Source organism: Rana temporaria, chromosome 12 (assembly GCF_905171775.1).
Source record: "Rana temporaria chromosome 12, aRanTem1.1, whole genome shotgun sequence".
Lineage (NCBI taxonomy): Eukaryota > Metazoa > Chordata > Amphibia > Anura > Ranidae > Rana > Rana temporaria.
The window spans coordinates 42,517,956-42,590,044 of NC_053500.1; the positions used below are offsets into that span (position 1 = coordinate 42,517,956).

At 44.4% G+C, this 72,089-nt stretch overlaps 1 protein-coding gene across 1 annotated transcript; it reads left to right on the plus strand.

Annotated features, from left to right (window-relative positions):
- Positions 1-19,095: 19,095 nt before the first annotated feature.
- On the plus strand, positions 19,096-52,231 carry CCR7 (C-C motif chemokine receptor 7). The gene is made up of 3 exons (XM_040330691.1): positions 19,096-19,236; positions 40,114-40,163; positions 50,804-52,231. Exons 1-3 carry the CDS (start codon positions 19,215-19,217, stop codon positions 51,917-51,919), a joined length of 1,188 nt encoding a protein of 395 aa, XP_040186625.1. The 5' UTR covers positions 19,096-19,214; the 3' UTR covers positions 51,920-52,231.
- Positions 52,232-72,089: the final 19,858 nt, after the last annotated feature.

A 72,089-nucleotide genomic window follows, 5' to 3' on the forward strand; every position in this document is an offset into this window, starting at 1 on the left:
GTGGGCGGCCTGCATCCACATGTGCTTTTATTACCCACCGGGTAAGCCACCAATAATTATGTTTTATGCTTTTTGTTTATTTTCTGCTAAACTGTATTGTATATGTTCTCATGTTATTATGTATTTTATAGAATTGGCTCTCCTGAAGAAGCGGCAAGCCCGCAAAACTAGTAGAGACCCCGCCAATTTTTGATTTGTATGATTGTCCTGTATATCTCCTATTTTGTAATAAATCCTTTTTTATTCAACAACTTTTACTGTTTTTTACATGTACCGAGATAGTCCACAAATTCTAGGGTGGGCATGTTCCCAAGTCTAGCCTCAGCAACTATTCTTCTTGCCCTTACCCTTCCCCTTTTCTCTATATCAATTTGGATGATGGTACGTTTTTATTATATATTACTTTTAATATCAGAGGCTATACTCCCCCTTCTTGCTAATTGTAAAGTCTCTTTTTTTTAACTTATACTTACCTGCTCTGTGCAGTGGATTTGCACAGAGCAGCCCATATCCTTCTCTTCTCGGGTCCCTCTTTGGCTCGCCTGGCCCCTCCTTCCTGTTGAGTACTCCCACAGCAACAGCTTGCTATGGGGGCACCCGAGGCAAGTTTCAGCTCCCTGTGTCTATTCAGACAAAGATCCCTGGTTCGGCCCCGTCCCCTCTTTCTGACTTTGATTGACAGCAGCGGGGGGCAATTGCACTGCTGCTGTGTCTCAATAAATCAGACGGAGAGTCCAGGATGGCCGAGGAACTTGTGGACATTGATGAGAGAGAGATGGGACTCGGGTAAGTAATAGGGGCGGGGCTAAGGGGGCTGCTATACACCGAAGGCTTTTTATCTTAATGCTCAGAATGCATTAAGATAAAAAACCTTCTGACTTTACAACCACTTTAAGGGACCGCAGAGAAGAGTAAAAAGCAGGGAAAGCTCAATAGCGACCCCTGCCTATAGGAGCAAGGGCTAACACAAAGGGGCAGCTAAGTTTAAGTTAATAGGATTGGTAACTTACCTGTTAAGCTTTATTCAAATTTTCTGGGAACTTCTGCGCTGGTCTGGTGACTTGAAGAACCTATAAGAAGGAATAAGAAATTGAACTGTCGCCTGATCATCCGCAGCAGCTAAAGAAGAAATATCCCCCCCCCCCCCTTTTGTCTCGGTCCATTGTTATGTGGCCTTTTCCCTTCGGCTGAAAGGGGATAGTTGGTTTATTTGTTTAGAATTTTAATTTGAGCTTTAATGGCTGAACTATTGGTATGTAAAACATGTATTTAAGTTGTTGGTGCAGTTATAGTAATGAAAATATGTGCATAATTCAATTAATTATTATTATTAAATTGTATTATTACACCAATAATAAAAGGCCATGGCCATTCAATCCACAATAGCTGTCTGATTGTATTTATTTATTTATCAATTAATATTTGTGTTCGCTTTCTGGTCCCATCAGAACTTTCTGTTTAGCTGAACTAACACGTCCATATCCATTAGGCCCTATAAGAAGGTCCTTTGATGAACCTTAAAGGGGTTGTAAAGGTACATTTTTTCCCCCCCTAAATTGCTTGCTTTACCTTAGTGCAGTCCTCCTTCACTTACCTCATCCTTCAATTTTGCTTTTAAATGTCCTTATTTCCTCTGAGAAATCCTCACTTCCTGTTCTTCTGTCTGTAACTACACACAGTAATGCGAGGCTTTCTCCCTGGTGTGGAGTGTTGTGTTCGCCCCCTCCCTTGGACTACAGAAGAGTCAGGACGCTCTCTACGTTACAGATAGAGAAAGGAGCTGTGTGTTAGTGGGCGTCCTAACTCGCCTGTAGGCCGAGGGAGGGGGCGAGCACGACACTCCACACCAGGGAGAAAGCCTCGCATTACTGTGTGGAGTTACAGACAGAAGAACAGGAAGTGAGGATTTCTCAGAAGAAATGAGGAAATTTAAAGCAAAATGGAAGGATGAGGTAAGTGAAGGAGGACTGCACTAAGGTAAAGAAAGCTATTTAGGAAAAAAAATTGTACCTTTACTGCCCCTTTAAGCCTAAATGGTCCCCAATCACGTTTTCCATGGAAAACCCAATTTTTCCCCTCAGTTATCAGATGAAATGCACATTTTTGTGTCTTTGTAGCACAAAATATCTGCATTGCACAAATAATCTAATCTTGGATACTATCATACATGTATACTAAAACAGCACAGTGCCTAAACTCAACCCAAGGCAACCATGGCTTATTATTCTTAATCTGGAGATATACCTACCCTCGATTCCGAAGATTGGGATGAAGGGGTACAACAATACATTTGATTAATGATTTCTGCTGGGATAGATATATCCAACTTAAATCTCTCCATAAAGTGTATTATACCCCTCAGCGACTCTCTAGGATCTACCCTACACAATCTGAAGATGCCCCAAATGCCTGACTGACATAGGGACGTCCTTACATGTGGTTTGGACGTGTCCTTTGATACAAGAGTTCTGGAGAGGAGTGGTGGAGGAAACAAATGCCGGTGGAGGTCTGTTTATGACCGTAGATCCTAGGGTTCTGCTACTGGCTATCTGTGACACAGATACTCACAATACACATAGGCAACTGTTTATCTTTTATACAGCCTTTTATGCCAGGAAATCTATTCTGTTGAAGTGGAAACTGGCTGCCCCATCTATAGTTTTGCAGTGGAGATCGACAGTTGAAACAGTTTTACCCCTCTATAAACTAACTTATATGACCTGCAAATGTCCTAAAAAGTTTGATAAGATCTGGGGGGCATGGGTGAAAGATAGGACCGGAACTCCTTGAGACCTACCAACGGTGCATTACAGGTTGACGTGCCCGGGGAGCAGCATTTCTAGAAGAGTGTGATATCTTGGATCCTTCCTCCCCCCACCGCCCCTTTACTCTTCTCCCCCCTCCCCCCCCCCCAACTCTCCTCCTGATGCTATATCATCTGACTGGGATTTATTTGCTGAAGTTATATATCTCCATGTATCGCAAACTATTCTCTGACTGTACAATATTGTAATGTGTACCTTGTTCTTGTTTAACAGCAGTTTCTGTTAAAAAAAGCATTCTTAATCTAAGGCCTCGTATAGACGGGCAAACATGTACGATGAAAACGGTCCGCCGGACCGTTTTTAGCGTACATGTCTGCCCGGAGATTTCTGTATGATGGCTGTACACGCCATCATACAGAAATCCGCGCGTACTCGATACGCGGCGACGAGGCCGCGCCGTCGCCACGACGATGACGCGGCCCTGGCAGTTCAATGCTTCCACGAATGCGTCAAAGTCATTCGACGCATGCAAGGGATGGCGGCCGCTCAGACATGTATGGTAGGTCTGTACAGACGACCGAACATGTCCGACGGACAGGATTCCAGCGGGCATGTTTCTAAACATGTTTAGAAATATTTGCCCGCTCGAAAAAGGCCCGGCGGGCAAATGTACGCTGGAATCCTGTCCGCTTGGCTGGACAGACAACCGAACATGTCTGCTGAAACTGGTCCGCGGACCAGTTTCAGCAGACATGTTCGGTCGTCTGTACAGGGCCTAAGTGTTATGCCGCGTACACACAACCGTTTTTCGGGATGTAGAAAATAAAATTTTTAATGGTCTAGAAAAAAACTACGTTTTTTTTCAACCTGATTATTGTTAAAGCGCCCTTGCCTACACACGATCGTGAAAAAAGAATGCTCTAGCAAAGCGCGGTGATGTACAACATGTACGACGGCACTATAAAGCGGATGACGCCACCCTTGGGCTGTTTTTGCTGATTTTGTGTTAGTAAAAGATGATTTGCGCTTTTCAGTCTGTTACAGCGTGATGGATGTGCTATCTCCATTACGAACGGTAGTTTTACCAGAACGAGCGCTCCCAGCTCATAACACGACCATTTTTTATGACGTTAAAAACAACAACGTTAAAAACGGCGTGAAAAATTAGAGCATGTTCTAAACTTTTAATGGCCATTTTTTACGTTGTGAAAAATGCTCTGGAGCCCACACACGATTGTTTTTAATGACATAAAAAAAAACTTCATTTTTTTACATCCCGAAAAACAGTCGTGTGTACGCGGCATAAGACTTGCGGTCAGCATAACCAACTAGAGATGATAGAGCCAGTATCAAAGCTACAGCCAAAAAATTGCCTTCACAGAGAACAAGCAAATCTTCTAACATTATATTAAAAAATACAGTATCAAACATTAAGACATGTAACATAAACTGTGCTTCTTCTGGTAACACCACTTGCATTTTCCCGTGTAAAAGTGTTGCATTTGTAACAAAGGATGATAGCTGTTGAATATCTTGTTGTGGTTCCTGTTTCGACTAAACACAACTGTCATCTCCAAACTGTCCAGTAGCCTTCTATGTCATTAAAACGGACCTCCTGTCCTGTGGTCACCTCATTGTCCTGTAGTGTAACCACATGCTGCTTCTTCCTGGTGACCTGAGCTGCAGATATGACCTGATCCTGTCCATCAACTGTTTTTTTATTTTTATGTTCTGGTGTTGATGACACATAAAAAGGACAGTTTCCTTCATCCTCATCCTGTCCTACAGCCACTAAACGACAACGTACATAGCCTTAAATTCACCTTTACCCTCCCTGTGTTTATGATAATTAGAGACCATGTCTAGCTCTTCACCTTTTATTTTTCTAATATTGTGAAGAATTTACAGCCACATAGAAAAGTAGAACATTCTGTTTAGCTCAACTAACTCACAGCCATATCCTTGTCCTTGCAGGTAAAATGCATTGGGAAGATATAAAACAGTGAAAACACTCTGATTTAGTACAATAAAATACAGATAGCTAGATTCAGGTACAAACTTGCGGCGGCGTAGCTTAGCGTGTTTAGGCTACGCCGCCGTAAGTCAGCTAGGCAAGTACATGATTCACAATGTACTTGCCTGCTATCTATCGGCGGCGTAGCCTAAAGCGGGCGGGCGTAAGGGCGCCTAATTCAAATGTGTTTGAGGGGGGCGTGTTTTATGCTAATGAGGCTTGACCTCACGTTTTTTACGTTTCTTCTTACTGCGCATGCGCCGGGTGCCTACATTTCCCAGTGTGCATTGCGGCTAAGTACGCCGCACTGGCCTATTGATTTTGACATGGACGTAAACAACGTAAATCCCGATTCACGGACGACTTACGCAAACGACGTAAAAAATTAGAATTTCGACGCGGGAACGGCGGCCATATTTGACATTACTATTCCAATAGGGCCTAGCTCTAACTTTACGCGGCCTATCTCTTACGCAAACGGCGTAAAAGTACTGCGTACCGGGCGTATGTTCGTGAGTCGGCGTATCTCCTCATTTACATATTCTACGCCGACCGCAATGGAAGCGCCACCTAGCGGCCATCCAAAATATTGCAATCTAAGATAGGACGGCGCAAGCCGTCGTATCTTAGATATGTTTAAGCGTATCTCTGTTTGAGCATACGCTTAAACATAAGTCGGCGTAGATTCTGAGTTAGGTCGGCTTATCTACTGATAAGTCAGCCTAACTCTTTCTGAATCTACCTAAGAGTTTTTATTTATATAAAGCAAAACGTGGTATTGCACACTTTCCTGGTGAAGGACAGGCACAGTGCCTTGAAAAAAGTATTCATACCCCTTGAAATGTTCCACATTTTGTCATGTTACAACCAGAAACTTAAATTTATTTTATTGGCATTGTATGTGATAGACCAGGGATATGCAATTAGCGGACCTCCAGCTGTTGCAAAACTACAAGTTCCATCATGCCTCTGCCTCTGGGTGTCATGCTTGTGGCTGTCAGTCTTGCTATGCCTCATGGGACTTGTAGTTCTGCAACAGCTGGAGGTCCGCTAATTGCATATCCCTGTGATAGACCAACACAAAGTGGCACATAATTGTGAAGTGGAAGGAAAATTATAAATGTTTTTCAACATTTTTTACAAATAAATATCTAAAAAGTGTGGGGTGCATTTGTATTCCCCTAACTAAAATCCAATTACCTTCAGCAGCCACCTAATTAGTAAATAGAGTCTACCTGTGTGTAATTTAATCTCAGTAAAAATGCAGCTGTTCTGTGAAGCCCTCAGAGGTTTGTTAGAGAACCTTAGTGAACAAACAGCATCATGAAAAGCCAAGGAACACAGCAGACAGGTCAGGGATAAAGTTGTGGGGAGGTTTAAAGCATGTTAGGTTATAAAAAAATATCCCAAACTATGAACATCTCACGAAGCACTGTTCAATCCATCATCCGAAAATGGAAAGAGATTGGCACAGCAGCAAACCTACCAAGACATGGCCGTCCACCTAAACTGACAGGCTGGGCAAGGAGAGCATTAATCAGAGAAGCAGCCAAGAGGCCCATGGGAACTCTGGAGGAGATGCAGAGATCCACAGCTCAGGTGGGAGAATCTGTCCACAGGACAACTATTAGTCGTGTATTCCATAAATCTGGCCTTTTTGGAAGTGGCAAGAAGAAATCCATCATTGAAAAGAAAGCGATAAGAAGTCCCATTTGCAGTTTGCGAGAAGTCATGTGGGGGACACAGCAAACATGCGCAAGAAGGTGCTCTGGTCAGATGAAACCAAAATTGAACTTTTTGGCCTAAAAGCAAAACGCTCTGTGTGGCGGAAAACTAACACTGCACATCACCCTGAATGCACCATCCCCACCGTGAGGCATGGTGGTGGCAGCATCATGTTGTGGGGATGCTTTTTTTCATCGGGGACAGGGAAGTTGGTCAAAGTTGATGGGAAGATGGATGGAGCCAAATACAAGGCAATCTTGAGCCTCATACACACGGTCACACTTCAAACAAACTTTTCTGTGGATTTTTGTTTGAAGTGCGTTGGCCGTGAACCTAAAATCACTTGGTTTTTCAGCTCTTTACTGCCACCCTTTGGTCAACTTCTGCTATTTTTGGCTGATTTTAACATTGGTTCTGAGCATACGTGTTTGTACTTTGGACAAAAGTCCAATGGACTTCTGTACACATGATACGACTTTGCACCGTAGGACTTTTGTTGCCGAAAAGTTTGTCCATTTGTAGAGCGAACCTTTGTCCGATGAAAAACAAAAAAGTTTGTCCGATGGTGCGTACACACGGTCAGATTTTTTTGAAAACCTGCTCATTTTGAAGTTTGTTGTCAAAAAGTCTGACCGTGTGTATGGGGCTTTAGAAGAAAATCTGGGAGAGTCTGCAAAAGACTTGAGACTGGGGCAGAGGTTCATCTTCCAGCAGGACAACGACCCTAAACATACAGCCAGAGCTACAATGGAAAGGTTTAGATCAAAGCATATTCATGTGTTAGAATGGCCCAGTCAAAGTCCAGACTTAAATCCAATTGAGAATCTGTGGCAAGACTTGGAAATTGCTGTTCACAGGACGCTCTCCATCCAATCTGACAGAGCTTGAGCTATTTTGCAAAGAAGAATTGGCAAAAATGTCTCTCTCTACATGTGCAAAGCTGTTAGAGACATCCCCAAAAAGACTTGCAGCTGTAATTGCGAAAGGTGGTTCTTTAAAGTATTGACCCAGGGGGGTTGAATACAAATGCACGCCACACTTTTCACATATTTAAAAAAAAAATTCTGAAAAGCATTTATAATTGTCCTTCCACTTCACAATTATGTGCCACTTTGTGTTGGTCTATCTCATAAAATAAATGTACGTTTTTGGTTGTAACATGACAAAATGCAGAAAATTTCAGGGGGTATGAATACTTTTTCAAGGCACACTTTATCAAAGATCAGGAAAGAAGTTCCAGGTGAAGAGCCCATTAGACCATGGCCAGGAATTGGATTTTGAAGGAACACAACGTTGCAGTTGCAGAAGATCCAATCTAATGATAATGGTAGCAGCTTCATAAATTAGGTGTCCCCTTGACACATGTCATCCGCCAAGCATCACTGCGACCAAATCCAGAAGAAGGCAAAATTTGTCCAGCATTCCTAAGTGCTCTCAGTGGTTGTTGATCTCTCACTGGTGCTTGTGGGGAGGATTAATGCATTTTGCTTTTATACAATTAATATTAGCCTGTGCGTTATGGTGATAAGTTGATGCACTTACTCTGATTTTATACTTCTAGTAACAAGGGTCTTTTTGAAGCTGCAAGACTTTGAAACTCCTACATGCAAAGCACTTTAATTATGGTTTTCCTTGTGAGCTTTCTACTTAATGATTTTAAGTAACTTTCAAGTCTGAATTACTTTTTTTTATGCTACATGATTTGCATCTATATACTAATATTCCACATACTTTTTTGTTTCTTTAAAGGGGTTGTAAAGCTTCCTGTTTTTTCACTTTAATGCATCCTATGCATTAAGGTGAAAAAACATCTGATGCTTACAGGACCCCCAGCCCCCCCCCCCCCCGTTTACTACTTGAGCCCTCGAAAGTCCTGTGTCGAGAACACGCTGGCTTCTTGGCTCTTCATTGAATAGATATATAGAAGCGCAGCTATTGGCTCGTGCTGCTGTCAATCAACTCCAATGACAAGAGAGCCAGGGGGCGGGGGCGGATCCTGTAGTTGGCGGCTATGGATGCCGAATACTGAACTCGGGAGCTCGCCCGCAAGGAAAGCCCCTTGGGAAAGCGCTTCCCAGGGGGGGTTAGTTGATGTGGGGAGGTGCCAAAACAGCTGCCGAGGGACCCCAGAAGACAAGGATTGGGGCCACTCTGTGCAAAACGAGCTGCACAGTGGAGGTGGAGTATGACATGTTTGTTATTTTATTTTTAAATCAAACCTTTAGTACCCCTTTAAGGGCCCTTTCAGACTTTGCGGACCGTATGTCCGCATTTTCATCCATCCGCTGCGGCTGAAAATGGGACATACACTGGTCCCTATGTGATTGTGGGTGTCAGCGAATGACCATCCGCTGACACCCGTAATCGTCCGCCTCCGCAAAGATCCGATTTTTCGGACAGAAGAAAATCCTATTTTTCTTCCGTCTGCCGGATCGGATGAACACGGACATACGGTCCGTGTTCATCCGATCCCCCATAGGGGAGAGCGGAGGAAAGAAAGGGCGGTCCCTGCACAGTGTGCGGGGACCGCCCTGTCAGCCGAAGGCTCAGCGGGGATTTTACAGAGGATCCCCGCTGAGATTTTACGGACACACGGCGACTGATCCGCCCGTGTGAAAGGGCCCTAAGTTTGGAAATGCCGGTTTCATTTGTTAAATAAAAAAAGTGCATAGGACATCAACTGGTTAAGCTAGAACCAACGTTTTTTTGTTTTTTTTTGTCAGATTGAGTAAGGGAGGTTTTTTTATCCTCTGTCAGTTTTTTTACCATCTGTTTTCTATTTTGGAGATTTGTCTTCACTTTCTGTCCCGTAGTCAAAGCAGGAAGTGAAAGGGAAATCCCAACAAAGTGACGGAATCTGTGGTTGTCACGAGAACTTGTGTACCCATTGGAAGATTCCTCTATTTTGGTTCTGTTGACAAACCAAAATTTGGCATTTTCTTTTAATTTCACTCTCAGTTATAATGGTAAAACAGGAAAAATAGAGAATGTGAATCTCCCTGGCGAAACAGACAGCAATAAAAACCTGCCTTTAGTTATACCTTAATGATTTGTGATTTTGAAGGTTAAAATTGCAAATACTTTAATTTTTAAATTTTTTACTATATATATTAGAATGAAAGGGTTGTTTTTTTTTCTTATTTTTTGTGGACGGCTACTCTTTTTCATTTGAGTTTCAGGACACTGACCAGAGTGAGATACTGGCTGGTCTTACTGGCAGGAAAGCAATATCACAAGCCCTCCGGACTTTCCATTTATTTCAGAGTTTCTAGAGGGACTTTCCACCATATAAGCTCACAGCTGAAACATTTTTGTTATTTAAGAAGTTTTCATTGTTATTGTGATTTTATTACTTTAGAATTTTTTTTAATTAGTTATTTTATATTTTTAGGGTAATGCTGCTCCTCCATATTATAGCTTAGCCCTAGTTCATGGGGCTGCGATATTTTGTTGCAGGTGGAAGGCACAGGTGCTTTGTCCAGCTTCGCTGTCAGCACCCTGTCAAACTCTACAAGAGACTGACAGCTGTTGTGGCTGAAAAGGGCTGGATAATGCACCCAACTGTACTCAAGTTTAGTGCATTATGTGCCAGGCATTCATCCCTGGGCATTCCAGACAGGCATTTATTCTACCATAAGGCCTCGTACACACGACCGAACATGTCCGCTGAAACTGGTCCGTCGGACCAGTTCCCGCGGACATGTTCGGTTGTGTGTAGGGCCGACCGGACAATTTTCCGGCCGACCGGACAGGTTTCCAGCGGACAACTGTTTCTTAGCATGCTAAGAAACATGTCCGCTGGAACCATGTCCGCCGGACATGTCCGATGGTCAGTATGACTCATCGGACATGTCCGCTGGCCCGAGAACCTGCGCATGACGAAGTAATTCGACGCATGCATGGAAGCATTGAACTTCCGGGTTCGCGCATGTCGCCGTCACGTCACCGCGTATTCTGTCCGCTGGGATTTTGGTTTGATGGTGTGTACAACCATCAGACCAAAATCTCCGAGCGGACATGTCCGATGAAAGCGGTCCGCGGACCGTTTTCATCGGACAGGTCCGCTCGTCTGTACGCGGCCTTAAAGTACCGCCTAGGCCAGAATGACATGCCCCTGGTCCTGCAGCCTTCTGGGATGCTTACATTACATTTTCTAGAAGGCAGCAGGAACAGGTACACAGAGCAGCCAGGGGGCGGGCCTGACACGTCATCGGTAGCTGGTTGTCTGAACCCAAAAGAGGCAGTCAGCTGAAGAAGACCAAGTTGGAAGCACAGGGCCTGGTCTATGTCACCCGCTCAGCAGATTGCAGCAGGGCAGCACTGGATCTGCTAGGCAGGTGAATAGGTATTTTAAAGAGGCAAGAAATATGTCACCAGCACATCAGGGAATTCCACAGAAGAGTCCAATGCATTACGGAGTTGAGAACCACTGTTCTAGAAGCTGGAAATTACTATAGTAGATACCACTACTTAAGTGATCAGGACCAATGTGACTATGTATATTAAAGCAACACTAAAGTTAAAAAAAACATGTTATACTTACCTCCACTGTGCAGCTCGTTTTGCACAGTGTCCCCAAATCCTGTCTTCTGGGGTCCCTCGGCGGCTGTCTCGGCTCCTCCTTGCAAGAGCTTACCACCTTCATGCGAGCAAGCTTGCATGGTGGAAAACGTTTTTGCGGGCGCGCTCCCGTGATACATCGGCGGGCATGTGATTGACAGCAGCGCCAGCCAATGGCTGCACTGCTATCAATCCGTCCAGCCTAGCCAATCAACGGCCAGGCTGGGAACCGAAGAGGATCACGTAGACACGCATTAAGGTGAAAAAACATTTACCTTTACAACCCCTTTAAAGCCATACCTCTATACCTCTTTAAGGAACTATGAGGAAGCTTCACCTTATGGCAGATTTATGGTGACTACTATTTGGGCAGCATAATAGGGGTTTTGCAGGGACTGTATATGGGGAAGCTGGTAGTAAAAAAATATAAGAGGGCTACACATAATGGGAGCCAGTAATAGATAATCATGAGAGGGGCTGCACTTTGGGAAGTTAAGGTTGAGCTACTCTCCCATATGTCATACCCCTGCAAGTTAATATCAAATGCTTTTGGAAGCTTATACTTTGTTGCAGGGTGTTGTAATGTACCAATGTGACCTTATACTGTATATCCTTGCAGGGTGATAATGTGCAGTTGTGGTGTGATATAAATCTGTTGCTGGTTGATGTAATTTGCTATTGTATTGTGATATCTGCTTGTTAACATATAAATAGATTGGTGTAATGGGATGACACAGTATAATGTGCTGGTGATTTGTTGTATAATATTACATACAGTATAAAGTTTAGTTCGCTAAGGTAGACAAGTTATTATTATTATTATTATTATTATTATACAGGATTTATATAGCACCAACAGTTTGCACAGTGCTGTACTATATAAAGGCAGACGGTGCATTTACAATACAATAAAATAAAGAGGGTTAGGGGGGCCCTGCTCATAAGAGCTTACAATCAAATATTTTAAATCCATTTACTATTTCATCTCAGAAATTTCTCTTCTGCTAGGAATAAAATTCACAAACAAAGAAATCTTTAAATAAAAAAGCCATTTATCTGTTGAAATCCTTATTTTCCCATGAATCATTATTTTATCTCACCAAAAAGACAAAATTCACTAAGCTACAATGCATGTGTTATTTGTTATTGTGATCAATATTTTCAGGCATGTGACTGTTTTTTCATTGCTGAAAGTAACAAGCATTATGAATATAATAATCATTATGGATCAGAGGATGGTGGGCAAACATTTTTGCTCAGGAACTCCTTGTTGACTTTGTGTGGCAATGATCTGCACCGCTCTTGGCTTACTTACCTGTTGTTCTTGCAGATGATAGCTGGCTGGAACACCTTTACCGCATCCTTTCTAAACCACAAACCCTGTACACACTTCGTATTATGTACTGCTTACAGCATTATGTAACAGCATATTCAGTAAATCTAAGGTGCCCCATGAACCGTGAAGAATTCTCACACAAATAACAGCCATCTAATTGTTATAATTACCCCAGGGACAAGCAGGTATGAGAATATTTACATTCTGCAAATAGTTCAATGATTTTTTTCATGTCAAGTCTTTGAAAATACTTGTTATGGAAGCTTAAAGTGGAGTTACACCCAAAAGTGGAACTTCCGCTTTAAGCACTCTTCGCCCCCTTACATGCCATGTAATTTTTTTTTTGGAGGGGGTGCCTAGTTTTGAGTGGGACTTCCTGTCCCACTTTCTGCTTCCGACTTCGGGTTGCCTAGGCGACTCCTCCTCTCCCCTTCTCTCTCTGCAATCTTCTGGGACACATCACAGGCCCCAGACGATTGCTTGTCCACTTGGCGAGTGCAGCTCGACTCCCGTATTCACAGTGCGTGCCCGGCCATGAAGCCACAAGCTTTTACGGCCAGGTGCCCACAGATTCAATGGCGGCTCCACGGAGAGGAGGGGGAGAGGAGCGAGGCTCCGTGCAGCTGCATCGCTGGACAGGTGATTGTCTGTTTATTATAAGTCAACAGCTACACTTTTTGAAGCTGCTGACTTTTAATAAACCAAAAAAAGCCTGGAACTCCGCTTTAAAGTGGTTGTAAAGTCAGAAGCCATTGGCACCTGCTGCTGTCATTCAAAGTCAGCTAGCCAATCAGGAGAAAAGGGAGGTGGGGCCGAATAGGGGCTCCGTGTCTGAATGGACACAGGGTGCTGTGGCTTTGCTCGGGTGCCCCCATAGTAAGCGGATTGCTGTGGGGGTGCTCGACAGGAGGGAGGGGCCAGGAGAGCCGAAGAGCGACCCGAGAAGAGGAGGATCCGGGATGCCCTGTGCAAAACCACTGCACAGAGGAGGTACGTATAACATGTTTGTTATTTTTAGAGAAAAAAAAAACAAGACTTTACAATCACTTTAAGGCTCGATAGTACCTTCTTGAAAATCTGAGCAGATCCTGCCAGGGTGCAAAAAACTCTGAGAAGAATTTACGCTTTCTGACCCATTATAATGGCACATGAGACTGGCGTGGATGGCATGCGCCACTTCAACAAAGCAGATAGACCAATTTTAACCTGCATGAGTTTGTGTTTCACAGTGAAAGATTCAAAATGCAGGTTCCATGCCTAATTAACAAAGGGATCGTGGCAACTGGTATAAGGAAAACTTCTGCTGATCCCAACCAGACTGGGTCTGGCGTACAGAAGGTGAGCTATCGGCCGGTAACCTACATTTTTCTTTCCAGGATGTAAACGATGAGGAATGCTGCAGGAGGTAAATAAGTACCTGGGTGAGAGTATTTCAGCTTGGAATAATTTATGAAACCTGGTGGGAGAAAGGGGGCTGGGGTCTTTAAAGCAGAACTAAAGTCTAAAATACCTACCTCTGTTTCAACAGTCTAGCACCCACAAGGTCCCTCGCGCGGGAGTGACATCATCGCGGCTCCGGGCAATCACAGCGCCAGAGCCGCGATACCCCGAAGTAACTCGGGTATCAATGGCGGCGGCGAAGGTGAGGAACGAGAGTTGCTTCGGGGGCTTCAATCTCGGGTAAGTAATTCATAATGACCTAGTATGCTATGCATATTAGCTCATTGTGCCTTTCTCTTGCAGGGGTTTTTTTTTTAAGAAATGCTTTATAGGGTTTACTTCCTGTTTAATGCTTAAACTTCTTCACAGATCATATCTTACCCCAGTGAGACTATGTTTAGAAAGAGTAGCAGTGACCGGTCTTTATTACAGGAAGCTCCTGCACAGGAGTAAAGTTTACACTGGATTACTGCACAGATCTGAAAGAAATACACAAAGCACTTCAAGGTTCAAGTAAGAATACACACAAGTCTTGAATTTAGCCAATATTAGATTATCATAGAGTTCAGCTTTAATTGCAGTAAAAAATGTATACTTGTGGAGCAATAAAAACTATGGGAAGAGTGATTCAAGCACCGTGCTTGCATTACTCTTCTAAAAAAAGGAGCAGATGCTGCTCCTAAAAAACAAAAGGGGTGCAAGCCCCTTTGTTAACCACTTCAACACCTGCCCATTGTAATATGACGTCCACAGATGGGATCTCCCATCCTGGGTGGACGTCATATGACGTCCTGGGCTTTGTGGGGGGATATCTGAATGATGCCTGCAGCTAGAGGCATTATTCAGATATCCTCTTCTGCCGGCGATTCTGTGCAACATAAGAACGATCATAGCGGCGATCGTTCTCCCCCCCCTCCCGCCGCCATCCGGTGCTTCTCCGGGCTCTCCCGTGCCATCGGGGGCCCGGAGAAAGAATCGTCTGGCGCTGGAAGGAAGCATAGAGATGACTGGTGACCAGATGGTCACCAGTCATCTCTATAACCGTCGGAGGACCCGGGCGCGATGTGATGACGTCACGCCCGGGGCCCCGTATGTAAACAAAACCGCGATTGCGGCTGCTAAGCAACAGTAATCATGAGATCGGTGAATTTTTTTTCACCAATCTCATTCTTTCCAGCTTGGAGGAGAGATGCAGGGACTTATTGACCCTGCATCTCTCCATAAAGAGGACCTGTCACACACATTTCCTATTACTAGGGATGTTTACATTCCTTGTAATAGGAATAAAAGTGATAAAAAAAAAAAAACTGGTAACCTGTAAAAAAATTCAAAGCGTTGCCTATGGAGATTTCTAGGTACCGAAGTTTGGCGCCATTCCATGAGTGTGCGCAATTTTAAAGCGTGACATGTTAGGTATCTATTTACTCGGTGTAACATAATCTTTCATATTTAAAAAAAAATTGGGCTAACTTTACTGTTTTGTTATTTTTTTAATTCATGAAAAAAAAATTCCCAAAAAAAGGCGTTTGAAAAATTATTGCGCAAATACCGAGCAAGATAAAACATTGCAATGACCGTCGTTTTTTTCCCTAGGGTGTCTGCTAAAAAAACATATATGTTTGGGGGTTCTGCGTAATTTTCTAGCAAACGAATGTACATGTAGGAGAGAAGTGCCAGAATAGGCCCGGTATTGAGGTGTGTATAAAAGCCCTGTATTGAAGTGGTTAATTAGGAGCAATCGGTTCTCTATCCTGCCATGTCGGTGACAGGCAGCACAGAAAACAGAGAGCTGGAGCTGCATGCTCAAATCCCTCTGCTCCCCTTGCCTTCTGCTCAGCTCAGAGCAGGACAGAGGAAAAGGGTTGCTAAGCCTGCAGGCTCTGCACATGTGGTGTAAACACTGCACAAGCAGAGAGGAGAGGGATGGGAGCTGTCTGCTGGCAGGTCACATTCTGTACAGCAAGGTGGTACCTGGCAGGAATCTGAGGCAGGTTTCTGTACTGAAAACTGCTGTATCCAATTTTTTTTTGGGAGGCAGACTTGTGCTAGTTTATATTCAATTCAGAAAAAGAAACTGGTGCAGGTGGAGCAAATAGACCGGAAAGAAATCTATCTGCTCTATTAATGCAACGCACCCCACTTCTGACAGTTTCTGACAGCGCCATTATAAAGGAGCAGGAAGCTTAGTTAATTTCCCTGTATAGTTTTACATTTTAGGTACTACTATTGCATTAAAACACTATTATACTGAAAATGTAACGCATTCGAAATTCGCACCATTGGTGGGCCACAGCTTTTGTGTGGCCATCAAATTAGAGTGATTGAGCATGTTGGAAATCTTTTGAAAAATTTACGATTTTCTAATCAATTATGGGAGAATCATGCGAGAAATATAAATCAAAAATTAAATGGGCATGAGTGCAAGGAAAGAGAATTCCCAACATTGAAGGCTTGATTGGTCGAATTCCCAAATCAACGGTGGAATGATCAGATCATAAAATTTCAGTTTTTTTAAAGACAATCCGTTTGGAGTTCGACCCATGTATGGCCTGCATAAGGGGTTGATTTACTGTAACTGGAAAGTGCAAAATCTGGTGCAGCTGTGCATGGTAACCAGTCAGCTTCTAACTTCAGCTTGTTCAATCAAGCTTTGACAAAAAAGTTGATCAATGCAGAGCAGAGCTGCTCCAGATTTTGTGCTTTCCATTTTTAATATATCATCTCCTAAATGCATACAATGCCACAGTGATTTTCACATTAGTGTTCAGAATTATTCTACCCAGAAACACTATTAGGTATCTCTGGGCACACTAGATACACCTCTCTCCGGATTAATAGGGTATTGTCAAAGTTTCACGACTGGAGGGCTTTTCTAGCTTGGACACCTAACTGACACTTTTTGGGGACCAGTTACACTAATAAAGTGATCAGTGCTAAAAAATATGCACTGTCACTGTACTAATGACACTGGCTGGGAAGGGGTTAACATCAGGAGCTAACTGTGTGCCTAGGTTGTGCTTACTCACTGTGAGGTGCTTTGACTAGAGGAAGGCAAAGATCCGTGTTCCTGCTTAGCAGAAACACAGGATCAATGCCTTCCTGTTTGACAGAACAATAATCTGCCTGGTTTAAACTGTTGTTCTGCCTGTGTCCCGTGTAATCGGTAAGTGCCGGTGGACATCGAGTTTGCGGTTCCTGTTGCTGATCTCCTGCTGTACAGCACACCCCAGACCCAGAAGTGTATGATCATGTACTAGGTACAGAGTTTGCGGTTCCTGTTGCTGATCTCCTGCTGTACAGCACACCCCAGACCCAGAAGTGTATGATCATGTACTAGGTATATGATCAGGCGCAGTGCGGCCGCCCTGCCGCAGTATATCTACGGTGGGCGGTCCGCAAGTGTTTACATAGTTTGTTTGGGCCAAGTTGGAACTATATCCCTCACTAGCCTGTGAGGCCACTAAAAGTATGGTATAAACTGTATATAGATGTAGCTACATAGAGCATACCGGACAATGTTCCGGGTTAGAGCCGAGATTTCCTGTCTCATACCTCGAACACAGATCAGTTTACAGCAGCGGCGCTCAGCTACTCAGAGCAAACAATGTATTCTATCAATACAAAGTTTCCTCCGATTGGCTGAGTCAGAGAGGCAGGCTGATGATTTCACAACTCACGGGTGACCCAGCTTTTCATTCTTAATAGGGTCTATCGTACCCCTGAATTTTTGCACAAAATTGGTCGTAGGGACAACCCTCAATGCGCAAGATATGCTCAATCCTCTGGTTCTTTCATACATGTTTTGGAAATGTCCTAAACCTTTTCATTATTGGCAGGAGGTCCTAGATACCCTAAATATTGTACAGTTGAACTTCGTATTACAAGAATAATCCGTTCCAGGAGAATGTTCATAATCCAAAGTACTCCCATATCAAAGTGAGTTTCCCAATTGAAGTCAATGGAAAGGAAAATAATTTGTTCCGCATGGACTTCAATGGCATGCAATATTGCATGCGGTCAGAGGTGGGGGGGGGCGCCGGAGAGCCTTGGAAACGGCCAAAAAGGCACAAGGACAGCTCGGCTGACCTCAGTAAACCTCAGAAAGGCTCAGGAACTGAGTATTTCTGTGTCTTTCCGAGCATTTCCAAATGGCGCCAATCGGCTGGGATCAGCGCCACTCGGCTCCGGCGCCCCCCACCTCAGCACAAAACGTGGTACTGCATACCGCTTTGGCCTGAATCCTGCTCATTTTGTGAGACAACACACACATACCTAGTTAGTATATTTAAAAATTCAGTGGTCGTATTGCGAAACGCTCCTAAATCCGAGGTTCCACTGTATATGGTTCTGCATTGACCATAGACCCTGTCATATGTCTATTAAGATATAAGAGCTCTAACGACATAGAACCCAACCAGATATTGGCTATTGGGAAATCACGGTTTGTGTCACGTAAAGCTTTTTCTTTTGGGATCGTCCAATTCTCCTACCCTAAGAAACTGGATATTGGAAATGAATAAGCACATAATGTTTGAAAAGTACCGTATACATATGCTCAACTTAACGCCTTTCACAAATCTGCAAAAATCTGGACTAAATGGACATGCAATGATGCAATGTGTTCCACTCTCGATACATAATTGGGTATGTTTTGGGTTTGCTGGGATGGCTGGACTTCTTTTTTCAAGAGTCTGGATGTATTATTGATATAATATAAATAAAAGTAAAACAGAAAAAATTGCGCTAACCAAATGTGATAAAAAAATATTAAATGAATTAATATAGAAGGCAGCGATCACGTGACCTAACACCAGCATAAATAGAACAAAGAAAAAATCGCGCCAACATAAGTGCCAATAAAGTCCTTAGTGAGTAAACATAAGTAAAAAGTAATGATTATTATCATTACTTTTTACTTATGTTTATTCACTAAGGACTTTATTGGTACTTATGTTGGCACGATTTTTTCTTTGTTCTATTGATATAATATACTTGCATTATAATTATTTTTTCTTCTCAGTGTTTAATGGTATTGCGTTATACATTTCGATGCTGCCATGTCATTTTGGTGTTTAGTTGCCCTTTTTTTGTTTTGCTTTTTTCTCTTCTTTCTTTTTAGATTTTTTTTTTTGGACTTGTTTTAAAAACCTTTTCAAAAAATAAAATCTGATAATATGATTCTACCCTGGGATCAGTGAGTTTTTACAGACTCTATGAGTGCATACACAATTCAATGTACAGTTGGGTGATTCAGGAAGGGGAGGGCTTTCTAGTTTTGGGTATTCTCTCTGCATAGAATGGACTACAGCTCATTCATTTCAGACTCAGTTGAGGATCAGATCTATCCTACACAGAGGAACAGACATCAGTCACCATGCCGATGCTGAGAAATCGTGGTGAGTTACTGATCTTATTGGCAGATACGGAGATGTCATACTAGTCTGTTTAGATCTCATGTCATGCCAGCTCACATAACTCTGAAATGATCTTCATTCATAATATACTATAAGCAGTATATTAGGGTGACTTTGGTTTGATTTAGAATTTGCATTGATAGCTTTACTTTTCCAAGTACATATTGCTGGCAATTACAGTGTGAGAAATATTTCTAAGGAAACTTTGAGATTTAGATAGTAGATTTTTTTTACGTCTTATAAAATGGTTTAAGTTACAAACTTTTTGGCATTTGAGATACTGAATATAAATAAAAATTCTTAAAATTAAATAAAAATGAAAAAGAAAATAAATAATAGAAACTGAATCTTGTTTGGAAACTGGGCTAATTTTCTACAATTTTCATTTTAAATCAATATTTGTTACTGTAAATCGGGGACACTTGGGGACACTGGGTTGCTTTTCCATAAGTAAAAGTTGGTAAATTGTCATGTAAACTGATTATTTGGCTGTGGAGAGGTGAATCTGAACGGCAGATGCAAATTGGGCTTTCGGAAATCCATCTAAATATGTATCAGTATTGAAATAGATAAGGTGGATCACTGATGCCAGTTTTTTGGTTGTACGTGGTTTGCATTTCTTTTTTTTTTTTGGAGATCTACACACAGATCTCTGATTCACACAGCAATGTGGCACAGTAAAGACGTAACATTGTATAACGGTTCACTCTTTGTAGCCACGGTTAGCAGTTACAGTAATGGGCTTAATTCATTGGGGCAACATACAATGACTATGCAGAATGTGCAGTGACCCAAGGTAAACAATAATTATTAGACATGTGCATTCGTTTTCGTTAGAATGCATTTTCGTCCGAAAATCTGTTTTTTTCGTTATCGTTTTAACAAACGATAACGAAAGTGCAAGAAACGAAAACCGAAATATCCGACATAAAAAATGCTTTATTTTCGTTTTCGTTGCGGTAAAAATTCGATATAGAGAGATTCGACATTATAGGGAAAAGATTTGACATTATAGAGAAAAGATTCGACACTATAGAAATAATAGATTCGACATTACAGAGAATAGATTTTCGATTTATGAGAAAATAGATTCGACATTATAGAGAATAGATTCAACATTATTACTAGTCATACAACATTAGAATTCTTGTAGGCGGAATATTCGAACGGAAATGTACGATTTGGCGTAAAGATTCGACGTTCCGTCAAATATTTTTTGACTAGTAGACAGAAACCAACAAAGATTCAACGTTCCGTCGAATATTCTTTTGACCATTCGACAGAAACCAAGTATTCCCCAACGAAAAACGAAATTAATCAAAACGATTTTCGGGAGTAACTAAATACATTTATTTTCCAAACGAAAACGAAAAAACGAAACAAAATATTCCAGTCTGCACATGTCTAATAATTATTCATCTTTGAAGTGACTGCAGTCAACTAAAATGTAATTGGTTGCTACAGGTTATTGAACTTCGCACCAACCAGGCTCTTTGCATTTACTAACCGAATAATGGAGTCAGCTTGTTCCATAAAAGTGGGTGTGGGGTAGGGCGCAGTACCTGTTCTCTCTGAATTGCTTTCTTTGTGTAAAGTCTCTGGTGTCCCTGACAGTTTTTCTGCTTTCCTATTTTAAAAAAACTGACCATAGTAGGCATGAGAGCACAGTGTGGTCAGTTTTCTAGCTGTACAGAGAACTCCTTCTAATGATTACACTTGTGCAGCTGAGAAAAGAGGGGATTAGACCCATTTTCGATGGGAAAAAAACAATAGGAAATTTCGATCGTCTGTGTGGAACTCCATCGGAGAAAAATCCACGCATGCTCAGAATCAAGTTGATGCATGTTTGGAAGCATTGAACTTCATTTTTTTCGGGTCGTTGTAGTGTTTTACGTCACCGCGTTTTGGACGGTTGGAAATTTAGTCTGATCGTGTGTAGGCAAGACTGATGAAAGTCAGCTTCATTGGAATTCCGACGGAAAATTCCATCTGATTTTATTCCATCGGAAATCCGATCGTGTGTATGCGGCATTACTGTGTCCATAGACTGACCAGTCCTTGGTCTTGTAGTAAGTGTCTTTACAAACGCAAATCCTATGTATCCAACATCAGGGATGAGTAGCCTCCTCACATGGAGACACGCTCTCTCACTGAGATCTAGGACCATCTGTCTTAATCAAGACCTGAAAAGAAAACCTTAAACTGCGGTCCACGGACTTAGGAGTCTGTCCCACCCAGAGCTCTATCAGACTCCCAATAAAACCAGCCCCAGAATGGACTTTACCAACATGGGGTAAAGAACTATCCTTTACCCTGAAGTCTTTGCTGGTCTTATCTTAGATTGCAAATCTAAGAATCCGTGGGAGGAACATATATCCCATCAATCACTTTTCTTATCATTTTAACCTATTTTACAGGCACCCTGCTTCTGGACCATATGATCATAATCTTTTCAGAGCCTGGACCTAATCTGTAAAAAGTCAGCCGACAGCGGTCTTTAAGTGGTTGCAAACCTTATGAAATCTAAACAAAGCACATATATCTGTAGTGTTTACTTGTCTATTTCCAAAGCTGAAAGTGTTGTTTCTCTCTGGTGCTTCGTTCCTCTGTTATAAACATGTGTTACATCTGACACGTTTTCCTGACACATGAGATACATTTGTGACAGGGGAGGAGAGCTCAGCACACAGTTTATCTAATCAGAGCACAGCTCTGCATGTTCCTTTGTGGCCGTGCAGTGTGTGGAGTGGGGTGTGTTCCTTTCCTCCAATCAGTTCTCACAAAGTGTATAAGAGCTGTAATTGCAGCTCTCCACCCCCTCCTCTCTGCTCCTCACAGATGCAGAAGGATATTATCACAATTGTGCTCTTTTGAAGGGATGTGGACAAGAATAGACTGCAGATAAACGTGTAAAACTTATGTATAAGGATTTGTTTCATCTGCTACATTGTGGTCTGAGCTCTTTAAACTGAATAATGAACAATCTCCTTGAAATTAATTCACATATTTGATGTATGCAGCTCAACCTTAAATGGGCAAAAGTCTTAATAAAGTGTTTTTACTCTGAGGCCTCGTACACATGACCGAACATGTCCGCTGAAACTGGTCCGTCGGACCAGTTTCAGCAGACATGTTCAGTCGTGTGTAGGGCCGACCGGACAATTTTCCGGCCGACCGGACAGGTTTCCAGCGGACAACTGTTTCTTAGCATGCTAAGAAACATGTCCGCTGGAAGCCTGTCCCCCGGACATGTCCGATGGTCAGTACGACTCATCGGACATGTCCGCTGGCCCGAGAACCCGCGCATCGCGTCAAAGTGATTTGACGCATGCATGGAAGCATTAAACTTCCGGGTTCGCGCACGTCGCCGCGTCACCGCGTATTCTGTCCGCGCGGAATTTGGTCTGATGGTGTGTACAGCCATCAGACCATATGATCCCAGCCGACATGTCCGATGAAAACGGTCCGCAGACCGTTTTCATCGGACATGTTGGGTCGTCTGTACGAGGCCTTAGGTGTAGTAAACCGTAGAAACCAATCAGATTCTAATAATTTCTACTCCACCTTTAGCAACGTAAATTCTGATTAGCTTTACATAGCTATTAGCATTGGAACCTGATGGCCTTACATCCAAAACTCGGTCTTGTGGTTTCCGGAGTAGAGAATGCCTTGCCCTCATGGGTACCACAGGAAAAAAGAAAAGAGGTCTTATAGTGTAGTATGCCAAGAAGCATAGAGTGGGCTTTGTTGGAACAAAACAGAAGAGCAGAAGGAGTAATATTACTTACATCTGTTGAGGTTGCAAATGACCAAAAGCAGTTGGTAGATGCAACTTGGAGAATACATCTCCATATGGATGTAGGGACGATTGCACTTGAATGCTTTGGGTCAAATCACGAAACCACTAAAGTAAATTTTTTAAATAATTAAAAAATTCTATTACTCCCCGATACCTGTAAGCAATGCCTGCAATTCAGTTTAAGGAAACATTCAGGTAAGGTGGGCTATTTAAACTATGAGTAAATATCTGTCAAAGAATGATGAACAGAGAGATGTTTGTCCGTGTTCGAGAAGGTCTTCTCCTTCAATTTCAACAAAGAACACTAAAAGACTGAGCTTGCTCACATTTTCATTAACCACTTGAGAATTAGCTTTCCAGCTTCTGTAGGTGCCCATATACCTTCTAGGAGTTCAGCCATAGAGCATTTATCACGCATCACGTGGGCTACTCACCTAAGAACACAAAAAATGGATGGCAACGAGTTGTAGTCATAGGGCCAGATTCTCATACCTGCGGCGCAGCGTAACGTAACCCGTTTACGTTACACCGCCACAAGTTTTCAGTCTAAGTGCCCGATCCACAAAGCACTTACCTGTAAACTTGCGGCGGTGTATCGTAAACACGTCCAGCGCAAGGCGGCCCAATTCAAATGGGGCGGGTACCATTTAAATTAGGCGCGCTCCCGCGCCGGATGTACTGCGCATGCTCCGTTTGCAAATTTCCCGACGCGCTTTGCGCGAAATTACGGCGCGCCGACGTGTTGAGAATCGCGACGTGCGTAACGTACTTACGCCGGGAAAACAAAAAAATTCAATAGCGACGCGGGAAAGACGGGCATACTTTAATATGGTGGAGTCATTTTACACCATGTTAAAGTACCCCTAACTTTGCGACGGGAAACTAAGACTTGCGCCGACGTAACGACGGGAAAAACCTTTGTGTACCCGTCGCTGTAATTTGCATACCCGACGCTGGTTTACGACGCAAACTCCCCCCAGCGGCGGTCAAAGTATTGCATCCTAGGATCCGACGGTGTAATTCAATTACACCTGTCGGATCTTAGGGCTAGCTATGCGTAACGGATTTTATGAATCAGTCGCATAGTTAGAACGGCCCTAAAACAGAGATACGACGGCGTATCAGGAGATACGCCGTCGTATCTCTTTTGTGAATCTGGCCCATAGAGCCTACAATATGTCCCTACAGCGATACACTCATTTTGGAGCACACTTTAGGAAAAGCAGATGTTAAATGGGACTTGACGCAACTTCTGACGAGTGAGAGGTGACGATGTCAGAAGATTAAGGGCATACATCCATTAAAGTAGAGTCTCCTGAGCAGTGGTCTGATATCCCTCCAACATCTTCATTGCTAAAATACATCACTTTCTCTGAATGGCTGTGCGCCGATCAGATAGACGCCGGGTGTTCCGAGTGAGAGACAGGAAGACAGAAGTCTCGGCTTGAACCCAGAACACAGTGAGTTATGCTGTATGAAGCCTCAGCTACATATAGTTTATACTGCACATCCATCTGGCCCAAACGAACTATGGAAAGTGCATCAAAAGCTGGAGTTTAGCTTTAAAGTTCAAGATTAGGCATGTTTAGAGGTGGTTACCTGTCATGTTAGTATTGTAAGTTAGTATTGAAAAGGAATGATTTATTAACCACTTCCCGCCCGGCCTATAGCCGATTTACGTCCGGGAAGTGGTTGTGAAATCCTGACAGGACGTCCATGGACGTCCTGCAGGATTTCATGCCGCGTGCGCCCGTGGGGGAGCGCAGCGCGGCGATCGGTGATGCGGGGTGTCAATCTGACACCCTGCATCTCCGATCTCGGTAAAGAGCCTCCGGCGGAGATTCTTTACCACGTGATCAGCCGTGTCCAATCACGGCTGATCACGATGTAAACAGGAAGAGCCGTTGATGGCTCTTCCTCACTCGCGTCTGACAGACGCGAGTAAAGGAGAGCCGATCGGCGGCTCTCCTGACAGGGGGGGTTTGCGCTGATTGTTTATCAGCGCAGCCCCCCCTCGGATCGCCACACTGGACCACCACGGAAGCCCACCCTGGACCACCAGGGTGGGCCAAACAAACAAAAAAAGCCTGGAAAAAAAAGTCTAAAAAAAATAAAAAAAAGATGCCAATCAGTGCCCACAAATGGGCACTTACTGGCAACCTGGATAAATCAGTGCTGCCCCACAGTGTCCATCAGTGCCACCCCAGTGTCCATCAGTGCCACCCCACAGTGTCCATCAGTGCCACCCCACAGTGCCCACCTATCAGTGCCCATCTGTGCCACCCATAAGTATCCATAAGTGCCGCCCATGAGTGCCCATCAGTGCCGCCTATGTGTGCCCATCAGTGCCGCCTATGTGTGCCCATCAGTGCCGCCTATGAGTGCCACCTTATCTGTGCCCGTCAGTACTACCTCATCGATGTCCATCAGTGCCATCTCATCGGTGCCCATTAGTGCCGCCATATCAGTGCCCGTAATTGAAAGAGAAAAACTTATTTACAAAAAAATTAACAGAAAAAAATAAAAACTTAATTTTTTTTCAAAATTTTCAGTCTTTTTTTAGTTGTTGCACAAAAAAAAAAATCGCAGAGGTGATCAAATACCACCAAAAGAAAGCTCTATTTGTGGGGAAAAAAGGACTCCAATTTTGTTTGGGTACAGTGTAGCATGACCGCGCAATTGCCATTCAAAGTGCGACAGCGCTGAAAGCTGAAAATTGGCTTGGGCGGGAAGGTGCGTAAGTGCCTGGTATGGAAGTGGTTAAACCACCACTTTAAGATTCAAGAAGCATTGGGTCATACAGTTTGGAAATAATACAATGTTGTGTTGTTGAAATTTGCTTGAGTTTGCTCTATCTTTGTCTGGACTTATACAATTTATTGTTTGTTCCAAGAGGAAGTCTTGTAGTGAAGTGTATGTAAAGCAAAACTTTACCTCCTGTAACCTTAACCTCACTTCCTGTTATGTCTGTGGCACAGGAAGTGAAGGGAAATCTCTCTAATGTCACACAAACAGCAAAAAAAACAAAAAAACACAACAGAATATGGACTTAAACAATGAGGTTTTATCAGGACACATTTTCAGTGCCTTAGTTAACCAGACTCCCCATCTCCAGAGATTCTACAAAACCTACAAGTAGTCTTTAAGAATCAAACTATATAATAGAACATGACATGGCAAACGGTAAGCTGAACTAGAACTTCTGCCAGCTGGAAATGACCACTTAGGACCCTCAGAAACATAGAATGCCAGTGGGTAACTTTTCTTGCTGGTGACCACACAGAACATAATATTAAATGTGGGTGGACTGACAGATCCCATCATTTGTTTTCTTAGGGCAGAAGCACACGGTCTATATATATATATATATATTTTTTTTTTTAGTTTAATCACTGTGCTAAAATAACTATTAAATAATCACTTGACTAAGGGGTTCTTTTAACAAACATTCTGTATTAATGGTTTAACCACTTAACAACCACACGCCGTAAATTAACGGCATGGGCTTTGTGCGGTGATATCTGAATGATGGGTGCAGCTACAGGCATCATTTAGATATTGCCGGTTTCTGCCGGCGATTCTATACACCATAGGAACGTTCATAGCGGCTGTTCCGCCGCTTGATCGTTCTTACGGGCGGCGAAAGGAGACGTCCCCCCCTCACGCGGCCCTCCGGTGCTTCTACCAACTCACCTGTGCGATCAATGAGTCGGTGACAGGATCCGCCGGCCCCGGTTCTTGACCATAGAGATTTCCTGCGGACCAGATGGTCGGAGTCTCTATGCTCGTCGGAGGCCGACCTCTGCATTCAAACAAATGGCGCTGCCTCGGCTGGGAAGCTAGGTGAGATGTGGGGTCTTATTGACCCCATATCTCACTGTAAAGAGGACCTGTCATGTCATATTCCTATTACAAGGGATGTTTACATTCCTTGTAATAGGAATAAAAGTGATCAAAATTGTATTTTTATTTTTTAAAGTGTCAAAATAAATAAATTCAAGTAAAATGAACAATCACATTTTTTTTTTTTAAAGTGCCCCTTTCCCCGTGTGCTTGCACGCAGAAGCAAACGCATACGTAAGTCCCACCCAATTATAAAAACGGTGTTCAAACCACACATGTGAGGTGTCGCCGCGAACGTTAGAGCGAGAGCAATAATTCTAGCCCTAGACCTCCTCTGTAACGCAAAACATGTAACTAGTAAAAAAATGTAAAGCGTCACCTATGGGGATTTTTAAGTACCGAAGTTTTGGTGCCATTCCAAGAGCATGTGCAATTTTGAAGCGTGACATGTTAGGTATCTATTTACTCGGCGTAACTTCATCTTTCACATTATGCAAAAAAATTGGGCTAACTTTACTGTTTTGTTTTTAAAGCATGAAACTTTTTGTTTCCAAAAAAACGCATTTGAAAAACTGCTGCGCAAATACCATGCGAGATAAAAAATTGCAATGACCGCCATTGTATTCTCTAGGGTCTCTGCTAAAAATACATATATAATGTTTGGGGGTTCTATGTAATTTCTAGCAAAAAAATGATGATTTTTACATGTAGGAGCGAAGTGTCAGAATTGGCCTAGTTGCCAAGTGGTTAAGATTCTCACAGCTGAGTAATCCATGTATTTTGTCCAATGTTTTTTTTCTAGTGGACATAATGCAATATTTTCCTGAGATACCTCAAACAGATGAATCCAGCATTATGGCCACTAGATGGAGCCAACGATCATAGGCAATAAACGTATTAGGTAAAATGCATGGATTATTTGTGACAGCTAGGCGAATGCTTGAGACAGTCAAAAAACGTTTTTATTTTTTTTATAAACATAACCCTAAGGGTAGCAATCAGTATCTACGCAAATGGACAAAAAGTAGCTTGTAATATTATTTAAAATGGTTGTAAACCCTTACATATACCCAGTGAAGTGACTGGCCTCAGGTGATACATAGAGATGAAACAAATCATACTGCATAAGGTGTATCATCTGTCTACCTGCAGTCCTCTCTTCTCTACATCTGTTTAACCACTTCCATACAGGGCACTTACGCACCTTCCCGCCCAAGCCAATTTTCAGCTTTCAGCACTGTCGCACTTTGAATGGCAATTGCGCGGTCATGCTACACTGTACCCAAACAAAATTGGCGTCCTTTTTTCCCCACAAATAGAGCTTTCTTTTGGTGGTATTTGATCACCTATGCAATTTTTTTTTTTTTGCGCAACAACTAAAAAAAGACTGAAAATTGTGAAAAAAAAATTACGTTTTTATTTTTTTCTGTTAATTTTTTTGTAAATAAGTTTTTCTCTTTCAATTACGGGCACTGATATGGCGGCACTGATGGGCACCGATGAGATGGCACTGATGGACATCGATGAGGTAGTACTGACGGGCACAGATGAGGTGGCACTGATTGGCGGCGCTGGTATGCGGCACTGATGGGCACTCATAGGCGGCACTGATGGGCACACATAGGCGGCACTGATGGGCACACATAGGCGGCACTGATGGGCACACATAGGCGGCACAGATGGGCACACATAGGCGGCACAGATGGGTGGCACTGATGGATACTTATGGGTGGCACAGATGGGCACTGATAGGTGAGCACTGGGCATGGATGGGCACTGTGGGGTGGCACTGATGGACACTGTGGGGTGGCACTGATGGACACTGGGGTGGCACTGATGGACACTGTGGGGCAGCACTGATTTACCCATGTTGCCAGTCAGTGCCCATTTGTGGGCACTGACTGGCATCTTTTTTTTTTAATGCTTTTTTTTTTATTTGCCCTTCCCTGTTGGTCCAGTGTGGGCTTCCCTGGTGGTCCAGTGTGGCGATCCGAGGGGGGGCTGCGCTGATAAACAATCAGCGCGAACCCCCCCTGTCAGGAGAGCCGCCGATCGGCTCTCCTATACTCGCGTCTGTCAGACGCGAGTGAGGAAGAGCCATCAACGGCTCTTCCTGTTTACATCGTGATCAACCGTGATTGGACACGGCTGATCACGTGGTAAAGAGTCTCCGCCGGAGGCTCTTTACCGAGATCGGACATGCAGGGTGTCAGACTGACACCCCGCATCACCGATCGCCGCGCTGCGCGCCCCCACGGGCGCGCGCGGCATGAAATCCTGCAGGACATCCATGGACGTCCAGTCAGGATTTCAAAACCACTTCCCGGACGTAAATCGGCCATAGGCCGGGCGGGAAGTGGTTAAAGTGCTGAATTTTTAAAGCTTGTCTGAGTTTAAAAAAAAGGGGGCGGGAGCTGAAGTTACACTCTGTGGAGTTCAGTGAGGAGAGCTCTGAGAGCTGATTGGAGGGAAGAGACACATCCCCCTTCACACAGCACACAGGAACAGAGTTGAGGCTATCAATCAGCTGGAGGCCCCCATTTTTCTCTTGGTGTCAGGAAAACTTGTGAGCAGTGATTCATGCAGATAGAGGAATGAAGCAGCAGACAGAAATGACAATGTGCTTTTAATTGAGACAAGTATACACTATAGAAGTATATGCTTTGTTCATATTTCATGTCTGAGGTTTACAGCCACTTTTCAATCACACACATTGTTAAGTAATTAGCATTGACTGTAGTTGCTATCTTTTATTCTACATGAAGTCTTTAGTTCCGTCTCTTTAGCAATCAATTGTTAGCTACAAAAAAAAAAAATCACCCTTATGCTCCTATCTTTGGACTGTTCTCAGTGGCAGTGATAGAGTTAATGAATTTTGCTTATTTAGCTTTTCATTACCTTAACTATCAAAACTGAGAAACTGACAGTTGTGGGACATTTTATGCGTCTTCTCAAGAAGATGGGAAACTCTAAAGCTTGTTTGGCAGTTGTCATTTCAAAACCTTGACTGCGAGTGGTTTGGTGAGTGGAAAAAGTAACTATTAAAAACAGAAAGTTTATAACGTGGTTAAACCTCTATGGTTATGGTCACGGTAACCGTAGCAGCGCTTTGAATGCACATTGCAGCTATCCCTTGATGACTTGCCCAGATTTAAAGAAACCTGGTGACTTAAAATCAACCTTTTAGCACAATACCAACGTCCACTTATCTTCCACCCCTCTCCTTACATAATCACAGAGGGCTAGATTTAGAGAGAAGATACGACGGCGTATCTCCTGATACACCGTCGTATCTCTGAGTGCGCGGGGTCGTATCTATGCGCCTGATTCATAGAATCAGTTACGCATAGATCTCCCTAAGATCTGACCGGCGTAAGTGACTTACACCGGCGTATCTTAGGCTGCATATTTACGCTGGCCGCTAGGTGGTGCTTCCGTATATTTACGCGAGGAATATGCAAATGAGCTAGATACGCCGATTCAGAAACGTACGTCCGGCCGGCACATTTTTTTACGTCGGTTACGTTAGGCTTTTTTCGGCGTATAATTACCCCTGCTATATGAGGCGTATTCTATATTAAGTGTGTTCCCGCGTCGAATTTTGAAAATTTTACGTCGTTTGCGTAAGTCGTTCGCGAATAGGGCTGGATGTAATTTACGTTCACGTCGAAAGCAATGACGTTTTGCGGCGGAATTTCGAGCATGCGCACTGGGAGCATGCGCCGTTCGTAAAAAACGGCAAATACGCGGGGTCACAGTTAATATACATAAAACACGCCCACATCATTCACATTTGAATTAGGCGGGCTTACGCCGACACAGATACGCCGCCGTAACTAAGAGCACAAGTTGTTTCTGAATACAGAACTTGCGCCCTAAATTACGGCGGCGTAACGTATATGAGATACGTTACGCCGGGCGCATAGATAGACCATTCTATCTGAATCTAGCCCAGATTGTTTAATTTAGTAAAAGTAGAAAACTATTTATTTTACCAAAATAATAGAGTGGCCATCCACTTCCCGATTCTTCGCCTAGGCAATCATTTGGTTCCTGCACCCTCCAGGGATATCCACATCCCAATCTTAGGAAGCTGTAGATCAGGGGTTCCCAACCAGTGGCCTGGGGGCCACACGTGGCCCGTGGAGCCCTCTGATGTGGCCCGTGACCTCCTGCCCTGGGATGGTGGATTGGCAAGCCCAGATTGCAGGTTGCCAAACCGCCATCCCTGAGCATTGGTGTTAATGAAGCCGACGGTAGAGGAAGCAAGCGGCTGCAGAGCCGCATAAGCCAATTCTTCCTGTATAGCGCTGGCTCCTGTAATAGGCGGAGTGATACTAAATGTGCACCGCCTGAGACAGCAACAGCTGCCAATACCTGAATGGAAAACTGTTATCAATGGTAAGCTTATTACTAAAATCACAGTGTATATATGAGCTTATCTGTTCTGCAGTGGTTACTGGGCTGCTTTCAAACTGATCCGCAGGTGCACCTGTGGGTTACCTGCACTGAGCCATAGACTTCTGGTTTTACCTGCGGGTTGGGGCGCTTTCAGAAAGTGCACCACCCCTGCAGGATATAATAGAATTCTATGGCAAAGTGCAGCTAACCCCCAGAAAAAACACAGGTGCACTGCGCTGCACCTGCGGCGTGGGTAAACCACAGACCATCAGTGTAAAAGAAGCCTTAGGCCCCTTTCACATGATCGGTCCAACCCAATCGGACCCTCCATTCACCTCTTGTGTCCGTTTACACCTGCCTACCTCCAATCCGATCTGCTAAAAAAAACAGAAGTGGATCCATCCCCTTCCATCTGATTGGATCAGAGGGCCCATAGAGTAGAGTGGGCTGTTTCTGTGTCTACTCTGTATATTTAAAATTGGACACGGACCTGTCATCCGCCCACTCTGCTCATTGTGGCCCGCGACCGGTTACTAAGTCGCTTAAGTGGCCCTCGCTCTTCAAAAGGTTGGGCACCCCTGTTGTAGATTTATTTAGATTGTATTGCTCCATTTCGATGCTGTGTGCCATTCAAGACCTAGGGGCAGATCCACAAAGCAAGTACGCCGGCGTATCTACTGATACGCCGGCGTACTTTCAAATTTCCCGCGTCGTATCTTTGTTTTGAATCCTCAAAACAAGATACGACGGCATCTGGGTTAGATCCGACAGGCGTACGTCTTCGTACGCCTTCGGATCTAAGATGCAATTCTTCGGCGTCCGCTGGGTGGCGTTCCCTTCTTTTCCGTGTAGAGTATGCAAATCAGCTATTTCCGACGATCCACGAACGTACGAGCGGCCGGCGCATTCCTTTACGTCGTCTCTAGTCAGCTTTTTTCGGCGTTTAGTTAAAGCTGCTATTTGGTGGCGTACTCAATGTTGAGTATGGCCGTCGTTCCCGCGTAAGTCGTTCGTGAATGGGGCTGGACGTGATTTACGTCCACGTCAAAACCAATGACTTCCTTGCGACGTCATTTAGCGCAATGCACGGCTGGAAATTTAGGGACGGCGCATGCGCAGTTCGTTCGGCGCGGGGACACGCTTCATTTAAATGAAACGCCCCCCTACTCGCCGATTTGAATTAGGCGCCGTTACGCCGCGAGAGATACACTACGCCGCCGTAACTTACGGGGCAAATTCTTTCAGGATTCAAACCAAGGTGATATCTGAATGATGCCGGGAGCTTTTTTTCAGCCGACGATTCACTTCACGTAAGAACAACCACACTGGCTGTTCAGCCACTTGATCGTTCTTACATCCCCCCTCTCCCGCCACCCTCCGAGGCTTCTCCCGGCTTGCCCGTGCGATCGGCGAGCCGGAGAAGGAATCCACCGCTGGCGGAGGTTAGCCATAGAGATTTCCGAAGGACAAATGGTCCCCGGCAGTCTGTAGGACTCTGGGAGGCCCGGGGCGGGACATTATAATGTCACGTCCAGGCCGGCGGAAGAAAAAATTGCTGGGGACTGTTTTTTTTTTTTTGCATCTCAGGCTTTCCAGCCTGGAGTAGAGATCCAGAGAGGAGCCGAGTGACGAGACCCAGGAGACTGAGGAGCTCTACATTTGTATCTGATCGTTAGGGATGAGCTCCGGCGTGTTCGCACACTCCACGTGCTAAGCCCGCCAGGAAGTCGGCACGGCGCTGCGCTAATCACAGGCAGAGAGACATTTTCCTGATGCTCGGCTGCAGAGATCGGGAAATGTCTCCCTGCCTGTGGTTAGCGCAGCGCCGTGTAGACTTCCTGGTGGGCTTTGCACGTGGACTGTGCGAACACGCCGGAGCTCATCCCTACTGATTGTATTAATGCGCTGTGTTTCATCTGACTGAATGGGAGTTATTTTGCATACTCCGGCTTCAGAAGCGAGCACTAGCATAATGCGCTATGTTTTATTTTCTCTAATTCATTTCAGAGCCACGTTATTTGAAGCAATCCTGGAATAGAAATTCTAGCCCAAGACCTTCTCTGTAACTCCAACATGTAACCTGTAATAAAAGCCTAACTTATGGAGATTTTTAAGTACCGAAGCTTGGCACAATTCCATGAGTGTGCGCAATTTTAAAGCGTGACATGTTAGGTATCTATTTACTTGGCGTAACTTCATCTGTCACATTATAGAAAATAATTGGGCTAACTTTACTGTTTCAGGAAAGTTAGAAAAATTGCTGCACACTCTGTATGACATAAAAATTTGCAATGACCGCCATTATATTCCTTAGGGTCTCTGCTATATATATATATATATATATATATATATATATATATATATAAAAATATATATATATAGTGTTTTCTAGCAAAAAAATATGAGTGCTGGAATTTGCGCGATATGGAAGTGGTTAAAAATGAGCTGTTTGAAGGCTTTAGCATTCACACTCCTGTCGCAAATAATCCCTGTGATGTGTCTAATATGTGTAATTCCTATGATTGTTAGCTCCATATAGTGGCCATAATGTGGTATTTTCCTAACATGCCACAATCAGGCCAAATGACCACTGGATGGACCTAATTGTTTTGTTTAGATTAGATAAGTTTAAAACCCCCATTAGTTTATTTTTTGTCCCCTTGGGAAACTTTCCCTTTGCAGTTCCTCCTAATATAACAAGAACAGGCTTTCTTGTTGGAAAATCTTACTTCACCTCTCATTCTTCTGAAAACTCAGTTTCTATCTTTGTTACAATGCTTATGGAACAAAACAGAAGGTAAATCGCCCTACTGAGTATATAACAAAAGGGGGTTGTAAGGCTTTGAATGAAAAGAAGACGATATACACTTTAACTTTCTGGAGGGCAGTGAGTTGCAGGGTGCGGCAGGGCAGAGTGGAGAGAATTGTGGGGCATTATTGGTGTCAGTGGGAGGAATTATACCTCACTGTTAATGTCAGTGGGAGGAAAAGTGCCCCAAGGGCAGGATAAAGTCAAGAAAGGGGTTGCATCTGGCCCCCGAGCCACAGTTTGGAGACCCCTGGTATAGTCAGTGCATTCTTTGACTTTTGTTTCAGGAAACCATTAAAAAGATTGCTGTGGACTCCAAGATCTACGGAATAGATACGCTCTCACATAGGGTTTGTGGTTGAGCCTTTAGTCTGAAGATTCTATCGTGTGCAAACTGCTTGAGTGAGAACTACAGAGGATTCATTGACTGATAACGATCCTCTAAATATTGAGCTAATATCGAAACATTAGTTAGTAGAGCAGCTCTACAAGATTAATGGTAACATGAGAATTACAGTCATTTAGAAGGCACGCTGTGCTCTCTGAGTCAGTACATACAACATTTTCAAATTCAACTGCACCGTTCAAAAATGTGGTTTGCCATTGCTGAATTCACCTAGTGACACCTGTCGCTGCTGGCATATGGAATCCCAGGCCCCCTAGCTCCTTACCCTTTCAGAAGCAACCTATGAGCGATCAGAACGTCAGAAGGACTCATTATTCTTAAACCAGATAAAGATCCAGACGACACTGAATTTTATAACCCTATCCGTTTGTTACAGACCAATGTTCAAAGAGAAGTATGTTTTTTTTTCTTCTGCTAATCAAAAAAAAATCATGTATGGGATGCTATGTGCAATGATATTGCAAAGATTGGTCCCTTACCTCCTCGTCTGGAGTCCCTGGCCTGCACTGTCCACTCCTCCATTCCCTGTGGGTGCCTTCTTAGTAAGCTGTTAAGGAAATATATATATATATACCGTATTTATCGGCGTATAACACGCATCCCAATTTTAGAGGGAAGTTTCAGGAAAAAAGAAACGTTTTTTCTTTTATTAAACCACTTTGAAGCAAAATAATGGTATCTGGGCATCAATGCAGCCTGATTTGTGTCCATCTGCAGCTGTGGTGCAGCCTGATCTGTGTCCATCTGCAGCTTCAGTGCAGCCTGATCTGTGTCCATCTGCAGCTTCAGTGCAGCCTGATCTGTGCCCATCTGAAGCCTCAATGCAGCCTGATCTGTGTCCATCTGAAGCTTCAGTGCAGCCTGATCTGTGTCCATCTGCAGCTTCAGTGCAGCCTGATCTGTGCCCATCTGAAGCCTCAATGCAGCCTGATCTGTGCCCATCTGAAGCCTCAATGCAGCCTGATCTGTGCCCATCTGAAGCCTCAATGCAGCCTGATCTGTGTCCATCTGCAGCTTCAGTGTAGCCTGATCTGTGCCCATCTGCAGCCTCAATGCAGTCTGATCTGTGTCCATCTGCAGCTTCAGTGCAGCCTGATCTGGGCTCATCTGCAGCCTCAATGCAGCCTGATCTGTGTTCATCTGCATCTTCAGTGCAGCCTGATTTGTGTCCATCTGCAGCTTCAGTGCAGCCTGATCTGTGTACATCTGCAGCTTCAGTGCAGCCTGATCTGTGCCCATCTGTAGCCTCAATGCAGCCAGATCTGTGCCCATCTGCAGCTTCAATGCAGTCTGATCTGTGCCCATATGCAGCCTGAATGCAGCCTGATCTGTGCCCATCTGCAGCCTCAATGCAGCCTGATCTGTGCCCATCTGCAGCCTCAATGCAGTCTGATATATGCCCATGTGAAGCCTCAATGCAGCCTGATCTGTGTCCATCTGCAGCTTCAGTGCAGCCTGATCCGTGTCCATCTGCAGCTTCAGTGCAGCCTGATCCGTGTCCATCTGCAGCTTCAGTGCAGCCTGATCTGTGCCCATCTGCAGCCTCAGTAGAGCCAGATCTGTGCCCATCTGCAGCTTCAGTGCAGCCTGATCTGTGTCCATCTGCAGCTTCAATGCAGCCTGATCTGTGTCCATCTGCAGCTTCAGTGCAGCCTGATCTGTGTCCATCTGCAGCTTCAGTGCAGCCTGATCTGTGCCCATCTGAAGCCTTAATGCAGCCTGATCTGTGCCCATCTGAAGCCTCAATGCAGCCTGATCTGTGTCCATCTGCAGCTTCAGTGCAGCCTGATCTGTGCCCATCTGCAGCCTCAATGCAGCCTGATCTGTGTCCATCTGCAGCTTCAGTGCAGCCTGATCTGTGTCCATCTGCAGCTTCAGTGCCGCCTGATCTGTGCCCATCTGCAGCTTCAGTGCAGCCTGATCTGTGCCCATCTGCAGCCTCAATGCAGTCTGATCTGTGCCCATCTGAATCCTCAATGCAGCCTGATCTGTGCCCATCTGCAGCCTCAATGCAGTCAGATCTGTGCCCATCTGCAGCCTCAATGCAGTCTGATCTGTGCCCATCTGCAGCCTCAATGCAGCCTGATCTGTGCCGATCTGCAGCCTCAATGCAGCCTGATCTGTGCCCATCTAAAGCCTCAATGCAGCCTGATCTGTGTCCATCTGCAGCTTCAGTGCAGCCTGATCTGTGTCCATCTGCAGCTTCAGTGCAGCCTGATCTGTGTCCATCTGCAGCTTCAGTGCAGCCTGATCTGTGCCCATCTGCAGCCTCAGTAGAGCCAGATCTGTGCCCATCTGCAGCCTCAATGCAGCCAGATCTGTGTCCATCTGCAGCTCCAGTGCAGCCTGATCTGTGCCAATCTGCAGCAATTGCTCCTCAATGCAGCCTGATTAGTGCCCATCTGCAGTCTCACCTTTCAGTGTCAGATAATTCCTGCTGTCTCCCAAAGAGAAGAGGGGGAGCGAGCGCCACTGAATTACATAGAGCTGCGATCTCCTTCCTGTGTACTCAGCGCTCCGTCACTCACAGCCACGCCTCCTGCCCCTGCTCATATGATAGACAGTACAGTAGTCCAATGCGGGGCCAGGAGGCGTGGCTGTGCGTGACGGAGAGACGGATACACAGGAAGGAGATCACGGCTCTATGTAATTCAGCGGCACTCGCTCCTCTTCCCTCAGACAGCAGGGATTAGCATATAACGCGCGATTTCCCTCTGATTTTAGGGGGAAAAAGTGTGTGTTATACACCGATAAATACGGTACTTTTAGCTGCTCAACTGCTGTGCCAAAGGCTTCAAGACTTTTTAAATCACTGACCTGCAATGTGTATGCAGAGTCTTTCCCTGGATTCTTGGTCATACAGTTAGTGAAGCACTAAGGCCAATCATGAGGCACCAGTACTGTCATTTTGGTGAAGGGTCATGGGTCATATGCTCCCATATCTGGAAGTACTGGTTATTTAACTTTGCTCTCAGCAGCTGTCCATAGCAGCAGGAGACAAGTGAGGGAAAGGTGCACATGATCTGCTGGGGAGGGGGGGGGGAGCTAGGTGACCCTGTTTCTTTGCCTAGCCGTGCACTGTATTATTTTTTTTTATAGTTCAAAACCACAATTTGCTTTGAAAGTCGACAGTGCCAGCTATCAAAATACAAGACTGCACATCAGGAGATTCATCTTTCTTCACCAGTTTTTTTTTGTTTTTTTTTAAGTGTATGTAGACCCACTCTCATCCTTTCTAAACTACTGCCATAGTGGTTATCCATGCCTTCTGCATTTATCCTAACCTGTCAAATGTCTCCCCCTCTGTCTGTTATGAGACACAAAAAACTGCAGATTCTGTGGGTGGGTCTGTTGTCCGGAGCTCGGTGGGTGGAGTCATGATGTTGGTAGACTCCCCGCCCTCCTCCACACTCCTCTTGTAAACATGCATTTTCTCCTGTGTATTTCTTACACTGAATTTCTGGTATGATCACTAACATCCAGTCAAAATAGAGAAAAGTCACCACATGACTTCAGCATGCCCAACATGCTGAGGTGTGGAGCAGCCAATCCTGGGAGAACTGGAGAAGAAAGGAGGAGGGGATCTGAAGTACACAGAATGTCTCTCTCTGGCTCTGCATGAAATATGTAAATCACCTTTCACTCACAGCAAGAGGGAAGAACGGACTCCTATTGCTCTGTGTGTCAGTTTTTATCTCACTGAAAAAAGATAAGAGGATTGCTCAGAGCTGAAAAAACACTTTGCGGCAAGACTGGGCACAGATGACATGAAATCCTATGCTATACTATACAAGGTGCAAGCCTTAATTTTTTTTTTTTTTTGGGGGTTTACATCCACTTTAAGCCTAGATAAACTACCAGTGTATGGCCAGTCTAAAGCGGTCCTTTAATTAAAAGTAAACGTACTGCTCAGCCTCTTACCCAACCCTGTATCTAAGGTTTTTCTTTTTACATGGGGAGTGGGTAGCTTTTTTTGGCAGGTACCCACTCCCTATTTCCTAAGGAGAATAGGGTACCCACCCCACCTCCCCACATTGGTCTGTCATGTGTCTCAGAAGGCTTCAGGACCACTCTCACTGTTCTGCACAAGCTCTGTGACTCCTCAGAAAGTCACAACTGTCTCTCAAATCCCAGATAGTGGCACCGGGGACCCGCAGCAGAGAGACAAAGCAGTTGCAGGAAGACAGCGGTGGACTCCAGGGACTGGTAAGAACATGATTAACCACTTGCCGCCCGCCAATGACAGATTGACGGCGGCAAAGTGGTTGTAGAATCCTGACTGGACGTCATATGACGTCCTCAGGATTCTAAGCCGCTGCGCGCCCCCGGGGGCGCGCATCGCGGCGATCGTTGTTGCAGGGTGTCAGTCTGACACCCCGCAACACCAATCAAGGTAAAGAGTCTCTCACGGAGATCGGCTTTTCCTCACTCGTGTCTGACAGACGCGAGTAGAGGAGAGCCGATCGGCTGCTCCTGTGACAGGGGGGGGTTTGTGCTGATCGATCATCAGCACAGCCCCCCTGAGGATGCCCACTGGACCACAAGGGATGGCCATATAGACCACCAGAAATAAAAAAAATAAAAAATAAAGGATGCCACCCTAGACCACCAGGGATGAGGAGGACACAGAAAATGGATGCCAATCAGTGCCGCAATGAATGCCAATCAGTGCCCACAATGGGCATCACTGATTGGCAGGCATTGTTTGGCACTGATTGGCATCCATTAGTACAGCACATACAATAGTGCCCATCTATGCCCATCCGTGCCACCTATCAGTGCCCATCTATGCCGCCTATCAGTGCCCATCCGTGCCCGTCCGTGCCGCCTATCCGTGCCCGTCCGTGCCGCCTATCCGTGCCCAGCCGTGCCGCCTATCCGTGCCCATCTGTGCCACCTATCTGTGCCCATGCGTCCCGCCTATCCTAGCCCATCCGTGCCGCCTATCCTAGCCCATCCGTGCCGCCCATCAGTGCCGCATATTAGTGCCCATCAATGCCACCACATCAGTGCCACCTCATCGGTGCCCATCAGTGCCGCCTTATCAGTGCCCGTCAGTGCAGTACCATCAGTGCCCATCAGTGAAGGAGAAAACGTACTTATTTACAATGTTTTATAACAGAAACAAAAAAAACTTTTTTTTTCTAAATTTTCGGTCATTTTTTTATTTTTTTTGCAGAAAATAAATATCCCAGAGGTGATCAAATACCACCAAAAGAAAGCTCTATTTGTGGGTACAAAATTATAAAAATTTAGTTTGGGTACAGTGTAGCATCACCGCGCAATTGTCATTCAAAGAGCAACAGCGCTGAAAGCTAAAAATTGGTCTGGGCGGGAAGGTGTATAAGTGCCCGGTATGGAAGTGGTTAATAAAAGGTAGCAGCTATAGTATTTCCAGCTGCTGACTTTGATTTATTTTATTTTTTTAAAGGGCAAACTTTCTTCTTCAAAGTTTACTTTAAACCCACAAAGGTGTTATGCTGAAATGCCTAAGTACCAATGTATGTGTTTAAAATATAAGAAAATTGTATTTTATATACAATAGAAATAAAATACATTCCACTACAACAAATACTAACTTTTTTCTTTTAACCTTTTCAGAAAAGCTGCAGAAATTCTCCATAGCTGTGCTTGTCCTGATTACTGTACAGGTGAGTATTCGGAGACTTTGTGGGCACCGTACTTTCAGAAAGCACATTTTGCTGATATTTGGGGCTTTGGTTTCTGTGGCACAATCCATTGTCTCAACTCCACCCAAGCTGTCCTCTCTGTATCTTGTCACTCCCCTAAACCACAACTGCCAAACAATATCTTTGTATGGTATCGTTTTCTGCACTCTACTACAAAGGCAGCATCCAAAATAGGCTTGTCACCCACACAGCCCCCATGCATTTATGTAATCCAGGCAACGCTATCAAAGACTACACCCAATTTATATGACTTAACCACAAGCATCCTACGTGATTATCTGCACTTTGTAACAGTTCGTCTGCCAAAAGGAAGAAATTCTTAGAAAAACAGGTACAGGTTATCTGTGGAGATTTAACCCGTTTGCCACCAGAGAAGTTTTTGTGTTTTTTTGCACACGTGTTTAAAAATCATTTTAGGCCTGAAGATTACCTAAAACCTCTAGTATATTTTTTGAAAGCAGAGACCCTGAAGAATAAAATGGTGGCGGTCCCAATTTTGTTTATGCAAAACAATATTATTGCAGTGGTTTATCAAGCGCAAAATTTTAGTAACAAATACACTAAAGCCTGAAGGCTCCACTGCAGGTTTCCCTTAGGCCTTGTACACACGGTCGTTCCAAACCGATGAGAATGGTCTGACGGACGGTTTTCATCGGTTCACCGCTGAAGTGGCCTGACGGCCTGATATGCGTACACACCATCGTTCCAAAAACCGATCGGGTCAGAACGCGGTGACGTCAAACACACGACGTACTGAATAAAACGAAGTTCAATGCTTCCAAGCATGTGTCGACTTGATTCTGAGCATGCGCGGGTTTTGATCCGATGCTTTTCTGTACTAACCATCGGTTTGGACCGATCGGGCAGCGGTCCATCGGTTCGGTTTTGAAGCATGTTTTAAAATTTTGGACCGAAGGAAAACAGACCGATGGGCTATACACACGCTCGGTTTGGACCGATGAAACTGAACCTCGGTCCATTCTCATCGGTTTTGTCCGACCGTGTGTACGGGGCCTTAGTTGGAATGGTGGTGTCTGCACCCGAGCCGGTGGATGAATCGGCCTCGGGGCCGTCATCGCAGGCTCTCTGGACAGGTAAGTGTCCTTATATAAAGTCAGCAACTACAGAACTTGTAACTGCTGACTTTTGAAAAAAAAAAAAACGTTTTTGCGTCTGGAACTCCGCCTTAAGATAAAAAGTCTTTTGTGTGCAGCAGTCCCCCTAATACTTACCTGAGCCCCCTCTCTGTCCAGTGATGCACACAAGTGTCTCAGCTGTCTGAGACTCTCCCTCCTGATTGGCTGAGACACAGCAGTGGGGCTATTGGTCAGTCAGCCAGCCAATCAGGAAAGAGAGGGGGCGGGGCAGCCTGGGGCTCCGTGTCTGAATGGACACAGGGAGCTGTGACTCGACTCGGGTGCCCCATAGCAAGCTGCTTGCTGTGGGGTCACTGGACAGGCGGGAGAGGCCAGGAGCACAGAAGAGGGACCCGAGAAGAGGAGAATCTAGGCTGCTCTATGCAAAAAGTATAACATGTTTTTTATTTTTATAAAAAAAAAAAAGAGACTTTACAATCACTTTAAGCTCTACTAAGTTCAGCCATATTTAAAGTATTTTCAGCATTTAACCATAACCCCCACCTTCCATTCTAATCCTTGGAATCAGTATCCTAGTTTTGGTTTGGGCATATACTAGACTTATACATTGAGGCATACTAAAAAAAATATTGGAAAGTACGTAAAAGACGTGTTATTAAAAAGAAACCAAAAACAGGATGTGCCATGGCTGGCCATGATCTCATTAGCAGCATGTTGTCAGTGATATCACAAAAGGGGAAATTTCCCTTCAGTCATGTGAGTGTTTGGCATTTTAGTCATGTGGCATTTTGTAGGCAATAGAACAAGGAGTAATTGTTATGAAAAACTATTCTAGCCAGTATCTTGAAAAAGGTAATGATTTGTAAACTTAAAAAAAATCATCATGCTGCCTTGAGCTTAAGCTGGCCATAAATGGATCAAAATTGGTATGGTTCAGCAGGGACTGTCTGAATTGGGGTCCATCTATGGCCATCCCCATTTGACAGAAGCCAATCTAACGAATGACTTTTGTTGAAACATTTAGGAAAATTTCCATTTGATCACTGGCTGCAGTGCTGATCAGTGTATTCTGACAACGGAGGAGTGCTCGCTGTCAAAATACAAAGGCGCAGCTGGGAGGATTCACTTGTGTGGATGGGGAAATTCTTCAGTTTTATCACAATTAGCCCTGTGGCTGATAGGAAAATAATCAATACATCTATGGGCAGCCTTATGCCGTGTACAGACGATAGGATTTTCAGTCGGAAAAACCTTTTATGTTTTATTCAACGGAATTCCGCTCAAGCTTGGCTTGCATAAAAAAAAGGCCTACAAAAGTTCTCTGAACTTTCGACCGCTAAGAACGCGGTGACGTACAACACTACGACGAGCAGAGAAAATGAAGTTCAAAGCTTCTGAACATGCGTCGAATTGTTTCCGAGCATGCGTGGGAATTTTGCGAGTCGGAATTGCTACAGACGATCGGATTCTGCAATAGGATTTTTTTCCGTCTGAAAATTTGACAACCAGCTCTCAATCTATTGTTGGTGGAAATTCCGACAGCAAAAGTCCGATGAAGCATACACACGGTCCGAATTTCCGATCAAAAGCTCCCATCTGACTTTTGTTGTCAGAATTTTCGATTGTGTGTACGGGACATTAGAGTACTGATGCACAGAATATCGTTCAAAAGACATTTGTGATGTCAGCAGACTGGTCAAAAGACCTTTGGAGAAAGGGCATCTTTTTCCTCAGGGAAGGAGGGGCAGGTTATGAAGGTAGATCTGCTTTTAAGGTAACTTACTACCCTAGAACAATGATGCAGCCAGTGAAGTCTTCGTGCCTCTCTAAGGTCACTAATTTGCTAGCTTATGCAGTCATGTTTAGGATGATAGTCTAGGCCAGTGATGACGAACCTTGGCACCCCAGATGTTCTGGAACTACATTTCCCATGATGCTCATCTACACTGCAGAGTGCATGAGCATCATGGGAAATGTAGTTCCAAAACATCTGGGATGCCAAGGTTCGCCATTACTGGTCTAGGTCCTCTACCCTTAAATCCAGTGCTTCTCAAATAGTAGGGCGCGCCCCCCTGGGGGGCCGCGAGGCTCCGTAAAGGGGGGCTCGTGTGACCTGGCAATTATCCCCCGTTTCCAGCCAGTGGCGGAACTACCGCCATAGCGACCAGGGCCGGCCTGATCGTGAATGATGTGTGCGGGGATGCTGGGGATGCTGATCTGCACGGCACCCCGGCGCTGCAGAGGGGGGGGGTGGCGCCGACGCGCCTGAAGTGTCTGACACTGTCTCGTCCCCTTGGCGAGCACGCCCTCCCTTCCTCCCTCCTCCGCGTCTCAGGTCAGGTGGTCAGGTGATAGCGCGACGCCGTTGCGTGCATGCGTAAGGCATGCAGTTCAAATTCTAACGGCGGGACCAGGACGGGACTGACAGACTGCCGCCTTACACAGTGCGCTGAAGAAAAGTAAAGGTAAGGCCGCCCGTCCCCTCCACCTTATCCTGCAGGCTGACAGGTGTCATCCCTCCTCCCACCTCACCTGTACTCCAATGAGGAGGGCCAGTTTATAAAAAAAAAACGTTAAAAAAAAAAATGTCAAAATTGATCTTTTGTTGAAAAAAAAAAGGAAAAAAATAAAACGCAGAGGTGATCAAAAACCAACGCGCAGTTGTCAGCTTAAAGTGGAGGTTCACCTAAAAACCGTATAGAGCAATAACAATTTTATAGACAAAAGATACTATTTACAGTCGCGCGGGGGGGGGGGGGCGAAATGTTTTCTTCTTCCTGGGGGGGGGGGGGGGGGCATGACAGAAAATAATTGAGAAGCACTGCCTTAAATCCAACTCAGCAAGGTTTCCGTAATTCCTTCCCACCCCCTCCTATTTAGGTGGATTTTAATGCCTGGAGGCAGGATGGATTTCACAATCACATGATCACTATGATGGCTTTCACAGTGGTCACATGAGTTTAGTGATTCTAAAGGTCAATGTTTTTTTTTTACAAAAATAACAATGGAATGCATGACAGTAAAAAAAACGTTAGAACCAGCCTTTAGAACCAATTTAAGGCCCACCCTCCAGCTGCCACACGTATGCATTACATGGTCTGCAAGAGTTTTAAAAGTCCACCTTTCATGGGAGTAATACAGTGGCTGCTTATAATGCCTTTAGCCTTGCTGTCTCCATCGTCAATATTTTCTGGGCCACTAAACTGGAACAATTATGCAGCAAGTGAAATTAGAACCAATTTTAGATTAACCACTTCCCACTTCCTGCCTGACCAATAGCAGATTGACGGCCGGGAAGTGGTTCTATTATCCTGACTGGGCGTCATATGACTTCCAGCAGGATAACATGCTGGCACGCAATCGTGATAAGGAGTCTCTGTCTGTCGGAGGCTTCTTACCAGGTGATCAGCTGTGACCAATCACAGCTGATCATTGCGTGAACCAGGAAGTGCCGGTAAACAGCATTCCTAGGGTTCGCGCTGACAGGGAGAGCCGATTGGCAGCTCTCCCGGACGGGGGGGGGGGGGGGTCTGTGCTGATAATCAGCACATTGATTATCAGCACAGCCCCCTTAAATGTGCCAATCGCCTACCAATCAGTGCCCAGCAGTGCCACAATAATAAAGTCAGCAAGTGCCCACCACAGTGCCAATCAGAGCCCACCACAGTGTCAATCAGAGCCCACCACAATGTCAATCAGAGCCCACCACAGTGTCAATCAGAGCCCACCACAGTGCCAATCAGTGCCCAGCAGTAACACCTGTCAGTAACACATCAGTATAGGGTTGCCACCTCATCCCTTTAAAACAGAACACATATTACACAGGTTCTGTGGCTGATTAAGGTGGTAATTAGACTAATTTGGTGCCTTACCTGCATTAAATTAGCCTCAGAACCTGTGTTTTAAAGGGATGAGGTGGCAACCCTACATCAGTACCTCATCATCAGTGATGCCCTTTCACTGCCTATCACAGCCACCTATCAGTGCTGCATATCAGTGCCGCCTATTGGTGCCCATCAGTGGCACCTATCAGTGCCCATCAGTGGCACCTATCAGTGCCCATCAGTACTGCATATCAGTGCCGCCTATTGGTGCCTATCAGTGCTGCATATTAGTGCCCATCAATTCTACATATCAGTGCCTCCTCATCAGTGCCCATCAGTGTCACCTTATCAGTGCCGCCTCATTAGTGCCTGTGAGTGAAGGGGAAAACAACATTTTATGACAGAAACTAAGAAAAAAAAATGTTTTTCAAACATTTTGGTCTTAGTTTGTTTAGCAAAAAAGAAAAACCCCAGAGGTGATCAAATATCACCAAAAGAAAGCTCTATTTGTGGGAAGAAAATTATAAAAATGTTGTTTGGGTACAGTGTAGCATGACCGCGCAATTGTCATTCAAATTGTGATAGCGCTGAAAGCTGAAAATTGTCCTGGGCAGGAAGGGGCGAAAGTGCCTGGTATTGAAGTGGTTAATGAAACAGAAAGCACTGAAGCAAGGGAGCGTGGCAGCCTGGAAATGAGCAATTTAAGAAGGAGTTCACAATGGTTGCCCCTGTATTTCCTTTTCAGTAGCCTGGTAATGGTTCTTCTAAAGAAAACACCTACTGTATTCGGTTTTGATGGAATTAGCAGCCAAATGTTAACAGAGATCTATAAATATATACTCAAATAATAAATTCAAATGGTAAATGTGACGTGCTAAGTAGGTGGGCGGTCAAGGTGTACACTGCTGCAGCTCACATTTCCTTCCATTCTCAGTATGAATCTGTGGCTTCCTGACCTCAGGTGAGAGGATGTGGTGGAAGAAGAGAAAACAACAGCAGACATAAAGCCTTGTACACCTGCAAAAATGTATTTTAATGTATAGCAAGGATGAGACACATAAAGAGGGTTTTGTACCTCTGATCTTCCAACAGTGACAAATATGCGATGTTCTACCCTATAGGTGTTTGATAGTTTGGGCCAGATTCACAGAAAAAGTACGCCGGAGTATCTGCTGATACTCCGGCGTACTTTCAAATTTGCAGCGTCGTATCTTTATTTGTAATTCACAAACAAAGATACGACAGCTTTTGGCTAAGATCCGACAGGCGTACGGCTTCGTACGCCTTTGGATCTTAGGATGCAATACTTCGGCGACCGCTGGGTGGAGTTTGCGTTGTTTTCCGCGTCGGGTATGCAAATTAGCTGTTTACGGCGATCCACGAAGGTACGCGCGTTCGTCGCATTCTCTTACGTCGTCGCTAGTCGGTTTTTCCTGTCGCAAACTTAAGCCTGCTATTTCATGTCTTAGGCCGAGTACTCACGAGCAGACATGTCCGATGAAACCGGTCCGCGGACAGTTTTCATCGCACATGTCTGCCCGGGGACTTCTGTTCGATGGCTGTACACACCATCGAACAGAGGTCCGCGCGTAAACAATACACGGGGCGTGTCCGCGGTGTCGCTGCGTCGATGACGCGGTGTCGCCGCGACAATGACGCGGCGACGTGGGCGGCCTGCCTTTAAAATGCTTCCACGCATGCGTCGAAGTCATTCGACGCATGCGAGGGATGTCGGGCGGCAGGACATGTACGGTAGGTCTGTACAGACGACCGTACATGTCCGGGCGGACAGGTTTCCAGCGGACTGTTTTAAAGCAAGTCCAGGAAACAGTTGTCCGCTGGAAACCTGTCCGATCCGTGGACCAGTTTCAGCAGACATGTTTGGTCGTGAGTACGGGGCCTAAGATTTAGACCAGCCATGTTAAAGTATGGCTGTCGTTCCCGCGTCGAATTTCAATTTTTTTTTTTTTGCGTAAGATGTCCCGGAATACGAAAGGACGTAACGCACGTTGCCGTTCAAAAAACACGTCGGGGCGCCGTAATTTCACACAAAGCACGGCGGGAAATTTCCTAACGGAGCATGCACAGAACGTTCGGCGCGGGAACGCGCCTAATTTAAATGGTACACGCCCCATTTGAATTAGGCGCGCTTGCGCCGGACGGCTTTGCGCTACGCCGCCGCAAGTTTACACGCAAGTGCTTTGTGAATCAAGCACTTACGATGAAAACTTGAGGAGGAGTAACGTAAAGGGGATACGTTACGCCGCCGTAATTGTTTGTGAATCTGGCCCTTTATTCTTAAGCCAGTGAAATTAGACTGAGACAGTGCCGCCAATCAGTGCCAATCAGTGCTGCATATCAGTGCCTCCTCATCAGTGCCCATCAGTGTCACCTTATCAGTGCCAACTCATCAGTGCCGCCTCATTAGTGCCTGTGAGTGAAGGGGAAAATCAACAGATTCCTCATACATGCCAAACAGCATAGATGGGAGAATCTCCAATGATGACTGTTTCATTCAAGCAGCTTTGTGCCTAACAGTGCCTGCATCTGATAGGTGTTTGGAGAAGTGGTTGTCCCAGTCAGGACCATGGGGGGGGGGGGGTGAGCTATCTGTCCTTGCCACATTAAACATGCCACCCCAATCCCCTACCAGCTCCCACATCACTGTGCATCAGAGTTGGACCTCGGCAGAGTGATCTCAACAACGGCTGCACTGACATAATTAGGAGATATTGAAGAAACTGCACACGGAGGAAGGCAAGTATTGCCTGACTTGCTAAATGTCAATGGAAGATCATAGTCCACATTAACCACTTAAGACCCGGACCAAAATGCAGGTAAAGGACCTGGCCAGTTTTCGCGATTCGGCACTGCGTCGATTTAACTGACAATTGCGCGTTCGTGTGACGTTGCTCCCAAACAAAATTGGCGTCTTTTTTTCCCCACAAATAGAGCTTTCTTTTGGTGGTATTTGATCACCTCTGCGGTTTTTATTTCTTGGCGCTATAAACAAAAATAGAGCGACGATTTTGAAAAAAATTCAATATTTTTTCCTTTTTGCTATAATAAATATCCCCCCAAAATATATAAAAAAAAGTTTTTTTTCCTCAGTTTAGGCCGATACGTATTCTTCTACCTATTTTTGTAAAAAAAAAACGCAATAAGCAAGACAAGTAATTTGCGCCCCTAACCCTCTGACATTTAGGCCTCCCTGAGTCCCATCCACTCGTACCATATTAAACCCCTCCTGGTAAATTTTAGGATGTTCCTCTCTCTTTATGTTCTCCTTTCTTTCCCTTTAATCTCTCTATCTTAATTTATTTTTTATTCTCCCCCCCCCCCCCATTCCCTCTCTCTAGCTGTCTTTCCTGTTCTTTCTCGTATTCATACTCTCCCTTCCATGTATTCTTTATTTTTATGCCTTCTCTTACTCTTTGGGGGGAGTTGGGATGAGTGGCAGTGCTGGCAGGGAGTTCTGATCAGCAAACTTAGGTGCTGAGAAAATTAAGTTCAATAAATAAAGATATTACTGTATGCTTCCAAGCATGCGTCCACTTGATTCTGAGCATGCGTGGATTTTTAACCGATGGACGTGCCCACAGACGATCGTTTTTTTATCGTTTTTTTAACCATCAGATAATTTTAAAACAAGTTCCTATTTTTTTCACCGATGGATAAAAAAACGATAGGGCCCACACACGATCGGTTCGTCTGATGAAAACGGTCCATCAGACTGTTTTCAAAAGACAAACCGATCATGTGTACGCGGCATAAGAGTTCCTCTGAGGCTACATTCACACCTGCGTATTTGTCCGACAGTGAGTAGATGCAAGGAAATCAATAAGGGGTTCTGGCAAGCATTGAAACCAATGGCAGGCTGCTGGCTCCCACAGCTAATTGCAGCCAATTGCATGTAATTGCTATGTGGCGATTACCTGCAAGTGATCAGCCCTGGACACAGACAATCTGTAAATGCCGGTTCACACAGGGGCGACACGACTCTAGCCGGGGCTTTGCGGGGCGACCTGAACACGACCTGAGCGCGCACCACAGCACGACTTGGGGCAACTTACAAGGCAACTTCAAGTCGCCTCCAGGACAGGAGGCTTTCCAGTGGCCAATCAAAGAACAGCTCTGTGGGAGGGGTTTGCCTGAGAAAACAATTTTCTCTTCCTGTATTGTTGCTTTAGTTAAGGCTGATACGTATTCTTCTACCTATTTTTGGTAAAAAAAAATCACAATAAATGTTTATCAATTTGTTTGCGCAAAATTTATAGCGTTTACAAAATAGGGCATAGTTTTATTGCATTTTTAATAATAATTATTTTTCACTACTAATGGCGGCAATCAGCAATTTTTTTCGTGACTGCGACATTATGGCGGACACATCGGACAATTTTGACACATTTTTGGGACCATTGTCAGTTTCACAGCAAAAAGTTCTATAAAAATGCACTGTTTACTGTGAAAATTACAATTGCAGTTTGGGAGTTAACCACTAGGGGGCACTGAAGGGGTTAAGTGTGACCTCATATGTGTTTCTAAGGCCTCGTACACACGACAGAGTTTCTCGGCAGAATTCAGCGAGAAACTCGGTCAGAGCCGGATTCTGCCGAGAAACTCTGTCGTGTGTACACTTTCGGCCCGATGGAGCCGCCGAGGAACTCGTCGAGAAAATAGAGAACATGTTCTCTATTTTCTCGTTGTTCTATGGGAGAACTCGGCCCGCCGAGCTCCTCGGCGACTTCAGGGCTGAACTCGCCGAGGAACTCGACGTGTTTGGCACGTCGAGTTCCTCGGCCGTGTGTACGAGGCCTTACTGTAGGGGCGGGCTGGACGTGTGACGTCATTGATCGCCTTTCCCTATATCAGGGAACAGACGATCAATGACAGCGTCAATGTGAAGAACGGGGAAGGTGTGTTTACACTCACCTCTCCCCGTTCTTCAGCTCCTGTGACCGATCGCGGGACTCTGGCAGCGATCGGGTCAGCAGGTCCCGCGGCCGTGGTCACGGAGCTTCGGACCGGGTCGCAGGCGCGCGCCCGAACCCGCGGCTGGGCACTTAAAGAAGACGTACGGGTACGTGATTGTGCCCAGCCGTACCATTCTGCCGACGTATATCAGCGGTTAGGCAGTCCTTAAGTGGTTAAGACGGCTTCATTCACTTACATTGACTTTCTAAACCGCGCGACTTGGGGAGACTTCAAGTCAGATACCAAGTCGCCCCTGTGTGAACCTGCTCAAAGGCTTCAATGAAGCTACCTCCTGCAGCTAAGCACTGGGGCCCCCTGCTGATTTCCTTGCATCTACCTACTGTGGGGCAAAAACGCAGGTCTGAATGACCGACAGCCAGGCAGATGACATCACAATCTCCATTTTGGCCAGTCAAAAGAAACCTTGTATTCACTGGGGAAAAAAATAAAAGGCTTCTCCTAAATCATAGAGATGCAGTACAATTGACTCTCTTTATTTCGAGGAGTAGAGGGGAAGTGCTCCCCCAAACACGGAAATGCCAGTATCTTGCCCCCTGGGTCTCTGTGAGATGTTAAAATCTGAAAAGTTATTCAACCCACTAGCCGCTGCTAAAATCAATTTAGGGTGCAATTTAAGCTCATAATACTTCAATATCTTGATCTCATATGTAAGTTTTCTATTCATGTTTTTTTGTTTTTTTTTTAGATATGTGCTGGTCAGCAGGAGAATGATACCATTATAGCTAAGAATGCTGGTCAGGAAAATTATACCGTTACACCAGAGGATGAAGATAATAGCTTTACACCAGATTACAACGGCTATGAGCAAGCGTGTGTGAAAGCAGATGTCCGTGGATTCCGTGCCATCTTCTTGCCAATAATGTACGGATGTATTTTCGTGATAGGGCTGGTAGGGAATGGCTTAGTGATGCTGAGGTACATCTATTTCAACAGGCTAAAAACCGGAACAGATTTTTATATGCTGAACTTGGCTCTAGCGGACATGGTCTTCCTCTTCACTTTGCCTTTCTGGGCAGCCAACGTTGTCCAGACCTGGATTTTCGGCAACGACATGTGCAAAGTCATAAACTGCCTCTACATAATGAGCTTCTTTAGTGGGATGTTCCTACTTATGTCCGTGAGCATTGAAAGATACTTTGTTATTGTTCTGGCCACCTCTGCCCACCGCCACCGGTCCAAGACAGTGTTGGTCAGTAAACTCTCCAGTGCTGGCATTTGGGTTGTTGCTTTCTTCCTGTCCATCCCTGAGTTGATCTACAGTGGTGTCAAACCTAATAATGGTGAGAATGGTGCGAACGCTTGTGTCCCTTTTGTTGCTGAAGTCCAGAGCCGTAGTGCTGGACTCAAGATTTCCCAGATGGTTATTGGATTTCTTCTGCCGTTGATCATCATGGTCTTCTGTTACAGCATGATTATCATGACACTGCTCCGCGTGCGTAATTTCGAGAAGTACAAAGCAATCAAAGTCATCATTGCCATTGTCATTGTGTTTGTGGTCTTCCAACTTCCTTACAATAGTGTCATGTTGATTAAGACCTTTGGTAACAACACTGATTGTCACATCAGTAAGACCATTGATGTTGCAGACGATGTTACCTACACCTTCGCCTGCTTCCGATGTGTTCTAAACCCATTCCTCTATGTCATCATCGGGGTCAAATTCCGAAATGACCTGTGCAAGTTCTTTAAAGACGTGGGCTGCCTGAGCCAGGAGAAATTTACTGAATGGTCAACAGCCAAACCAAGCAAGCGAGGCTCCTTTGCAATGGACACTGACACAACAACCACATTTTCTCCCTAAATATTCAGAGTCAATGGACACAAACGTGTTTTCAAAAAGGGCCAGTCCACCCATAAATAATATTTTCATTTTTAAATTAATCCATGTGACAAAATATGTCTGTAAACATCTAAAATATACTTTTTATTACACCATATCACAACCACCATGCCTAAAAATGAAAATGTCTCTTGTAGTATTGCATGGAATGAACCTGTCCATAAAAATACAGTGACCACCTTTATGCTGTATCAGCGAATCTTCTATATAAGGCCTCGTACACACGACCGAACATGTCTGCTGAAACTGGTCCGCGGACCAGTTTCGGCGGACATGTTCGGTCGTCTGTACGGCCGACCGGACCAGATTCCCAGCCTAGCGGACAGGTTTCCAGCGGACAAATGTTTCTTAGCATGCTTAGAAACATGTCCGCTGGAACCATGTCCGGCGGACATGTCCGATGGTTAGTACAACTCGACATGTCCGCTTGGCCGAAAGCCCTCGCATGCGTCGAAGTGATTTGACGCATGCGTGGAAGCATTGACCTTCCAGGGCCACGCACGTCGCCGAGGCCACGTCACCGTGTTCGCTGTCCGCGGGGATTTTGGTCTGATGGTGTGTACACACATCAGACCAAAATTTGGCGGACCGTTTTCATCGGACCGTCCGACCGTGTGTACAAGGCCTAAAAATGCAGGCCACAGGCATCACACTACACCATATATATTTTGGACATTTTTTTCAAGACACAATAGATCAATATAACTTGATAATTGGACTCAACAATTAAATTCTTATGAGCTTGATATATCAAGTATATAGAAATTAGTTATCTATAGTTAGATAATATGGTCTCTTGACATATTGATTGGCTGTAAAGAAGGCTGCTTTAAAGAAGGCTAGCAATCAGCTGTGGACTCCTCTGTGTCCATCACTTCCAGGTAGTGTCACCTCGCTCCACCATATGTGTTATATCATGGTCAGGCGACTTCTTCAGGTGTCCGAGGCTAGGTGGCGATATCCAGCATTTGCCACTCCGGCGCTGTGATTGTCCGGAGCGGCGATGACGTCACTCCGCGCATGCACGCAGGAGCCGTCAAAGCTGGCATTAGCCATTCACAAATCTGGCATTCCCAGTGCGTCTGCACTGTTGTCTATGGCGATGCGCGCCATAGACAACGGTGTATTCCTTTTGGCAAATATCTCCTAAACCGTGTAGGTTTAGGAGATATTGCAAAAACCTAAAGGTAAGCCTTAATCTAGGCTTACCTGTAGGTGTAACTTCAAAGAGGGTTTACGACCAGTTTAACATCCTGGCGCCAGGGACCCATAGACTGGCAAAAAAACGGCTTGAGTGAGGATGGCTCTGGATCCCTGGACAGGTGAGTGTATGTTTATTAAAAGTCAGCAGCTACAGTTTTTGTAGAACTGACTGAAGCTCCTTGGACATAGATAAAGAATGAATTGTCCGCAGTCAAAATAAGTATATGAGATATTATATCTTATATTTAACAAATAACGTATTTGGATATAGGTGAAAAAGCACCAAATGCAATTAATATAGATAATATAGTATTCAGATATTATTGTACACCACACACTTTCTATAATATATGAAGAGATTGTATCGCCTATCACTATATATGATGTCATCCATAGTCTCAAATATACTGTACATGCCTCATATCACTAGTCTCGATAAAAGTGCCATCCAGATACCTGTAGCCAAATATTCCATAGGCAGAATCAAGTAAATCCGTGAAGGTAATCCACCTCCCAAATGAGCCATAAACAGGAGAAGCTGGTAATGGTCCACATGGCTCTGCGACCAGGCCATGACACATTTCGCTGTAATGGCATCAGCAGAGGGGCATTTATCATGTTAATAAAAAGTATATTTTAGATATTTACATATGGTGGTGATCGGGTAACCTTTTTTGAATGTATTGCATTTGCAAGTTTATATGTGAAGGCACCGGTCTCACTTTTATGATATTTATTTAATTTGAATATATTTCCTGGATAGTATCAGTATTTTCTATTTAATTCAATATACAGTAAAACCTTGATTTGCGAGCATAATTCGTTCCAGAAACATGCTTGTAATCCAAAGCACTTGTATATCAAAGCATTTTTTTTTACAGGGTATAAAAGAGTTTTTCAGGCGGTTTAGCGCTAAAAATAGTGCCTAAATACTGCCTGAAAAACTCCTGCCCTGTAGTCTCAATGTGAAAGCCCTAGGCGATGCGCTGGAGGGACCGCTCCAAAAGTCCTGCCAGCAGCATCTTTGGAGCGGTGAGAGGAGCGGTGTGTTTACCGCTCCTCCACCACTCCTTCCCATTGAAAACAATGGGACATGCTGTAATACCGCCAGCAATGCGTTAAAACCGCACCGCTAGCGGCCGAATACCGCCGCAATTCTGACGATATAGCACTGCTAAAAATAGCGGCGCTATACCGTCAGCGCACCTCCCGCTCCAGCGTGAAAGGGGCCTAAGTGTAGCAATAAGTTGGTAAATGTTGTACCTTCATTAAATGTAATCATATTGCTACACTAATGCCAGGTACACACGATCATTTTTCGGCATGAAAAAAAACTTTGTTTTTCCGCATGTCCAAAAAACGAAGTTTTTCCAACTTCATCATTAAAAACGACTTTGCCCACACACCATCGTTTTAAAAAAATTATGAACAAAGCGCGGTCACGTACAATGCGTAAGACGGCACTCTAAAGGGGAAGTTCTATTCGCCTTTGAGCTGCTTTAGCTGATTCCTTGTTAGTAAAAGACGATTCGCGCTTTTCTGTCTGTTACAGCGTGATGAATGTACTTACTCCATTATGAACGGTAGTTTTACCAGAACGAGCGCTCCCGAATGTGCGGGGTTTAAAACGTTGTTTTAGCCCACACACGATCATTTTTTTACAACCCGAAAAACTAAATTTTTTAAAACAACGTTAAAAAATGCAGCATGTTCGAATTCTTTTTTTTTACGTTTTTCAGAAGCCGAAAAACGATGTGAAGCAGCCCACACACGATCATTTTAAATGACGTTTTTAAAAACGTTGTTTTTTTTCATGCCGAAAAATGATCGTGTGTACGCGGCATTAGAGGTTCTTCTCTTCTTTTTTATACTCAGTTGTGACATGACGCTACTCTTATATCAAGACATCGCTTGTATATCAAGGCAAAATGTATTAAAACATTTTACTTGTCTTGCAAAACGCTCTCAAACCAAGTTACTCTCAAACCAAGGTTTTACTGTAATTCCTCTACGACTTTACTGATAAGAGGTGTTCTTTGCCTTCCTGGGTCTACACACTTGCTGTGGCTGTTATGGAGGGTTCCTATTGTTCTTATTGGAATTGTATTTATTTTATACCACAAACAATATTTCCGGACTATCTTCAACACTCAAAGCATGTGCTAGAACATTGAGAACTCCCAAGTGGACAGGAAACAGAGATGAGAATTTCGCCAGGAAGGTCTACTGTTGGAACTAATCAAGAAGCCATGGGCTCCATCTACAACTGAAATATCAATTTGGGTGGGCTGACCCTTTAACTGAATGTGTATATATTTCTATTTCTAACAGTGGTAATAACGGACTCAATATAACATGCCACTGACTTTACGAAGACAAATAAAAAAACAGTTTGCCACAACTTTCATGGCATTTCAGGTGAAAACCCGGCTTTGAAAGAAACCTGAACTGATGTACATTCAACGTAATCTGTGAATCATAGTTTACTATTCAGAAACTGCTTTCTTTCTGTCTGACTCATATGTGACATTTGATATTATTGCTGATCTTCATCATATCGGCTTTAATTGACTGTGTAGCACACTGCCTAAAAAATAATGTTTTGTTGCAGCTGAATTTCCCAGAAACCTCTAAAGATAGTTGTGATATTAGTGATGTGGAACTGAAAGGAGCTCGGTTTAAATGACAGTGATGTACAGAATGTGTAATAAATGCCCTCTTATTTCTCTCCTTTATTTCAGACATGTTCAAGTTTTCAATATAAATAAGCTAATTTAAAGGGAACGTGGACAGTTATTTTCATGTATTTTCTTCATGTATTTTGTACAGTAATAAAAAAAAAAATCAAAATTTGTCTCATTTCTTTTCAGTCAACAAAATATGAAATATTACTTGACCTAACATTAGATATATATGTTCTTGCTGGGTGCATAGACACCAAGGGGTTTCTTATAAAACATTCGTAGCACGTGCAAGAGTCAGAAGACTGAAACGTCATTGTAATTTTCCTAAGATTAGTACAACTAAAGGCAAAACCTTTTTTATTGCTGCCTGTGTCCCTATCAGGGAGATTCACCCTCTCTATTTGTCCTGTTAACCATTATCATCGACAGTGATAGTAAAGGAAAAATCCCTAGTTTTGAGTTGTCCCCAGAAAAGTAATGGAGGGGAAATCTTCAAGTGGGGAAACTAATTCTGGTGATTTGGGGGTCCCCAATGAATTCCCTTAATTTGCTGGGATTTTCTCACTTCCTGTTTGGCTATGGGACAGGAAGTGATGGTAAACCTCCGCAATAGAACACAAATGGGGGGTCTGACAGAGGTTATAACCAGGGGCGTTGCTAGGTGGCAAAAAGACCAGGGGCTTCAGCCCGAAGTCCGAGGCCGGCACCGGGGGGGAGGGGGATCCAGGGTGGTTGTAGCATAGGGTTTTTTAGCTGGGCGGTGGGGTTGTGTGGCAGGGCGTAAGCTCACTTGCTGCCTGGCTTACCAGTGCCCATCACTGATGACCACTAAACTCACCTAACTGACACGCTAACCATTACACTGACCTACCTGACCTTACCTACCTGACATCCTCACCTACCTGACATACATACATTGACCTATCTAACCTACACTGACCGCACCTACCTGACATACTTCCATCTTCAATAGGCCACTTGATAGGCCAGGCCGCGATGACACCACTTCAGTGCGTGCGCACCGTAGTCACATGACCGCGGCACGGATCGGGGGCTGTAAATGTATACTGAGCTGTGCACGCGCGGCTCAGTGAACATGACAGCTGACAGGCAGAAGGATGCATTTATGGCAGAAGAGACCAATAGGGTCTCTTTTGTCATAAATACCCTGCCTGTCAGCCATGTGAAGATAAACAAGTTTACTTCCTATTTAATTCCTGTATCATCAGCTCCATCTAGTGGCCAGAATACATTATAGTTTTAGAAAACTTTAACACATTTTGGTCAATAGATGGCGCTGATGATACAGACATTAAAGCAGAGTTCCACCCAAGAATGGAACTTCCACTTTTCGGATTCCCCCTCAGGTGTCACATTTGGCACCTTTCAGGGGGGAGCAGCTACCTGTCTAATACAGGTATTTTCTCCCACTTCCGACGCCATGTCTGGCCCCTCCTCCGTACCCTGCCTCTGTCTTCTGGGAGACACACAGGTCCCAGAAGACAGCAGGGACCAGTGAGGACAGGCAGCGTGACTCGCGCATGCGCAGTAGGGAACCAGGCTGTAAAGCCGCAAGGCTTCACTTTCTGATTCCCTTACCGAAGATGCCGGCTCCTGCACCCAGGTGCCGAGGTAGAGATCTTTTTCGGGTGAGGACCTTGCGGGCACCCTGGACAGGTAAGTGTCCAAATATTAAAAGTCAGCGGCTGCAGTACTTGTAGCTGCTGACTTTTAATTATTAATTTTTTTGATGGAACTCCGTTTTAAAGTGGTTGTAAACCCTTCCATATACCAAGTGAAGTGACTGGTCTCAGGTAATACACAGAGATGAAACAAATTCTCCTACATAAGTTGTACCCGTTGAGCTTGGTCTTTGTGACCTTTGTGCTCTAGCCACTATGAGCATACGATGCGGGCTGTTTTAGGCTGCTTTGCTTTTAGCCTGATTGATTGGTTTATGGCGGTTGCCATAACTACGCCCTAGCAGGTTATATATGCTCGTTTCTGTGGGACGCCTTCACTATCTCCATACCCAACGCTGAGGAAGTCCCGCCCTTGGGACGTAACGTACGAGGGGGAGGAGTTACGTGCTGACGTCACCCGCGTTCACGCTTCAATCCTATGCTGTACACGCTTGTGAGCGTTATCTGCCTGTTTACTTGCACTCGGTCCTGAGTGCCCTACCATGTGAGTGGTTTTTATTTGTTTTAATAAACACCCCCTTGTTGCTACTGAGAGCATTAGATCTCTCTTTTTTTCTTTCATATGTCCTCATTTGCTGGTACCTCTCTGAGCTTATTATTGCCACCTGGAGCTGTATATTGACCTGCTGACTGTCAGAATCAGGATCCTTGATTATATACCACGCTTTGAGACTCCTTGAGGGTCAAATGATTGAGGTGAGAGGTCATCTGTTTCTCTTGGTGGAGGATCTTTCTTTGGTCACTTGATTGAAATCTGCACCGTTTTAATGAAATTCATTTGGATTTCTCTTTCACATAATCACTTATGGACTTTTGTTTTTATTTTATTTTTTCTATATGATTACTCACAGACTTTTTTGATATTTTAATTGTTTCTCTTACTGTATTGTTTGTTTGCGCCGCACTGTTTCACTGTTTATGTATCCATCCTAACACCAGGGAGAGATGACACGTCTTTTGTACCACCCTCGGGGGATCACACAAGGACCACCAAGCGAACATGCCAACAGAGGGAAACCAAAATCACCCAGCAGGATGCAGTTATGTCCTGTAGGTTATCAGGGATGCCAGATGGAGGGCCCAAGTGACCGCTCTGGTGGGCAAGCATACGCTCAGTCGCGAAAAACATGTATAACGGAGCTTACAGGAGACGTAGAGAATTGGTCATATGCATCTTTCTCTGTCTTGTTGTAAATGTAATAACAATACACAAACCACAATTTTTTTTTTTTTTTTTTTACAATGTTTAGTAAATTTTTTTACTAGAGATTTCATAGTTTTGCTACTAAATGTAAATCATTATAACTCACTCTTTAGGCCTTCGGTCAGGGAGAGAATCCAGTCAAATTCAATGTGAGTACAAGCAGCACAAATATACTTGCATATATATGTTAGGCACATTTAACCCCTTGATTGCCCCCACAGTTAACCCTTTGATTGCCCTGCACCCAGCCAGTGCCATAAGTACAATGACAGTTTGCAGTATGATCACTGATTACTGTATTAGTGTCCCTCCCAGCCAGTATCAGTTAGCGCCAGATTTTCCACCACACTATCACAGTCACACTATAATTTGCTGATCACCACCATTACTAGTATAGTATATGTACAGATCAGTATCTAAGATCACAACTAGTGTCCCCAATAGTACAGTGCCCCCGAAAATGCAGATGTGGGATTTTTTTTTTACCAAAGTCATATAGTAGAATATATTTTGGCCCACATTTATGCAGAAAATTAGATTTTATACAGTATGTTTTTATATAACAAAATAAATCCAGTGGGGATTAAATAATGCCAAAAGAAATCTCTATTTTTGTGAAAGGCTTACCAAAATGTTTGAACCCCAGATGATGTCCTAGCAGACGAAACGCGTCTGGCGGACTCCATTGTTGCCACATATTTTACAAAGCGATTGAATATCATCACAAATGTAAGTGTTCTGACTTTATTAAACTTTTCATATGTAATACAGATTTACGCTATGTGGCCGTTTTTTTCTTCCATTATATGACATAACCCTTCCACATCCATTTGGGATTCCCTAGACCATCACTTTTTATGAGACAACCCACTAGGAAGTCACCCTTCTCTGAGATTCTCTCTATCCTGCTGGTGTTTTGTCATCTCTGGCACAGCATCCTGAAGTCCATAGGATCGCCCAAATTACATCGTAGTTCCACCATGCAAGCATGTTTGACCCATTAAATGTAGGTTCTCTAGGGTTCAAACATTTTGGTAAGCCTTTTACCTGTGGGGTGGTTCCCTTCACTTCATCACTTTCACTGATTTGCATGGTTTGAAGTCGTCACCATATTTTGAACTTTGTCAACACCAAAGTTTGGTCACTTTAACCACTTGCTTACTGGGCACATATACCCCCTTCCTGCCCAGGCGAAATTTCAGCTTTCGGCACTGCGTCGTTTTACCTGACAATTGCGCGGTCGTACGACGTGGCTCCCAAACAAAATTGACGTCCTTTTCCCCCCACAAATAGAGCTTTCTTTTGGTGTTATTTTATCACCTCTGCGATTTTTATTTTTTGCGCTATAAACAAAAATAGAGCCACAATTTAAAAAAAAAACACAATATTTTTTACTTTTTGCTATAATAAATATCCCAATAATAAAAAAAAAGGAATGGGTTAAATGTGTTCCCTACTAGTGATTCTAACTGTGGGGGGAGGGGACTGAATGGGGGAGGTGACTGATCTGTGTCCCTATGTACAAGGGACACAGCATCAGTCTCTTCTCCCTGACAGGACGTGGATCTGTGTGTTTACACACACAGATCCATGTCCTTGTCTGTGTAACGGCCGATCGCGGGTACCTGGCGGACATCGCGGCCACCAGGCACGCGCATCGGCATGTTAGTGACGCAGCGGGCGCACCCTCCCCCCAGTGGCCAGAGGAGCCGAGGACGTCAATAGACGTCCATCCGGCATTGTAGAGCCACCTTGTGGTCGTCATTGTACAATGGCCAGGGCTCCAAGTGGTTAAGGACAGACAGTCTTTGCATTTTTGCACCGGTTTTGAATTTCCTGCATATAGACATTCACAGTGTGCTTATGGGGACATTTTTATTTACATTGTTCACTATCATCATTTGAGCACTTTATTTTTTCAAATTTTTTCATATTTATTCAAGTTTTCATGTATTTATTCATTCATTCATTAATATATTACGATTAGCGCTACACTTTTTTTGTTTCCACATTGTTGCAATTTGTCTACTTGGTGAGTTAGCAGCTTATTCTTAAGGCAGCGCGGAATTATTTTATATACCATTCTATTTGTGTGAAAAAAATTATAGAAACTTAAAGGGGTTGTAATGGTACAATTTTTTTTTCCTAAATACCTTCGTTTACCTTAGTGCAGTCCTCCTTCACTTACCTCATCCTTCCATTTTAATTTTAAATGTCCTTATTTCTTCTGAGAAATCCTCACTTCCTGTTCTTCTGTCTGTAGTGTGGAGTGCCGTGCTCGCCCCATCCCTTGGACTACAGAAGAGTCAGGACGCTCTCTACGTTGCAGATAGAGAAAGGAGCTGTGTTTTAGTGGGCGTCCTGACTCTCCCGTAGTCCAAGGGAGGGGGCGAGCACGACACTCCACACCAGGGACAAAGCCTCTAATTACTGTGTGGAGTTACAGACGGACGAACAGGAAGTGAGGATTTCTCAGAAGAAATAAGGACATTTAAAATCAAAATGGAAGGATGGAGTAAGTGAAGGAGGACTGCACTTAGGTAAAGGAAGCTATTTAGGGAAGAAAAATGTACCTTTACAACCCCTTTAATTTGGATACAGTGCTGATTAGCAAAAAATGGCCTGGTCATGAAGGGGGTAAAACCTTCCAGAGGTCAAGTGTTTAACAAAGCTGCCAACAACAAAAGTTGTATAGTGTGTATCCAGTTAAAATCTTACTCATTTTGATGGCACCCCCTGTGCTGATAAGTGATCTTCTCTTTTTCTAAGACAGACTTGATTGAGAGTCTCTATTGGTCATACAAGGTTCATTTCACTAGATTGATCTGCATTTTTAAAAGCCTGCCCGCCAATTGGTACATGCTTGAATTATAGTTTGTACAGAAAATAAAAAACACTTCAGAAGACTGGGGTTGCCTGCCACACTGCAAGCCTGAAAAAGCAGAGAAGGCAGATAGTCATGGGCATGAAAAAGCAGAGGACGTAGATAGTCATGGGCATAAAAAAGCAGAGAAAGTAGATAGTCATGGGCATGAAAAAGCAGAGAAAGTAGATAGGCATGGGCATGAAAAAGCAGAGGACGTAGATAGTCATGGGCATAAAAAAGCAGAGAAAGTAGATAGTCATGGGCATGAAAAAGCAGAGAAAGTAGATAGTCATGGGCATGAAAAAGCAGAGGACGTAGATAGTCATGGGCATGAAAAAGCAGAGAAGGTATATAGTCATGGGCACGAAAAAGCAGAGGACGTAGATAGTCATGGGCATGAAAAAGCAGAGAAAGTAGATAGTCATGGGCATGAAAAAGCAGAGGACGTAGATAGTCATGGGCATAAAAAAGCAGAGAAAGTAGATAGTCATGGGCATGAAAAAGCAGAGAAAGTAGATAGGCATGGGCATGAAAAAGCAGAGGACGTAGATAGTCATGGGCATAAAAAAGCAGAGAAAGTAGATAGTCATGGGCATGAAAAAGCAGAGAAAGTAGATAGTCATGGGCATGAAAAAGCAGAGGACGTAGATAGTCATGGGCATGAAAAAGCAGAGAAGGTATATAGTCATGGGCACGAAAAAGCAGAGGACGTAGATAGTCATGGGCATGAAAAAGCAGAGAAAGTAGATAGTCATGGGCATGAAAAAGCAGAGAAAGTAGATAGTCATGGGCATGAAAAAGCAGAGGACGTAGATAGTCATGGGCATGAAAAAGCAGAGGACGTAGATAGTCATGGGCATGAAAAAGCAGAGGAAGTAGATAGTCATGGGCATGAAAAAGCAGAGGAAGTAGATAGTCATGGGCATGAAAAAGCAGAGGACGTAGATAGTCATGGGCATGAAAAAGCAGAGGGCGTAGATAGTCATGGGCATGAAAAAGCAGAGAAAGTAGATAGGCATGGGCATGAAAAAGCAGAGGGCGTAGATAGTCATGGGCATGAAAAAGCAGAGAAAGTAGATAGGCATGGGCATGAAAAAGCAGAGGAAGTAGATAGTCATGGGCATGAAAAAGCAGAGGACGTAGATAGTCATGGGCATGAAAAAGCAGAGGAAGTAGATAGTCATGGGCATGAAAAAGCAGAGAAGAGTGAAGTCTGGAAGTCTAAGACAGATTCTATGATCATCTGGAGGAAATACTAAAAAGCCAAATGTCCTACTCTTCTGGTCAAGACCATGAGAATTGATAGAAAAGAAAATGGAACGATCTACAAACACTGGAGGGCGCTGTTTGTCTGTTTAAAAAAGATCACACTATGCCAAACTGTTGGACTTTTTCACTCCTAGGAACACTAGAGGGAGCTCTTCGCTTGTTTAAAAGAAGAGCACACTATGCCAAACTTGATTTGAAATGCGATTTGACCTGTCTAATTGCGTGTTAAATCGCGCCAATGTGTGACTTTAATACCTGAAATTAATTATTGATTCAGCTGCAAAATGTGCAATGCACTTGTTCGCTTAGCTAATGCAAAAAAAAAGTAAACAAAAAAAAAAAACAGGTTCAAGGGAAAGCATTAGCACACGAAAACATCCCAAATAAGAAGTGCAAACTGTAAGGGCTTGTTCACATGGATGGAGAGAGGGTGGTAAAAGCAGGAGGCTGAGCTGTGGTTTTTCCACCCCCTGATTGCCCACCTAAACACAGAAATGCAGCCTCTCTGGGCTGTACATATTGCCTCACCACCTACCAAAGCTCTGAAGAGCAATCCACCCCGGATAACTTTTCAGAGGGGCCACACATGTGAAACTACCCTTATGACCCCTTTCAGGTGGCCATTCTGATCAGGTCCACTTGTCCATTTTTCAGGTCAGACCTGATTGAATGGTCCATGCAGCCCCATGGATAGGCGGGTGTAAATAGACATTTTCCCCCTGCCTACCCCCAGACCCATTCCGGCTGAGAAAAAAAAATACAAAAAAGAACCGCATCCCTTTTAGTTTTTTGCGAACCAGACCTGCGGCAGCATGAAGTAACCAGACAGCAGAGTCTGTTTACACCCGGCTGCCCATAGAGCTGACATGTGTCCCACCAGCCAGAAAAAGAACGGTCACAGATGTGAATACACTGATGCAGAGGATCTGCTCATTCCGCTTCCTGTGAAAGGGGCTTGAAAAATTGGAAAACACTTAAAACTGGAGCTACAATTCTTTTATTGTATATATAGGTGATGGACCCTTATCGCAGCGGACAACCTTCCAGGTAACATACTTTCCAGAATCAAGCCTTCACAGGGTCCCTCAAGGGTCATTCATGTGGGCAGTGGGGGCCACGGTTTTACTGTCCTCCAGTTGCCCACCCGAACTGTTATGCCCTGTACACACGATTGGTTCATCCGATGAAAACGGTCTGATGGATTTTTTCATCAGATATCCAATGAAGCTGACTTTCATCAGTCTTGCCTATACACCATCAGTTAAAAAAACGATCGTGTCAGAACGCGGTGACGTAAAACACAACGACGTGCTGAGAAAAATTAAGTTCAATGCTTCCGAGCATGCGTCGACTTGATTCTGAGCATGCGTGGATTTTTAACCGATGGATTTCCCCACAGACGATCGTTTTTTTATATCTGTTTTTTAACCATCAGATCATTTTAAAACAAGTTCTAAGTTTTTTCACCGATGGGAAAAAAACTGATAGGGCCCACACACGATCGGTTCGTCTGATGAAAACGGTCCATCAGACGAACCAATCGTGTGTACGCGGCATTACAATAGAGCTGGACAGGGCTGTACACATGCTGTAGATGTGATGCTTTGCTTCGCGGTCCACACCATTTTAAACTCGGGCTGCAGAGTTTGGCAGGCACCACCTATCAAACTTGCTCATTGAGATTAATGGGGCCACACTACAATTGTGAGTCAAACACCCGGCTCACAATTGTAGCGTGGTCCTACATTGTACAATTGCCATTCGGTAAAAAAAAAAAGTAAAAAAACACAGTAGCACCTCCTGATTACCTGTCAGCTGCTGGTATACCAGAATCTGAAAAGCGATCCATCACTGTTCAGAGTAAGCTTACTGCAAATGTGAAAGGAGCCTTACACACAGGCCAGAATCTCGTCAGGAAAAAAAACGTTGTTTTTCCTGACGAGATTCTTGGCAAGAATCTCTTGCCGCCCGAGTGTACAGACACTTCATTCCAAAGAACCGCCGTTCTTTTGAATGGCAAGAACGCGGTGACGTCATTGCGTACGACGAGCATGCGCTTGTCACATTAGATGCCGTTGCCGCCATCTTGCTGCCTATACCTATGCCTAGGAAGCTACCGCGCATGCGTCAAAGTCATTTCTAGCATGCGCGGGTTTCCACGGCGACAGGTAAGTATACACACTCTCGGGTTTCTCGGCAGGAATCACGACGAGAAAATAGAGAGCAGGTTCTCTATTTTCCTTGTCGAGATTTTAGGCAGTTTTCTTGACGAGAAACCTGAAAGCCTCGCACACACGCACGGTTTACTCGCCAACAAAGCTCTGCCAGCAGTTTTCTTGCTGGTTCTTGCCGGGTAAACCGAGCGTGTGTACGAGGCTTTACAGTGAAGATGGTAGCTCAGACTAGTAGAAGACTGACAGGAGAAAAAAAGAAAAAAAAACAAGTGTTCCATCGAGTCTGACCCATTTTTTTTAGTAATGTCATGTGGAGTGACAGGTAAGGTGGGGAAACCAAAATGGTCTAGATCTGTCCTAAAAAAGTTGTTTGTGTGTTGGGCATGGTTTGTGCTGTGTGCAGATATGATTCTTACCGGTGCTGGCTCAGCCTTGCTTCTTTTTTTTGGAAACCAACAGGGATCAGACACAGGACTTGACATCATAACCATGTAGTTCAACTAGAAAAAAAAAAAAGAACAAGGATTTAAAATAACACACAACCACCTAGTGGAAGAACAATTAAGCCTTGTACACACAATCAGATTTTCCGCGGACAAAGCGTAGGACTTTTGTCCGAAGGGCGTTGGCCATGAACTTGTCTTGCATACAAACGGCAAAAAAAAAAAAAACTTTGGGCAACTTCTGCTAATGTTGTGGTATGGTGAGCATTGCTTCTGAGCATGCATGTTTGTACTTTGGAGTTTTGTCCGACGTCCCACAATTGTTGGAGGACAATTTTAAAGCATGCTATCCCGCATTTGTCCGTGGAAAATCCGACAACAATTGTCCGATGGAGCATACAAACGGTTGGATTTTCCGACAACAGCCTGTCATCACGCAATTCCCGTCGGATAATCCGATCGCGTGTATGAGGCTTTAATCGCAGTTTATTATATGAGAATAATTGTTGCACCTATGTCTCTATATACACACAGCATACTATTATTGTTATACACGATTTATAGTGCGCCAACAGTTTACACAGCACTTTACAATGTAGAGGGGGACAGCACAATTACAGTACAGCTCAATACAGAAGGTACAGGAGGGCCCTGCTCATAGAGCTTACAATCTAAACGGAGGGGGTGGTGGTACAAAAGGGGAATGATTTGATTCAAGCATTGCTGCAGATTATATGGCTCACTGATATATAAAAAGGGGAAAAAAAACATGGTACCAGCTAATATAGTAATTCCTTTGTACATGGGCATTGCTAGCGCCAGGCACCCAGGGCGCATAACCCGGATTTCTTCCAGGATCCTGTGTCCCAAATCTGCAGCCTCTGTTAAGTTTCGGCACTGCAGTGCCACTTGCCGCCTGTCAGATCTTAAATATAGCACAGAGTCTAAGAAGGTTCCCTAAGCACTTCATCAGCTCTGAGGGTAGCGCACTATACTTTCTTATGTGCCCTAGTGGTGACTGCCATTCTTCCAGTCACCACAAGTGTGAATGGGCCCTGAAAAGGACAGAGTTTATTTGTATTTACAAATTGCTAAAACAATAATTGTTTACATAAGCAGAGCTCCGTCCAGCCTGTCTCCTCTGCGATCAGCGGGTGCCGGTGGACATCCATTGGCCGGCACCCGCTGATCTGCTTCTGCTGTGATTAGCCTCGACTCGGAAGTGCAGAATCACGTATATATACGTGATTCTACACAGAATGGCCGCCCTATAGCAGTAAATCTGCTATAGGGTGGTCGGCGGTTAGAGTACCTTTAAGCTGTATCGAGCAATCTCTACTTTCTTAAATGTAGCAGCTGTCACCAATAGCAACAAATATTTTCCAGTAGCAGCAGGAGTAGACTTGATGCCTGAACACTCAGCTGCTCCTCAAACAAGCTCCCCAGGCCGCAGCTTGGGGAAAAGTCACCCAGCCTTCCCCAAATATTTATACTCTCCCCCAGCATGCACCAGCGGCCATGAACCTTCTATTGGTTGGCTAGTGGAAGCTTGAATATTCACAAGTCAGTTATACTTTAGCTTCTCGTGCTAATACCTGGGGTCCCAGTGAAACCTACTGGCAAAAGGGAGAAACTACAGCACCAGTGAGTTTAGGGGAAAACCAAGTAAATGAATGGACTCTAAATCAGCTAGGCTGTCTACCAGCCAGCAGGGCTAAATTTAACTAGAAGTTCTTGTTGAAGACAGGGTGGCTACACATACTGAGCATAGAAACAAGTTTTCTTTATATGATTAAAGCTACATTATAGGTACAAATTAAAGCAGCACGGTAGCCATTGATATACTACTAAATTAATTTTTTAAATGCAAGCAGTGTAAAGTACCTAAATTTGACTTTGTGTCAGCCTCTTGCAGTCCCTGTACAGCAGAGTTCAGAAAGGGAGAAAAGCAACACAAGGAGCCAAGCAGTTCATGTGCTGATAATGGCCATGCTGATAGGAGATAAAAGCAGCGTGACAGAGAGATGACCACACCACTCTGGTGTGACAGGTCCATGGTGACCTGGGCTCAGAGTAAGGACTTGTTAGGCTTGTGGTCAGGGATGTTAAACACACACAGTTGAGCCTCATTTTTAGCACCAACCTCCCAACTACCCCCCTTAAAGTGATCTCAGTTCAATAAACATGTTATACTTACCTCCTCTCTTGCAGTGGATTTGCACAGGGTAGCCCGGATCCTCCTCTTCTCAGGTCCCTCTTCTGTGTTCCTGGCCCCTCCCTCCCTTGCTATGGGGGCACCTGAGCCAGGTCACAGCTTCTTGTGTCCATTTTGACACAGAGCCGTGGCCCAGCCCCACCCCCTCTCTTTCCTGATTGGCTAGCTGACTTTGATTGACATCAGCGGGAGCCAATGGTGCTACTGCTGTGTCTCAGCCAATCAGGAGAGAGAGTCTCGGATGGCTGAGAAACTTGTGGACATCGCTGGACAGAGATGGGGATCAGGTAAGTATTAGGGGGCGGGGCCAAGGGGGCTGCTGCACACAAAAAGATGGGGAAACCAAAATGGTCTAGATGTGACCTAACAAACAAGAAACGGACCTAACTGCTTCCGTACCAGCTGCCGCAGTTATACTGTGGCAGGTTTGCTCCCCTGGGCGAGCTGTCGTAGCTGAACATCGGCCCTTTAAGATGTTGTAGGAGGCATGTGCGCACAGTGTGTCCCCAGAGCCAATGCGAGTGCCCGGCGGGGGCGATGACTGCCAAGCACTCACGATCACTCATGACAGAGCGAGAACTGGGATCTGTGTGTGTCTCCTCCTATAGTCAGTCCCACTCCCCCACTGTTAGAACACACCTAGGGAACACAGTTAACCCCTTTATCGCCACCTAGTGTTAACCCCTTCCCTGCCAGTGACGTTTATACAGTAATCAGTGCATTTTTATAGTACTGATCACTGTATAGATGTCAATGGTTTCAAAAATGTGTCAAACGTGTCTGATTTGTCCGCCACAATGTCGCAGTCCCGATAAAAATCGCTGATTGCCGCCATTACTAGTAAAAAAAAATAATAATAATAAAAATGCCATAAATCTGTTCCCTATTTTGTAGACGCTAACAACTTTTGCCCAAACCAATCAATATACACTTATTGCGATTTTTTAACCAAAAATATCTAGAAGAATACGTATCGGCCGTAACTGAGGTAAAAATTGTTTTTGTTTTTTTAAATTTGTAAAATTTATTATAGCGAAAAGTAAAAGATAAGGTAAAAAGATAATGCTGCGCTGTATGGGGTGGGGATAAATGACAAGGTGCACCTAAATAGGTGTAAGTAGTGATCAGTCAAAAATCAGATGTACATGAATAAATAAATGCATCCTAGAAAAGTGAACTCTAAAAGTGAATGGCACTCAAAATAAATAAAATCCAAAGTGAAAAAACTGTGCAATATTAAAGTGCTAAAAACGAACTGTAAAATATATTGGGGGTTATTTACAAAAGGCAAATCCACTTTGCACTACAAGTGCAGACTAGAATTTCAAAGTGCACCTGGAAATGCAGTTGCTGAAGATCCGAGGGGGACATGCAAGGAACATAAAAAAAAAACAGCATTTTAGCTTGCACATGACTGGATAATAAAATCAGCAGAGCTTCCCCTCAGATTTACAGCGACTGCACTTTGCACTTGTAGTAAATCTGAGGGGTAGATCTGAAATGAGGGGAAGCTCTGCTAATTTTATTATCCAATCATGCGCAAAGCTAAAATGCTGTTTGTAGTGCAAAGTGGATTTGCCTTTCGTAAATAACCCCCATTGTGTTTTTTTCTAAATTGTTGGTCTTCTTTTGCTTATAGCGCAAAAAAATAAAAATGCAGAAAGCTCTATTTGTGGGGGAAAAAAAGGACGTAAATTTTGTTTGGGTAGAGCGTTGCACGATCGCGCAATTGTCAGTTAAAGCGACGCAGTGAGGCATCGCAAAAAATGGCCTGGTTAGGAAGGGTGTAAATTCTTCCAGGGGTGAAGTCGTTAACAACCCGTTTAAGAAAGCAGAAGGGGTGTGCACATGTTGCAGCTTTGCTTTATGCTCATGGCAAAAAGTATTCCCCTGGCGGTAGTGTCTGGCAAATACGATCGATTTTATAGAATGGGAACGTGCCACAAATTTCCTAACTTCTGAACGTAAATCTCTTTTTAGAGATGCAGCAATTTAGCTACATGTCTAAACATATAATGCTGACATATAATGCTGACCATCATTCTATTGGGAAGACCAAGGACACCAAGTGGCAGAAAATAAGTACTGCGGGGGACAGCGTTGGATTGAATTTGAGTATTGTATTATTATTTTTTATTTTTTTTAACAAGCTGGTTATCATTGAACCTGGAACACTAAGGACATCTAGTTGTGAAAAAAAGTACTCCAATAAGTGTATACTGATTGGTTTACGCAAACATTATTGCAGGGTTCGACAAAATCCAGGCGCCCGGTCGCAATTGCGACTAGAATTCACGATCTGGCGCCCGGGGAGGCTTAGGCCTGCAGAAGGCCGCAAAGCTGAGGCCTCAATTACCGGCCGGCGCGTCCCGCCGCGATCGCGGGGCGGGGGCACACGGAGACACAGGATGGGGTATCGCGGCGGGCCGGTAATTGAGGCAGCGGCTTTGCGGCCTTCTGCAGGCCTAAGCTTCCTTCTGTGATCTGGCGCCATCTTGTGGTGGCCGTTGGCATGACAAGTAAATCAGCAATCCAGCAATTCTAATGGAGCTTCCACAGTGTTTTTACTACCATCTCCTTCCCTCTAATTAGAATCCCCAAACATTATATAAATTTTTTATTCTAATACCCTAGAGAAGAAAATATCGGTCATTGCAATACTTTGTGTCATACCGTATTTGGGCAGCGGTCTTACAAGCGCACTTTTTGGGGAAAAAATACACCTTTTTTTATCAAAAAATACGACAACAGTAAAGTTAGCCCAATTTTTTTTTATATCGTGAAAGATAATGTTATGCCGAGTAAATTGATACCCATCATGTTACGCTTCAAAATTGAGTCCGCTCGTGGAATGGTGACAAACTTTTACCCTTTAAAATCTATAAAAGCGTTTAAAAAAATCTACAGGTTGCATGTTTTGAGTTACAGAGGAGGTCTAGGGCTAGAATTCTTGCTCTAGCTCTACCATGCGACACCTCACATGTGTGGTTTGAATACCGTTTACATATGCAGGCGCTATTCACATATGTGTTCGCTTCCGCGCGTGAGCTCAGCAGGACGGGGCACGTTTTCTTGCTCCTAACTTTTTTAGCTGGCTCCTAGATTCCAAGCAAATTTGTCAAACCCTGCGTTATTGCATCGACAAACTATGGTATATATATTTTTTTGTTTTTAGACTAGTAATGGTGGCGATCAGCGACTTATAGCGGGACTGTGATATTGCAGCGGCCATTCGGACACTGACACTTTTCGGGAACCAGTGACACCAATACAGTGACCAGAGCTAAAAAAATATGCACTGTCACTGTACTAAAGACACTGTCTGGGAAGGGGTTAAAGATCTAGAGTAATCAAAGGGTTAAATGTGTGCCTAGCCAGTGCTTTTACTAGGGGAAGAGATGGATTCTAGTCCCTGGTTTGCAGGAACACAGAATCCATCCCTTCCCCCTGTCAGAACGGCGATCTGCCTTGTTTACATAGGCTGATCCCCATTCTTCGTTGTTTATCAACGATCAGCGGGTCCCGGAGGACATCAAGTGCCTGGCATCTGCAGGTTGGCTTCTGCTGTTAAGAATCACAACAGAAGCGATGCACGCACGGCCCCTGCAGGTGGAAGTGTAGGATCACATATACATACGTGATCCTGCACAGAGCTGCCACCTTATGACAGTAAAACTGCTATAGGGCGCCGCTGAAAAACAATACATAGATTCATGCATTGCATGAATCTATGTATTGCCGCTGCCGCCCACTTTTCAGATGGCCGGCCCCCTGGTGAGCGCCAACCATCTGAATAACGGCAGCTGGTTGGCTTTGGATATCAGCGGCTCTGATAGGCTTTCTGATTACAGCCTGAGGGCTGTAATCGGCTTCCAAATAGTTAACCAGGGGATGCAGGGGGTGTGCGTTCCCTGGTTAACACTGACAGGCGTCTCAGCCAATCAGGTTCACCGGTTCTGGTTACCGGTAACCTGATTGGCTGAAGCGACATCGAGGGTGGGACTACTTCGAGGGATCGTGGACGTGGAGGAAGATCCGAGGATGGCTGACCGAGAAAGGTAAGTGCCAGGCGGGGGGCAATCTGGCGGCATTTTAGGGGAAAACTGGCAGCAATTGATGGGCACAGTGGCGACAATGGCATGGCATAGTGGAGACAATTGATGGGCACGGTGGCTGCGTTTGGCATGGCACAGTGGCGACAATTGATGAGCACAGTGGCAACAATGGCATGGCACAGTGGCGACAATGGCATGGCACAGTGGCTGCATTTGGCATGGCACAGTGGCGACAATTGATGGGCACAGTGGTGACAATGGCATGGCACAGTGGCGACAATTGATGGGCACTGTGGCGACAATGGCATGGCCCAG

Excerpts from the sequence above, each read along its gene's own strand:
- CCR7 (XM_040330691.1), top strand. The coding sequence starts at position 19,215 with ATGCCGATGCTGAGAAATCGTG. Across the intron at positions 19,237-40,113 it reads GCCGATGCTGAGAAATCGTG|AAAAGCTGCAGAAATTCTCC; the intron begins GTGAGTTACTGA and ends TAACCTTTTCAG. Across the intron at positions 40,164-50,803 it reads TTGTCCTGATTACTGTACAG|ATATGTGCTGGTCAGCAGGA; the intron begins GTGAGTATTCGG and ends TTTTTTTTTTAG.